Source organism: Ranitomeya imitator, chromosome 2, assembly GCF_032444005.1.
Source record: "Ranitomeya imitator isolate aRanImi1 chromosome 2, aRanImi1.pri, whole genome shotgun sequence".
Classification (NCBI taxonomy): domain Eukaryota; kingdom Metazoa; phylum Chordata; class Amphibia; order Anura; family Dendrobatidae; genus Ranitomeya; species Ranitomeya imitator.
The window spans coordinates 347722844-347785872 of record NC_091283.1 but is presented as its reverse complement, the minus strand read 5'-3'; the positions used below and the strand labels follow the sequence as shown (position 1 = coordinate 347785872).

General features: G+C 43.8%; 1 protein-coding gene across 2 annotated transcripts; it reads left to right on the top strand.

Moving 5' to 3' along the window:
- Positions 1-4457: 4457 nt before the first annotated feature.
- LOC138663723 (oocyte zinc finger protein XlCOF7.1-like) lies at positions 4458-54666 on the top strand. Of its 2 annotated transcripts, none has more exons than XM_069750040.1 (7): positions 4458-4506; positions 33196-33345; positions 33475-33654; positions 33737-33860; positions 33944-34041; positions 39925-40012; positions 52622-54666. In XM_069750040.1, the coding sequence occupies exons 1-7, from the start codon at positions 4480-4482 to the stop codon at positions 54028-54030; spliced, it is 2076 nt and encodes a 691-aa protein (XP_069606141.1). In that variant the 5' UTR covers positions 4458-4479; the 3' UTR covers positions 54031-54666. The 2 variants fall into 2 exon arrangements, with proteins under 2 accessions (XP_069606141.1, XP_069606142.1); XM_069750041.1 differs by lacking the exon at positions 4458-4506 and adding an exon at positions 21449-21572 and having other exon boundaries at positions 52622-54172.
- The last annotated feature ends 8363 nt before the right edge of the window (positions 54667-63029 follow it).

Genomic DNA, 63029 nt, shown 5'->3' with positions numbered 1-63029 from the left:
CAGTCATCTCTGGTGACACTGAGACCGCTGGCTCAATGATAGCGCTGCTCACTCTGCTGCTGCCCTTCTGGATGTGATGACGCTTGAGCAACTTATGGAGAAAATGGCCCCAGAAATACGATAGTGGGTAGCCAACTGGAAGCCCAACATCCCAGAGCAAGCAGCCCGATTGGCTATCAAGTTTAAAGCCAACCGACCCCGTTGGAGACCCGATATGACCACCAATCCCAGAAGACCCATCAACCAAAGATTCGACTGACCACCAGTCACTCAAGCAGGATTATCTCATTACTCAGCAGAAAACCAACCAGGGCAAAGGGTTACCAACAGTACCCATGACTTGCCCAACCCACGGGACTGTTATACATGTGGGCGCCTTGGACACATTGCCAAAGACTGTCCCCAGGGCCGGGACCCATGCCTTGAGCCCGTCTGCCAGTCCAGCATGTCAACATCTGCCAAAACGAGCCAGAAGGTTCTGAGGGATGCTATCTCCGCTATACACTTGCAGTAGAGGAAGTGATATTTCCCATCCATACTCTACGGCGGGTTGGCCACCGTACATCAGCCAGCCTCCATCAACACATCCAGCTAGTCAAGGTCAGTGATATCCAGGCCCAGAGACTTCGGGACACTGGGTCCTCCATCACCCTGGTCAACCCAGATATTGTCCCAAAAAAAAGACCAATCTTCCTGGTTATCTGACACAAAATATCTGAGGTATATAAATGTGGCATACACCAACACAAATTGAAAATAAACATGGCCCTTCCGGCAAAACAAGCCAAAATGGTATACAGTCTCTACCTCTGCAGGGATCTGCCTGCTCAGGTAAATAACCACTCACTGGTTCTGTTTTTCTTTATCAAGACACAGAGGGCTAGAGTTCCTCTCCCCAGGCCCACTGAACACTGAATGCCTCTGGGGACTATTTAAGCCCCAGACCACACCCTGGAGATAAGGTGGACAAACTTTCACGAGCTCTATGGTTGTCCACAAAAACCCAGCCCTTAAAATTGCCGAATAACCCCTTGCAACACATAATGTGCTGGAGGAAACTTCAGGGTTTCAAATCACTGAAACTAATAGCCTCAGTGCAATGTATCTCCCCTCTAGCACTTGGCCGTACCGTAACAAGAACCGCATTACAGCATATGGATGAATCATTGCATCCATAAAAAGTTTTGGAAGGGTTTTTTCAAGTTTTATATACCATCATAATGTAACAAGAACCGTGTTAAAGTGTGTGGATGAATTATTGAATCCATAAAATGTTTTGGAAGTTTTTTTTTTCAGTTTTATATAACACGTAATGTAAAAAGAACCGCGTTAAAGTGTATATATGAATCATTGAATCCACAAATTTTTTTTTTTTTTTTAAGTTTTATAAACTACCAAAATATAACAGAAAGCATGTAATACTGTATGGCTGAGTATTTGAACCCAGACAAATTTTTATATGCTTTTTTCAGTGTTAAATGAAGCAGAACTGTATGACAAATCACGCAATACTGTATGGGTGACAATATAGTACACCCCCCACCCAAAAAATAATCTGATCACGTGCAGCTTCTATATATTTTGCAATGGATGGTGAAGCACTCAGCCCTGCCTAGAGCCTCTATCACTCTGCCTGAAACTGTCCCTAGGCTAAATGCAGAATGTATCTGATACAAACTTAGAAGGACTAATATGCTATGTGCGAACTTTGTGTATTTGCTTGTAGAAATTTCTGCATCTCGACAGCAAAAACGCTGCTGAAAAATACGCTGCAGTTTTCGTGCGTATTTGCATGCATTCGCTTCCTGTGCATTTAATGGGTCAAAAATGCAGGCAAAAGCCCGAAAAGAATTGACATGCTTCAGAAAATAAACACACTGCAAATACGCAAGAAAATTTGCTGATCATGTGCACAACACTTCAGGATTGTCATTGAATAAGCTTGCATAAGTATTCCATTGCCTTTTGGGACCATTTACATGCAGAAAAAAAAATCTTATTGGCTCCCCGAGGAAGCTGAAAGAGAAACGCGTGTCAGGGCGCGTGTGTGCACCTATGGAGAAGTTTGTGCTCTCCTGTGCCTTGAGGTCTATTTGCTTGATCTTTTGCCTGACTTTGTTCGGACCATCCACCTGTTTAACCCCTTCAGCTCTAATCTGTTGTCCTCCTGGCACTCTGACCTCGGAATGTTATCTTACTACACTTTTGTTTCTTCCTTCTGTTTATGATGTACCTTCCCGGCTTCTGACCTTTGGACTTCTCAACCACTCTGACTCACGGCTTGGCCGTGAGAAGTGACTAATGACACAGATATAAGTTAGTTTGCTACATGCTGACCGTCAGTTTCAGAGGGCACAATTAAAAGAAACAGAATGCATGCAAGGAATATTAATGAGATTTGCAGGGTTTTTAGTGTAGCAGGGAGGAGTTAAAGTTACTATTACAAGATGAGCCGGGGTTAGGAGAGATATCTCCTGCAACTAGGAGGAGAATAAAGAGAGTGAGCAGATGGTTAAGTGATTCATGATAGCGTCTCTTATTTTGTATTGTGGGAGTGACTGGATCTGTGTGATTTGAGATTGTGAAAACAGCATGAGAGCTGGGCACTGGGGAGGAGGAGAGAGGGGCTGATATGGATGGAGTGCACTTAGTGTGTGAAAGGGCGGTAGATGTGAGTGACTGCAGCATATGGAAAGTAAATTACACAAATACATATGGGAAGTACATTTTGCAATGCAAATGACCTGAAAACAAGTTTCCTTGAATGTCTTGCATCTTGTCTACCCTGTCCAACTGCCATATTTAACTGCCCTGGCACTTTGAAAAATATGGCACGTGGATAAAATCTGCACAAAACACCTTCCCCTTGGCTAGGTCTAAATATATAGGAAAGTTTGTGCTTAGACTTATCAGGGTATGTGCATACGTTGTGGATTTTGCTGCGGATCCGCAGTGGAGTGGCCGCTGCAGATTCGCAGCAGCTTTCCATGCATTTACAGTACAAGGTAAACCTATGGAAAACAAAATCCGCAGTGCCCCTGCTGCGGAAAAAAACGCACGGAAACGTAGTGTTGTTTATTCCGCAGCATGTCAATTCTTTGTGTGGATTCCTATTATGGAACAGGTGTAAAACCACAGGTGGAATCCGCAAAAAATAGCAGTAAATCCGGGGTAATTCCGCAGGTAATCTGCGTTGAGATGACCTTACAGCCTCAGGGAACAAACTCAGTAAGCTGAATAAACTACTGTATATACCATTACTACAGGTTTGCAAAGATGGGAGTGAGGGTGCAGGGTTTATAATAGTGATGAATGCAGCAGATACCAAACAGGTAGAGCTAATGAGTACTACAGTATTCTCTGATACCCCTAGAGACTCCACTCCATACACCTCGTACACACATGGCTCCGCTCCGTACACCTCATACACACACTGCTCCGCTCCGTACACCTCAAACACACACGGCTCCACTCCGTACACCTCGAACACACGGCTATGCTCCGTACACACGTGGCTCCGCTCCGTACACCTTGTACATACACGGCTCTGCTCCGTACACCTCATACACACGCGGCTCTGCTCCGTACACCTCGTACACATGTGGCTCTGCTCCTTACATCTCGTACATATGTGGCTCTGCTCCGTACATCTCGTACACATGTGGCTCTGCTCCTTACATCTCGTACATATGTGGCTCTGCTCCGTACATCTCGTACACATGTGGCTCTGCTCCGTACACCTCGTACACACGCGGCTCCACTCCGTACACCTTGTACATACGCGGCTCCGTTCCAGACACCTCGTACATACACGTGGCTCCGCACACCTCGAACACACGGCTCCGCTCCGTACACCTCGTACACATGTGGCTCTGCTCAGTACATCTCGTACATATGTGGCTCTGCTCCGTACATCTTGTACACACGTGGCTCCACTCCATACACCTTGTATATACGCAGCTCCGATCTGTACGCCTCGTTCATACGTGGCTCTGCTCCGTACATATCATACACGTGCAGCTCCACTCCGTACACCTCGTACACACATTGCTCTGCTCCGTACACCTCGTACACACGTGGCTCGGCTCCGTACACCTCGTACACAGGTTGCTCCGCTCCGTACACCTCGTACACACGTGGCTCCGCTCTGTACACATCGTACACACGCAGCTCCGCTCCGTACACCTCGTACACAGGTTGCTCCGCTCCGTACACCTCGTACACACGTGGCTCCGCTCCGTACACCTCGTACACACGCGGCTCCGCTCCGTACACCTCGTACACATGTGGCTCTGCTCCGTACACCTCGTACACACACTGTAAACCCCTCCTGACCCCACACATAATCTTTCCCTCACCCAGCACCATGACAACCAGCACAGCAGAGTCCTGCATACACTGAGGCCCTGATCATGTGACCACTGACTCCTCCCCTCCTGTGACCTCATCACAGGTCCTGTGTGCACAGAGCAGCCATATATGTGGTGTGAGGCTCTGCAGGTGGAGGTAGGTGGAGAGGGACCATCACTGGTAATGTTAACCCCTTCCAGTCCTGTCCTTTGGACCTTTTGAATGTTCTGTCCTCCGTAGTACACGCCTGCGCAAGGCAAGCTTGCCTTGCGCAGGCGTGTACTACGGAGTACATAGAATGAACTTCAATCCAATATTGCGGCCAGCATGCAGCCAGCGGGTAAGGAAAGGGTGAATCGAACACCTGAAAACTCCGCCCATATGACCGAAAACCGGTCCCGCCAAATTCAGGTGACTGACAGGTTCCCTTTAACCCCATAGTGACAGAGCCAATTTGCTGCTCAATGACCAAGCCAATTATTACAATTCTGACCACTGTCCCTTTATGAGGTTATAACTCCGGAACTCTTCAACGGATCCCGGTGATTCTGAGACTGTTTTTTCATGACATATTGTACTTCATGGTAGGCTCCTTTCACACATCAGGTTTTTGCCGTCAGGCATAACCCGTCGAATGTTGAAAAAATCCGATCCATCGCAGATTGTGAAAAACTGACGCGACAGATCCTTTTTTTCAACAAGTCCGACTAGCTAATCCAGCTAATTGGATAAAAAAAAAAAATTGGAGCATGCTCAGTTAAAAAAAAATTTGAATCCATCTCCGGATTCCGTCATTTGATGGATCCGGCGCCATAGGGTTCCATTATAGCAAACGATGGACGGCGATGGATCCATCGCTGTCCGTTTTTTCGACGGACAGAAAAAATTTTACTATGTCCGTTTTTTCCGGCCGCCGGAAAACCAATTTTCGAAGGATCTGTCAAAAAACGGATGAAACATGAGACCATCCGTCGCTAATACAAGTCTATGAGAAAAAAAATCAATCTGGTGGCAACTGTTGCCGGATCCGTTTTTTTCAGAATTCGCCGGATTGAGCCTGACGGCATAAAAATGATGTGTGAAGGTAGCCTTAGTGATAAAATTTCTGCGATATTACTTGCATTTATTTATGAAAAAAATGGAGATATGGCGAAAATTTTGCAATTTTAAAACTTTGAATTTTTATGCCCTTAAATTACAGTGATATATCACGCACGATAGTTAATAAACAATATATCCCACATGTCTACTTTACATCAGCACAATTTTGGAAACAACATTTTTTTTCGTTATGAAGTTATAAGGGTTAAAAGTTGACCAGCGATTTCTCATTTTTCCAACAAAACTTACAAAACCATTTTTTTTAGGGACCACCTCACATTTGAAGTGACTTTGCGGGGCCTTCATGACAGAAAATACCCAAAAGTGACACCATTCTAAAAACTGCACCCCTCAAGGAGCTCAAAACCACTTTTAAGACGTTTATTAACCCTTTACGTGCTTCACAGGAACTGAAGCAATGTGGAAGGAAAAATGAACATAACTTTTCTCACAAACATTTAGCCCAAGCCCCAACCCCAACTAACTTTATCCCAACTCACTTTGCCCAACTCTAGCCCTAATGGAAAAATGAAAATAAATATATTTTTGTTATCTTATTATTTTACCCTAACTAAGGGGGTGATAGAGGGGGTTTTATTTTAAATTTTTTAAATTTTGGTCACTGTGATAGAATCTATCACAGTGATCAAAATGAACCAATAGGAATAATTTTCTATTGTTGCCAAGTGCTGGCCGTCAGATTTCGGCGGGCGCACTTCACATGTGCCAGCCATTTTCTCCCAGAAGAAGATGCTGGTGGCCCGGGGGATTTCATGGAAGGATGCCTAGAAACCAGAGGTACCGGGGTGGTGATTGGGGGACCCTATTTCTCTCCTCTGATGTTCAATCACATGAGAGGAGAGAGAAATTAAATGGAAAATCTGACTTTTTTTGCGGTCACCGTTATACCGTTAATAACGGCGATCGCAACATTGGGGTCGGTAAAAACCGACCCGAATCATGTTCTCTGGGGTCTTAGCTACCCCTGGTAGCCAAGACCCTGGAGAAATTTCAATGCTGGGGAGCGCTATACACTTAAACCTCAGTGCCGTTAAAAAGCGGCGTTGTGGTTTAAGTACCCTGAACTGCCGCCGTTATAAAGTGTATCGGTGGTCATTAAGGGGTTAAGTTAGTGCAAATGGGTCTGCACCAGAAAAGTACCCAAAAAATGAACATACATTACCCTGTAAAAACCACTTGCTGTTCACATGTTCAATTCTTTTGAGCTTTTTTAACTGGTTCAGGTTTCCAAAAATCCCTAACGCTTAGGCTATGTATCCACGTTGCAGATTATAAGCAGATTTTTCCTCATCAAAACCGGACACCCTTGCCATGAAAAACGCAAGCTTTTTTTTGCATTTTTGCCACATTTTTATCCATGTGTTCCAATACAACTATATGGCTGATGAATCGCCGCGTTTCCGCTCTGGAAAAAAACGCAGCATGGGCACAGCAATTGCAATTAATGGGATGCGTTTTGTTAGTGTTTTTTAAGAGTTTACGCGGCGGAAAAACATGGCAAAAATGCTTAAAAAAATGCTACGTGGGCACATAGCCTTACAAGTAGTGAGCAGAATGTTCTATAGGCTTTCCTGCTTTGAATCTGTTTTATGTTGTGTAAGAGAAGTCAATGAGAAGGCTCAAAAAATGCCCGATGCCAGCATTTTTTCTTAATTGTTGAATGGAATTAAAAAGAAAAACTTTAAAAAATACTACAAAAATGCTGAAAAACCATAGGTAGTTAAAAATGTTGAAAAAAGTGCTCAGGGAATGTAAAGAAAGAAAATATTGGTGTATATTCAAGTGTTTTCCTCTATGGAATCTAGGCAGGTTTACCCTTCTGAAAAATACAAAATCCGTATTTTGTGGTGCTCAGCTTGAAACTTGTAAATGATCATGCAAATCCAGAAGAAACCAAGAGGAGTGGCACCCACTGCTAGCAATTTCAGTAAAACGCACTTTATTTTGGTCAAAGGTTTGTAGACCGAGAATCAGTGAGATTAGCTCATTTCACTGATGTCTCTTGACTACAACTCTGTGATCGAAATAAAGTGCGTTTTATTGAAATTGCTAGTAGTGGGTGCCGCTCCTCTTGCTTTCTTCTGAATTTTTATGTTCATTTACAAGTATCAAGCTGAGCATGGCAAGACATGGATATATTTTGTTTGATCCTATTTTTCCTTGTAGTTGGTTGTGGTGGTAGAAGCAGCAATTTTTATTTTTGTCCTTGTGCACATACCCTTACCCAACCAGTGATCATTGAGCCCTGATAAAGATTCTTCTAGACCACAGCTACAAGACCTGTCACTTTCCAGTACAGACGGCAAACTCCATGCATCCTGCTCAACCATGCTTTTCAAAGTAGTAAACATATCTGATCTGAATTACCAACTCTGGACAATGTGCAAATTGTCTTTTCAGAGAGGAAGAGGACTAGAACTCTAGTGCCACCTATTGGCAATGTCAACCCTTTAATGAGCCTTGTCACATGACTTAGGATAAAAGCCAAATTGAGATCTGGCTTGGCTGTTATCCTAAGTCATGTGATACGGCTCGTTAAAGGGTCGACATTGACTGTTAGGTTGCTACTTCCAATAGGTGGCACTAGAGTTCTAGTCCTCTTCCTCTCTGAAAAGACAATTTGCATATTTCCCAGAGGAGCATTGCGGCTTTAAGTCTCCTCATCTCGACATGCTTAACATGTCACTCTCCACAAGGAGAAACGATACTTCTTTGATCCAACTCTGGATAAGAATTCTAAAATGTTTTGGCTGTGAGTGACAGCTCAGCCTCTCTATAGGATCTGGAGTGTGCTGAACTATCAGTAATGTGAGTGACTGCCCAGCCATCCATTCTGAGGCTGGGGAATGCTAGGCTGTCAGCATTTTCATTGATAGCCCTGTTGCTGCTCAATCTGGCCTAGCCTGCGGCCTTCTTCCAGGAGGTTCCCATTCTAGTTAATTTGCTAGCTATTTAGATGGCTAGTTATGAGCAGACTATTGTCAGCTGTAGCTTTGCTAATGATGTGAGAGCTCTGTGTTCTATTTCCTTTTCTTGCTGTTGGTGCTTGGATTTATCGTGACTAGGGACGATCCAATAGCTTTGGATAAGTGCTTATCCAAATAGCTATAGCTGCATCGATAACCTAGATACCTGGAGCGGTCCCGATAATCAGCAGTTCGGCACCACAGCTGGATGTGTCGCGGCTGTGTGACAGTCACAACACATGCCTGGAGAGCTTGTTTGTTGCACCTGCCAGTGCTTTCTTCAATGGCAGCCGAGCCAGCTGCACCCGCCAGTGCTTTGCTCAACAGCAGCTGAGCCAGTTGCACTCGACAGTGCTCACCTCAACGGCAGCCAAGCCAGATGCACCCGCTGGTGCTCACCTCAATGGCAGCCGAGCCAGCTGCACTTGCCGGTGCTCATCTTTCTCTCAGACTGTCCTGTCTGCACCTGCGGTTCCTGTCATCTTCTCTGCCTGTCTGCATCTGCTGGACGTTCACCTGGGCCATCCCAGCTACCCGTTCCTTGGTGTCAGCTGCCAAGGTCAGTCCTGGAGTAGCCTCTAAGCCACAAAGAAATGTGAATAGTGGCACCAGTGTTAAAACATATAATCCTTTGTACGGAGATGTCGAGACAGATTATAGAGCCTTTCTCAGCATAAATGTCTAATTTGGAGGTGCTCAGCATATATCAACATGTAAATATGAATGATTCAGAAAAAAGTATGCGGCACTCACCATGGCAGCTGCCATGGTGCGTTCCGCATACTTTTTTCTGAATCATTCATTCCTGGAGTAGCTGCTGCATGTCTGTGGTCAGATTGGGTGAGGCTCCTTGTCATGCCCCTCCAGGTCTTCCTTGGGCTGTGGCACAGTGGTTCCACCACCCAGCCTGTTAGAGTTTGCACAGGCTATGGAATTCACTGGCTTCTATCTCGGACCTACACCAGGAGGTCTCCCGCCAGAAGGATCAGCAGGACAAGATTCTTTCCTATCTACGGTCTGTAAATACCTGTCTTGACACGCTGGCAGTACCGGCCGCTTCCACACCCTCATTACCACCACAGTGACGCACCAGGCAGCCAGTTATGCACCAGGTTCCAGACCTCACCTGGCAGCTCCTCCACGCTTTGGCGGAGATCCCGCTCTGTGTCGGGGATTCATTAACCAGTGCACGCTGCACTTCGAACTCCTGGCTCATCACCTCAGACCGAGCCAAAGTGGCCTTCATCATGTCACATCTATCTGGTGAGGCTCTAGCATGGCTCAATCCTCTGTGGTAAAGAGGGGATCTGTTAGTGTTCAACCTACAGTCCTTCTTTCATGTGGTCTTCGACGAGCCCGGTCGCATTTCTTCTGCAGCCTCTGCTCTGCTCCGGTTACGCCAAAGTAACCTCTCCGTGGGCCAGTGTACCTTGTCTTTGGAACTCGTTTGGAACAATGAGGCTCTGGTAGCTCTGGGAAGGCCTCTTCGGGCGAATCAAGGATGAACTGGCTGGCCGGGCGATACCCACCTCTCTGGATGACCTGATGTCTCTCGCAAACTGAATTGACATTAGGTTCCAGGAATGGACCAAAGAGGTGAACCGCGAGAGAAGATCGGTACGCCTGGCTCCCACCTTTCAACGACCGATCATTACGCTAGTTCCTGCTGTGACTTCTTTGCTTGTACTTATGCAGATTGACCAGGTGAAGCTATCCAAGCACTGCCAAGAGGTTTGTTGGGCCGAAAGGACATGCTTCTACTGCAGCTACGCCGAACATCTTATTCATTCCTGCCCCGAGAGACTGGGAAATGCCAGTGCTTAGGGTCGGTAGGAGAGGCTACCCTAGGCAAGACTTCTACCTCTCCATTGTTGAAATTATCGAAGGAAGAAGCAAGAACACGAAACGTGTGTTAGGGGTTTCCCACATGTGGTCTTTCAAGTCTGAATCCGTGGTATGTCACCCTAAGGGTTATATGCATCTTTTTGCTATGGGGATTGCCTTGCACCAATATAATACTACTATATTGCACTTTAAAAAACTTTCATCTTTGTCTATGCACTTTTGCTATGATTATGATATAAATTTAAAGGAGATATATATGGGTATTGGATGGTGCTTGGCTTAATTTGCAAAAAGGCATATAAGAAATGATTGCAGCAGTGTGGTTTAAATCACCAATAGGATGTAATTTTTTCCATCCCACTAGAGGGCAGTGTAATAATAAAAGAATATGAAAAATCATCCTATATAGAAAATGTCTGTATTGATTTTGTATGAATCAATTGTGGAGATTTGTGACTGCAATTTTTGAGAATGTTATGGTGAATATAGTCCAATATAATGAGAATGGTGTTTTTTTGTGAGAATAATTATGTATTTTTAACCCCTTCATGACCCAGCCTATTTTGACCTTAATGACCTGGCCGTTTTTTGCAATTCTGACCAGTGTCCCTTTATGAGGTAATAGCTCAGGAACGCTTCAACGGATCCTAGCAGTTCTGAGACTGTTTTTTTCATGACATATTGGGCTTCATGTTAGTGCTAAATTTAGGTCAATAAATTCTGCGTTTATTTGTGATAAAAACGGAAATTTGGCAAAAAATTTTAAAATTTCGCAATTTTCACATTTTTAATTTTTATTCTGTTAAACCAGAGAGTTATGTGACACAAAATAGTTAATAAATAACATTTCCCACATGTATACTTTACATCAGCACAATTTTGGAAACACAATTTTTTTTTGCTAGGAAGTTATAAGGGTTAAAAGTTGACCAGCGATTTCTCATTTTTACAACGAAATTTACAAAACCATTTTTATTAGGGACCACCTCACATTTGAAGTCAGTTTCAGGGGTCTATATGGCTGAAAATACCCAAAAGTGACACCATTCTAAAAACTGCACCCCTCAAGGTGCACAAAACCACATTCAAGAAGTTTATTAACCCTTCAGGTGCTTCACAGCAGCAGAAGCAACATGGAAGGAAAAAATGAACATTTAACTTTTTAGTCACAAAAATTATCTTTTAGCAACAATTTTTTTATTTTCCCAATGGTAAAAGGAGAAACTGAACCACGAAAGTTGTTGTCCAATTTGTCCTGGGTACGCTGATACCTCATATGTGGGGGTAAACCACTGTTTGGGCGCACGGCAGGGCTTGGAAGGGAAGGAGCGCCATTTGACTTTTTGAATGAAAAATTGGCTCCACTCTTTAGCGGACACCATGTCACGTTTGGAGAGCCCCCGTCTGCCTAAAAATTGGAGCTCCCCCACAAGTGACACCATTTTGGAAACTAGACGCCCCAAGGAACTTATCTAGATGCATAGGGAGCACTTTAAACCCCCAGATGCTTCACAAATTGATCCGTAAAAATGAAAAAGTACTTTTTTTTCACAAAAAAAATTTTTAGCCTCAATTTTTTCATTTTTACATGGGCAACAGGATAAAATGGATCCTAAAATTTGTTGGGCAATTTCTCCTGAGTATACCGATACCTCACATGTGGGAGTAAACCACTGTTTGGGCACATGGTAAGGCTCGGAAGAAAAGGAGCGCATTTGACTTTTTGAATGAAAAATTATCTCCATCGTTAGCGGACACCATGTCGCGTTTGGAGAGTCCCTGTGTGCCTAAACATTGGAGCTCCCCCACAAGTGACCCCATTTTGGAAACTGGACCCCCCAAGGAACTTATCTAGATGCCTAGTGAGCACTTTAAACCCCCAGGTGCTTCACAGAAGTTTATAACGCAGAGCCATGAAAATAAAAAATAATTTTTCTTTCCTCAAAAATGATTTTTTAGCCTGGAATTTACTATTTTGCCAAGGGTAATAGGAGAAATTGGACCCCAAATGTTGTTGTCCAGTTTGTCCTGAGTACGCTGATACCCCATATGTGGGGGTAAACCACTGTTTGGGCGCACGGCAGGGCTCGGAAGGGAAGGCACGCCATTTGGCTTTTTAAATGGAAAATTAGCTCCAATCATTAGCGGACACCATGTCACATTTGGAGAGCCCCTGTGAGCCTAAACATTGGAGATCCCCCACAAATGACCCCATTTTAGAAACTAGACCCCCAAAGGAACTAATCTAGATGTGTGGTGAGCACTTTGAACCCCCAAGTGCTTCACAGAAGCTTATAACGCAGAGCCATGAAAATTTAAAAAAAAAAAATATTTTCTCAAAAATGATTTTTTAGCCCGCAATTTTTTATTTTCCCAAGGGTTACAGGAGAAATTTGACCACAAAAGTTGTTGTCCAGTTTCTCCTGAGTACGCTGATACCCCATGTGTGGGGGTAAACCACTGTTTGGGCACACGTCGGGGCTCAGAAGGGAAGTAGTGACTTTTGAAATGCAGACTTTGATGGAATGGTCTGCGAGCGTCACGTTGCGTTTGCAGAGCCCCTGGTGTGCCTAAACTGTAGAAACCCCCCACAAGTGACCCCATTTTGGAAACTAGACCCCCCAAGGAACTTATGTAGATATGTGGTGAGCACTTTGAACCCCCAAGTGCTTCACAGACGTTTACAACGCAGAGCCGTGAAAATAAAAAATCATTTTTCTTTCCTCAAAAATGATGTTTTAGCAAGCAATTTTTTATTTTCACAAGGGTAACAGGAGAAATTGGACCCCAGTAATTGTTGCGCAGCTTGTCCTGAGTATGCTGGTACCTCATATGTGTGGGTAAACCACTGTTTGGGCACACGTCGGGGCTCGGAAGTGAGGGAGCACCATTTGACTTTTTGAATACAAGATTGGCTGGAATCAGTGGTGGCGCCATGTTGCGTTCGGAGACCCCTGATGTGCCTAAACAGTGGAAACCCCTCAATTCTACCTCCAACACTAACCCCAACACACCCCTAACCCTAATCCCAACTGTAGCCATAACCCTAATCACAACCCTAATTCCAACCTTAACCCTAAGGCTATGTGCCCACGTTGCTGATTCGTGTGAGATTTTTCAGCACCATTTTTGAAAAATCCGCAGGTAAAAGGCACTGCGTTTTACCTGCGGATTTACCGCAGATTTCCAGTGTTTTTTGTGCGGATTTCACCTGCGTATTCCTATTGAGGAACAGGTGTAAAACGCTGCGGAATCTGCACAAGGAATTGACATGCTGCAGAAAATACAACGCAGCGTTTCCGCGCTGTATTTTCCGCACCATGGGCACAGCGGATTTGGTTTTCCATAGATTTACATGGAACTGTAAACCTGATGGAACACTGCTGCGAATCCGCAGCGGCCAATCCGCTGCGGATCCGCAGCCAAATCCGCACCGTGTGCACATAGCCTAATTCTAAAGGTATGTGCACACGCTGCGGAAAATGATGCGGATCCACGATGCGCAGCACTTTCCCATGAGTTTACAGTTCGATGTAAACCTATGGGAAACAAAAATCGTTGTACACATGCTGCAGAAAAACTCCACGGAAACGCAGCAGTTTACATTCCACAGCATGTCACTTCTTTCTGCGGATTCCGCAGCGGTTTTACAACTGCTCCAATAGAAAATCGCAGTTATAAAACCGCAGTGAAATGCGCAGAAAAACCGCGGTAAATCCGCCATAAATCCGCAGCGGTTTAGTACTGCGGATTTATCAAATCCGCTGCGGAAAAATCCGCAGAGGACCAGAATACGTGTGCACATACGGAAACCCTAACCCTAGTTCTAACCCCAACCTTAGTGGAAAAAAAAATTTCTTTATTTTATTATTGTCCCTACCTATGGGGGTGACAAAGGGGGGGGGTCATTTACTATTTTTTTTATTTTGATCACTGTGATAGGTTTTATCACAGTGATCAAAATGCACATTGGAACGAATCTGCCTGCTGGCAGATTCGGCGGGCGCACTGCGCATGCGCCCGCCATTTTGGAAGATGGCGGCGCCCATGGAGAAGACGGACGGACCTCGGGAGGCTCGGTAAGTATGATGGGGTGGGGGGAGCACGGGGGGGTGGATCGGAGCATGGGCGGGTGGATCGGAGTGCGGGGGGTGGATTGGAGCACGGGGGTGGATCGGAGCATGGGGGGTGGATTGGAGCACGGGGGGTGAATTGGAGCACGGGGTGGATCAGAGTGCAGGGGGGTTGGATTGGAGCATGGGGGGTGGGATTGGAGCATGGGGGGAGCGGACAGGAGGACGGAGGGGAGCGGACCAGTGTACAGGACTGATCGGAGGACTGGGGGGGTGGATCGGTGGCGGTGGGGGGGGGGTGTTTCCAGCCATGGCCGGTGATATTGCAGCATCGGCCATGGCTGGATTGTAATATTTCACCAGTTTTAATAGGCGTCAACGTGGCGTCATGGGTCGGGAAGGGATTAAGGCACTATCTAATATTTGTACCACTTCTTACTTGAAGGTATCATGTATTGTCTAATCATGTACTACTTACAATCTATGTGTTTTATTAATTATTGTGTTTAATAAAGAATTGTTGATTTTAATAAGAAATTCTTCAAGCTTTTTTGATAGGATAATTTAATCGTTGATTTAGGAAAATTACGGTAGTATTTGTGCCCAAAACTATCGGATATATACTCTCCATTGTTGGCCCTGACTGTATCTGTCTCCTGCGGCCAAGTAACTTTGTTCAACAGGCTGTGGTCAACCGGTATAAGACTATGGTCCTACGTCTTCCAGATCCGTAGGTAATTTCTTCAGTGGATGGAAAGCCTCTACTCCAGACCATCCAGTTCATCACGGAACTCATGGAGCCTCAGGTGGGAATGCTGCATTCGGAGAAGATTTCTCTCCATGTGCTGTCTGGTCTCTCTTATCCTCTACAGGGACCTAGTGGCTGCAAAAACATGAACCTGTTCTGGACTGGAGGTCTGGAGAAGTTCTCCGTTGGGGCTCAGGATGTCACAAAATGTGCCTTGCTCCCGTTCGTCCTGTCCTGTCTCCTTCTTCTGTTAATTTGCCTGGCCTGCCCACGGCATATTGGACGTATGAGGATGTCTTTGACAAGAAAGAGGCTGAGACCTTGCCACCTCATAGGTCGTATGAATACCCGCTTGACCTCCTGCCGGGCACCTCACCTCCATGAGGCCGAATCTACCCCCTGTGCCAGGCCGAGACTCGTGCTATGTCCGAGTATATAGAAGAGAACCTCGCTAGGGGATTTATCCAGCCGGAGCTGGGTTTTTCTTTGTGAAGAAGAAGGACGGCTCTCTGCAACTCTGCATTGACTACAGGGCCTTAGCCAAATCACCGTAAAAAATAAGTACCCCTACCCCTGATCTCCGAGATGTTTGATCACCTGAAGGTTCCAGTGTCTTCACAAAGCTTGACCTACGAGGGGCATACAACCTGGTTCGAATTCACCAGGGAGACAAGTGGAAGACGGCTTTCAACACCCACGATGGCCATTACGAATATCGCTTTATTGCAGTTTGGACTCTGTAATGACCCAGCTGTCTTCCAAGAACTGGTGAATGACCTCTTCTGTGACCTGCTCTATACATGTGTGGTAGTATACCTGGATGATATCTTGGTATTGTCTCCTGATCTGTCAACACACAGGAGGAACGTTCGCTGGGTTCTACTAAGGTTAAGAACTAACCGTCTCTATGCCAAATATGAATAGTGCGTCTTCAAACAGTCCTCCATTCCATTTCTGGGATACATTGTTTCTTAGACCAGTCTGGATCCTGAGAAGGTGTTCGCTGTCATGAAGTGGCCTTAAAGCTATCCAGCGGTTTCTCAGGGTTTGCAAATTATCTCCAAATTATTTTGCATTTTTCATCCCGGACTGCTTCTATGTCTGCCCCCATTCGCAAAGGAGCCAATCCTAAGGAATGGACTCCTGAAGCAGAAGACACCTTTGTAGTCCTCAAGCAGGAGTTCTCCTCGGCATCGGTGCTGCATCGCCCAAACCATAAGAAGCAGTTATTCCTGGAGGTGGATGCATCTTCCACAGGGGCAGGAGCCGTCCTCACTCAGAAGTCTTCATCTGGTCACATGATGTCCTGCAGCTTTTTCTCTAAACTCTTCTCGGCACCAGAACGTACAGTGGGGGAAATAAGTATTTCATCTTTTGCTGATTTTGTAAGTTTGCCCATTGACAAAAACATGAACAGTCTATAATTTTAAGGGTAGGTTAATTTTAACATTGAGAGATGGGATATCAAAAATAAAATTCAGAAAATCACACTGTATAAATTATATAAATTTATTTGCATTTTGCAGTGAGAAATAAGTATTTGATCACTCTGGTGGCAAAACCCTTGTTAGCAAGCACGGAAGTCGATGTTTTTTATAGTTGATGATGAGGTTTACGCACATGTCAGGAGGAATTTTGGTCCACTCCTTTTTGCAGATTGTCTCTAAATCATTAAGATTTTGAGGCTGTCACTTAGCAACTTTTTGAGCCACTCCTTTGTTGCCTTGGCTGTGTGTTTTGGGTCATTGTCTTACTGGAAGTCCCAGCCACGACCCATTTTTAATGTCCTGGCGGAGGGAAGGAAGTTGTCACTCAGGATTTTACGTTACGTGGCTCCGTCCATTCTCCCATTAATGCGGTGAAGTGTGCCCTTAGCAGAGAAACACCCCCAAACATAATGTTTCCACCTCTATGCTTGACAGTGAGAATGGTGTTCTTTGGGTCACAGGCAGCATTTCTCTTCTTCCAAACACGGCGAGTTGAGTTAATGCCAAAGACCTCAATTTTTGTCTCATCTGACCACAGCACCTTATCTTAATCACGCACAGGATCATCCAGATGTTCATTGGCAAACTTCAGATGGGTCTGCACATGTGCCTTCTTGAGCAGGGGACCATGTGGGCACTCACTACAGGATTTTAAACCTTTACGGCGTAATGTGTTACCAATTTTTTTTCTTGGTCACTGTGGTCCCAGCTGCCTTAAGATCATTAACAAGTTCCACCTTTGTAGTTTTAGGCTGATCTCTCACTTTCCTCATGATCAAGGATACCCCATGAGGTGAGATTTTGCATGGTGCCCTCAATCGATTTCGATTGACAGTCATTTTGTAATTCTTCCATTTTCATACTATTGCATTGACCGTTGTCTCCTTCTCACCCAGCATCTTACTTATGGTTTTGTAGCCCATTCCAGCTTTGTGCAGGTCTATGATCTTGTCCCTGAAGCTGTTTGGCCTTGGCCATGTTGTAGAGGTTAGAGTCTGACTGATTAATTGAGTCTGTGGACAGGAATCTTTTACTGTATGTAAGACAGTGTCTTTAATGCAGGCACAGGAAAGAAATATATCTTGGTACCTTGTAAGCCAGTAGATAGAAAAATATTTAGAAGTGTACCTAATTATTTGTACTAAATGTCCAACTGGGGGTCTGTATGTGGGGGAGACAGGGCAAAAGCTTAGAACAAGAATGAATTCTCACCGCCATACAATAAGAGAAAAAAGAATGGATCTACCTGCGGCAATACATTTTTGTCTCCCAAATCATAACATTATGGACATGAAATTACTTGTGTTAAAAGGTAGCTTCAAATCGCAGAAAGACAGAAGAGTCTGGGAATATAAACTGATGATGGCCTTTGACACTCACACTGCAGGAATGAATGTGTCGCACGGATTTACCGTATGTCTCTTTACATCAACTAAGGGACTTGCCCCTAAGACCATGTGGGGTCATCACAACAGAGACCTTAATCACAGGACAATAAAACAATCCTTATCTAAGAATTGGCCCAATATATATGGACGTAACTGTTTATCACCCATGGTAATTCTGCTTCATGTCACCTGTCTTACCCATGGTTTTTCCCTTTTTTTTCCATGCCATGTTGTGCATAAATATGTGATTCTTCAGAATTTGTTTTAGTCTTTGCCTGATGAAGAGGCCTGTGTAGTCTCGAAAGCTTGCAATTTGTTACCATCTTTTCAGTTAGCCATTAAAAGGTATCAACCACTGAGGACTCTCAATTCTAAATATTTTTAATGCAGGTAATTATTTTATTATTATTATTATTATTATTATTATACATTTTTATAGCGCCATTTATTCCATGGCGCTTTACATGTGAATACGGGGCAAATATAGACAAATACATTAAACATGAGCAGATAACAAGGCACACGAGTACATAAGGAGGGAGGACCCTGCCCGCGAGGGCTCACAGTCTGCAGGGGGTGGGTGAGGATACACTAGGAGAGGGAAGAGCTGGCTGTGCGGCTGTTCAGTAGGTTGAGGATCACTGCAGGCTGTAGGCTTGTCGGAAGAGATGAGTCTTCAGGTTCTTTTTGAAGGTTTCTATGGTAGGCGCAAGTCTGATGTGTTGGGGTAGAGAGTTCCAGAGTATGGGGGAAGCACGGGAGAAGTCTTGGATGCGGTTATGGGAAGAAGAGATGAGAGGGGAGTAGAGAAGGAGGTCTTGGGAGGATCGTAGGTCGCGTGTAGGTAGGTACCGGGAGACCATGTCACAGATGTATGGAGGAGACAGGTTGTGGATGGCTTTGTAATGAGTTGGTAATGAGTTGGTAATGAGTTGATTAGGAGCCAATAACTGGTCTGTAGAAGTCAAAACTCTTAATGGTTGGTAGGGGATTAAATACTTAGTTCTCACTGCAAAATGCAAGCAAATTAATATAATTTATGCAATGTGGTTTTCTGGATTTTATTTTTTATATTCTTTCTCTCAATGTTAAAATCATAGAGTATTCATGTCTTTGTCAGTGGGCAAACTTACAAAATCAGCAAGGGATCAAATACTTATTTCCGCCACTGTAATTACTCTATTGGCAATAGATAACTGCTCGCAATCAAGCTGGCTCTGGAGGAGTGGTGGTACTTGCTGGAAGCAGCGTTGCACCCTGTGATAATTTACACTGACCACAAGAATCTGGCTTATCTGCAGTCGGCTCAGCAGCTTAACCCACGTCAAGACAGGTGGTCATTGTTGTTCCCCACTTCAACTTCACACTCCACTTTCGGCCAGCTGACAAAAACGTTATGGCAGAAATGCTCTCCCGGTCTTTTCTGGCCTCTGACCAGGATGAGGAGCTTAAACATATCATCGAGCCCTCCAAAATAATCACAGTTGCTCCGCTAAACCTATCTCATCTACCCTCCGGTAAGACTTACGTGGCTGAACCTGACAGGAAGCGGGTTCTTCTCTGGGGACATTCTTGTAAGGTGGCGGGTCCTGCTGAACAGAAGAAGACAACTCTCCTTATCTCTCGACACTATTGTTGGCCGACCCTGTGCAAAGATTTTGCGAATTTCGTCTCCTCTTGTCCCTCGCGTGCCCGAAATAAGACTCCCAAACCAGCTTCTGACCGGTCGGTCGCTTCCCTTGCCTGTGCCGCCTGCTCCCTGGCAGCATATCTCCATGGATTTCATCATGGAACTGCCAGTGTCGGCTGATATACCGTCAGAATGTAAGTCCGCTCTCCCCTCTGTACCAGTCTGTCACTGTAAACCTGTTTACTGTAAACAATATCTATAACCCTGTATGTCACCCCTTTCTCATGTACAGCAGAATGGAATTAATGGTGCTATATAAATAATAATAAATAATAAAATAGATAATCTGGGTGGCGGTGGATCGTTTCTCCAAGATGGCTCATTTCATCTCGCTATCTGGTCTTCCATCTGCGCCAGTACTAGCAAAATAATTCATTCTTCAGATTTTTTTGTCTCCATGGTCTATCGCTTCACATAGTCTCCGATAGAGGTGTCCAGTTTACCTCTCGATTCTGGAGGGCCACCTGTAAGCTACTGGATTTTGCTTCTATTTCTCATCTTCTTACCATCCTCAGTCCAGTGGCTAAGTGGAACGAGTCAATCAGAACCTGATTAATTTTCTCTGTATTTTGTCAGTGCTCACCACAGAGACTGGGCTGAGCTGCTGTCTTGGGCCAAATTCTCTTACAATAACCAAGTGAGCGAGTATTCAGCCAAATCAAAGTTTTTTGTGGTCTACGGTCAACACCCCAAAGTGCCGTTCCCTGTCACCTCCGATACTCCTGCTACCGATTCCCTTGTCAGGAACTTTTCTGAGATCTAGGAGGACACCAAAGCGTCCTTGGTGAAATCCTCCAAATGGATGAAAAGACACGCGGATAAGAGTCATCTGGACTCAACTCTGTTTCATCCTAGAGATAAGGTCTGGCTATCATCTAAGTGTATCCGCCTCAAGGTGCCATTCTATAAATTGGGTCCTCGCTTCATTGGTGTTGAAACAGATTAATCCAGTAGCTTTCAAACTCCATCTCCTGGCCTCCTTGCGAATCCCCAACTCCTTCCATGTGTCTCTTCTCAAACCTGTTGTCCTCAGTTCTTTCTTCAAGGATCCTGGTGCCACTCTGACTCCTGTCAGCGCTGAGGACGTTTTCGAGGTAGAGAACATTTTGGCCACCAGAAGGTAAGAGGAAAAACCTTTCTTGTGGATTGGAAGGGGTTTGATCCTGAGGAGAGGTCATAGGAGCCCAGGGAGAACATCCATGCCCCTCTCCTCCTGGAAATTTCTGACAGGCTTAAAAAAGAGGGGGCGTAAGGGGGGTTATTGTAGCACCCACATTTCTGCCACCAGAGACACCAGCGTACTCACCCCCAAGGCTCCAGTCCTGCTGCTGCCGGTGGTGCGTGCACTCCTAGCAGGTATCCTGGCACTGTGCTTAGGGCACACTTTCTCTTTCTTAAAGGGGCTGCGCGTGTTCCTCTAATTTGTCCCCAGCCAATAGCAGGAGGTCCCTTACTATTTGAAGCGCCTCCTCCAACATGGAGCCTGTACAATGTTGTGAGTTTGTTCCTAAAACGCTTGTCAATTCTCAGGTCCCAGTCCTTGTACCTTAGCCTGCTGCACCCGCTAGTGCTTAATTCAACAGCAGCCGAGCCAACTTTACCCACCAGTGCTTTCTTCAACAGCAGCCAAGCCAGCTGCACCCTCCTGTGCTTTCCTCTACTGCAGCCGAGCCAGCTGCACCCACCAGTGCTTTCTTCAATGGCAGCTGAGCCAGCTGCATGCACCAGTGCTCACCTCAATGGCAGCCGAGCCAGCTGCACCCACCAATGCTCATCTCTCCGTCAGACTGTCCTGTCTACATCTGCCGTTCCTGTCATCTTCTCTGCCTGCCTGTATCTGTAAGACACTCCCCCGGGCCATCCCAGCTACCTGTTTCTTGGGGTCAGCTGCCATCTACCCAAGGTCAGTCCCGCAGTAGCACCCTGGATGATCTCCCTTGTCTCTCCACGGACCTCGTTGGCGTTAGCTCATGCAAGTACATGATCAGATTGGGTGAGGCTCCTAGTCACGCCCCTCAAGGTCTTCCTTGGGCTTTGTCACAGTGTTTCCACCACCCAGCCGGTTACAGCGAGTTCTCCTTCAATGGAAGTCTTTAAACAGAGGCTGGACAGACATCTTTTCTGTCTGAGATGGTTTAGTAAATCCTGCATTGAGCAGGGGGTTGGACAAGATTACCCTGGAGGTCCCTTCCAACTTTTCCTTTCTGATTCTATGATTCCATAATGAATGGATTACAATCAAAGACCAAAGTAAAAAAAGCTTGACAATGTCATCTTTATATATTTTAAAATAAATAATTATTATCCAGAAAATATAATACAAGGGAAATTTGAATCCAAACTAAAGGTGTTATTCATCATTTACATTTTTAAGGTTACTTTTCTTAATTGGTCTTGAGCTATTTTTTTACCTTTTTTGCTCTTGATTATTCAAAATAGAGGAGGTGGAGAAAAAAAATGTAACGCATTTGAGTCCTAAAATATATAATAAATAAATATATAATAAATTGGGTACAGTAGTACAATGCAGGATGTGCTGTGTTTTTTTTCCCAAGAATTTGGGAAAGCTATGAAATGTCCTATAATTGTCTTTTCTGCTACCGATCTAAGGATCTCGGCTATTAATAGAGATGAATCTGTGCTGCACTTTATGTAAATGCTCAGTAGTGACCATAGGTTTTGTGGAAAGTAGTGATCAGTGCTGTGGAGTTGTAGTCATTGAGCCAGAGTGGGGAGTCAGAGAAATTGTGGCGTCGGAGATTTGGCTTACCGATTCCACAGCCCTGATGGTGCATGTGTTTCATGAATTTTGTGCAAAATAAAAAAATGCTCTTCAATTAAACCCTTAGTTTGTCTTAAACTCTTTTTTTCTGGGACTTACATTTTACAAAATGTAAGGAAAAATGTCATGTTCATGCAATCACTCTGGGTATGGTTTGGGGAACTGGAGTACATTAGAAGCTGAAGAAAAAAAGTCATAAGTGCAATAATGAATTGGGCTGTTTGTGTGAGGGATGATTGGCTGTAATTATTCCTAAAATCATATTTATAGGCGGGTTTTTGACACGCACCGTCACATTGCACTTTATGAGTAAGCATCTACTCGGGATCGTGTCATAATTCCTTTCATAATACTTTTTTTTTGTCATGTCATCAGATTGGCATGACATTCTTGTGGCGCATGCATGTGAACATTTACATGGGATTACCTTTAGAGTTAAGAAATATGTGCGTGCAGAATACATGAATGCCTTCTGTCTCACATACGACATTACAATAGTTGATTGTATGACCCATGTCTTGATTTGTATAGGAATATGCCTTCACATATAGGTAGCTGTCCCTCTACTTATTGTTACTAACTGCTTGTTGTGGTGTCACAACGTTTGTATCTTCACCGACTTGATCTGTCTGCTAAGATTATTATTCATGTATCTAATTAAATCTTTTTAATAAGTTTAATAAAAATTACAGCTTTTCATTCTATGTAGGATTTAAGATTATTTATTTCAGGGGGTATATACTCCATTTTCTTGTATTGTTTCAATTGTTTCGGGAGTTCCTCACATGTTGAACTATGGTCCTTTTTTTGTCATTGGTTCTAGCATTGTTTGCATATTTACAGTCCAATACAATATACTGTATTTATGAGCTAGAAATATATAATATATGTATATATATATATATATATATATACAGTGGGGCAAAAAAGTATTTAGTCAGTCAGCAATAGTGCAAGTTCCACCACTTAAAACGATGAGAGGCGTCTGTAATTTACATCATAGGTAGACCTCAACTATGGAGGACAAACTGAGGGAAAAAAATCCAGAAAGTCACATTGTCTGTTTTTTTAACATTTTATTTGCATATTATGGTGGAAAATAAGTATTTGGTCAGAAACAAAATTTCATCTCAATACTTTGTAATATATCCTTTGTTGGCAATGACAGAGGTCAAACGTTTTCTGTAAGTCTTCACAAGGTTGCCACACACTGTTGTTGGTATGTTGGCCCATTCCTCCATGCAGATCTCCTCTAGAGCAGTGATGTTTTTGGCTTTTCGCTTGGCAACACGGACTTTCAACTCCCTCCAAAGGTTTTCTATAGGATTGAGATCTGGAGACTGGCTAGGCCACTCCAAGACCTTGAAATGCTTCTTACGAAGCCACTCCTTCGTTGCCCTGGCGGTGTGCTTTGGATCATTGTCATGTTGAAAGACCCAGACACGTTTCATCTTCAATGCCCTTGCTGATGGAAGGAGGTTTGCACTCAAAATCTCACGATACATGGCCCCATTCATTCTTTCATGTACCCGGATCAGTCGTCCTGGCCCCTTTGCAGAGAAACAGCCCCAAAGCATGATGTTTCCACCACCATGCTTTACAGTAGGTTTTGTGTTTGATGGATGCAACTCAGTATTCTTTTTCCTCCAAACACGACAAGTTGTGTTTCTACCAAACAGTTCCAGTTTGGTTTCATCAGACCATAGGACATTCTCCCAAAACTCCTCTGGATCATCCAAATGCTCTCTAGCAAACTTCAGACGGGCCCGGACATGTACTGGCTTGAGCAGTGGGACACGTCTGGCACTGCAGGATCTGAGTCCATGGTGGCGTAGTGTGTTACTTATGGTAGGCCTTGTTACATTGGTCCCAGCTCCCTGCAGTTCATTCACTAGGTCCCCCCGCGTGGTTCTGGGATTTTTGCTCACCATTCTTGTGATCATTCTGACCCCACGGGGTGGGATTTCGCGTGGAGCCCCAGATCGAGGGAGATTATCAGTGGTCTTGTATGTCTTCCATTTTCTAATTATTGCTCCCACTGTTGATTTCTTCACTCCAAGCTGGTTGGATATTGCAGATTCAATCTTCCCAGCCTGGTGCAGGGCTACAATTTTGTTTCTGGTGTCCTTTGACAGCTCTTTGGTCTTCACCATAGTGGAGTTTGGAGTCAGACTGTTTGAGGGTGTGCACAGGTGTCTTTTTATACTGATAACAAGTTTAAACAGGTGCCATTACTACAGGTAATGAGTGGAGGAAAGAGGAGACTCTTAAAGAAGAAGTTACAGGTCTGTGAGAGCCAGAAATCTTGATTGTTTGTTTCTGACCAAATACTTATTTTCCACCATAATATGCAAAAAAAATGATAAAAAAACAGACAATGTGATTTTCTGGATTTTTTTTCTCAGTTTGTCTCCCATAGTTGAGGTCTACCTATGATGTAAATTACAGACGCCTCTCATCTTTTTAAGTGGTGGAACTTGCACTATTGCTGACTGACTAAATACTTTTTTGCCCCACTGTATATATATATATATATATATATATATATATATATATATACACACTAGATGGTGGCCCGATTCTAACGCGTCGGGTATTCTAGAATATGCATGTACTCGTAGTATATTGCCCAGCCACGTACTATATTGTCCAGCCACGTAGTATATTGCCCAGCCACGTACTATATTGTCCAGCCACGTAGTATATTGCCCAGTCACGTAGTATATTGACCAGCCACGTAGTATATTGCCCAGCCACGTACTATTGCCCAGTCACGTAGTATATTGGCCAGCCACGTAGTATATTGCCCAGCCATGTAGTATATTGCCCAGCCATGTACTATATTGCCCAGCCACGTAGTATATTGCCCAGCCATGTACTATATTGCCCAGTCACGTAGTATATTGTTCAGCCACATACTATATTGTCCAGCCACATAGTATATTGTCCAGTCACGTAGTATATTGCCCAGCCACGTAGTATATTGCCCAGCCATGTACTATGTTGTCCAGCCACATAGTATATTGCCCAGCCACGTAGTATATTGCCCAGCCACGTAGTATATTGCCCAGCCACGTAGTATATTGCCCAGCCACGTAGTATATTGCCCAGCCACGTAGTATATTGCCCAGCCACGTAGTATATTGCCCAGCCACGTAGTATATTGCCCAGCCACGTAGTATTTTGCCCAGCCACGTAGAATATTGCCCAGCCACGTACTAGATTGCCCAGCCACGTAGTATTTTGCCCAGCCACGTAGAATATTGCCCAGCCACGTAGTGTATTAGCCAGCCACGTAGAATATTGCCCAGCTACGTAGTATATTGCCCAGTCACGTAGTATATTGCCCAGTCACGTATTATATTGCACAGCCATGTAATATACAGCACAGAGCCACGTACTATATTGCCCAGCCACATAGTATATTGCCCAGCCACGTAGTATATTGCCCAGCCACGTAGAATATTGCCCAGCCACGTAGTGTATTAGCCAGCCACGTAGAATATTGCCCAGCTACGTAGTATATTGCCCAGTCACGTAGTATATTGCCCAGTCACGTATTATATTGCACAGCCATGTAATATACAGCACAGAGCCACGTAGTATATTGCCCAGTCACGTACTATATTGCCCAGTCACGTAGTATGTTGCCCAGCGACGTAGTATATTGCCCAGCCACGTAGTATATTGCCCAGTCACGTAATATGCAGCACAGAGCCACGTAGTATATTGCCCAGCCACGTAGTGTATTGCCCAGTCACGTAGTATACAGCACAGACACGTAGTATATTGCCCAGCCAGGTAGTATATTGCCCAGTCACGTATGTAACAGGTCAAAAAATAAAAAATAAACATACTCACCATCCGAAGAGCCCGTTGTAGTTCCGGCGCTTGTGTGTGGTGTCCGGTCCCAGGATTGGTATGAGCGCAGGACCTTCCATGACGTCGCGGTCAAATGACCATGACATCGCGGTCACATGACCGTGACGTCATGGAAGGTCCTTCGCCCATAGCATCTTTGGAAGCGGAACCTGCCACTTGCAGTGCCGAGGAGAGGACGCGACGCCGGAAGGTGAGAATAAGGTTTTTTTTTTTTATTATTATTATTTTTAACATTAGATCGTTTTACTATTGATGCTGCATACGCAGCATCAATAGTAAAAAGTTGGGGACACACAGGGTTAATAGCGGCGGTAACGGAGTGCGTTACCCGTGGCATAACGCCGTCCGTTACCGCCGGCATTAACCCTGTGTTAGCGGTGACCGGAGGGGAGTATGCGGGTGACAGGCACTGACTGCGGGGAGTAAGGAGCGGCCATTTTCTTCCGGACTGTGCCTGTCGCTGATTGGTCGCGGCAGCCATGACAGCGAATGAATAACCGTGACAGACAGAAGGACAGACAGACAGACGGAAGTGACCCTTAGACAATTATATAGTAGAGATATATATATATATAACTTTAATGGGGTTGTCCTCTTTCAGATGGTGTTCAGCACTGTTCTCCCCCTGGGTCAATAGGCGAGTCTCTGTTGTTGCACCCGCTCAGTGACATTGGTTATCTGTCTTCTGCACCAACACAGCAGTGCCTTGCTCTTATTACACATTACCAGTAACATCAACCTATTTTTCCAAGATATCAAATCTTGTGTACTCCACAGAAGCAAAATGGTGAGGTTCTAGGGTCACAACAAGTGTGTCAGATTAAGACTGTCCCGTATCGGGTGCCTCTCAACATTTGGTGACGTTAGTACCTCCAAGGTTAACACTGTGAAAAAAGTTCCTCTACTCTAAAAGGAGGAGATTGGTCATGGACCGGTATTTAAAATATAAAGAAGCATCTGTAATTCTTAAGTTACATGCCAGAATGCCAAATGGTACGGACATCAGAACAGATCTCATGTATATTTATGGAATTAATTAATTTAACCCCTTAGTGACAGAGCCAATTTGGTACTTAAAGCGAACCTGTCAGCAGTTTTAGCCGATATAAGATTCGACCACTGCCCCCTGGGTGAGTATAATGAAACTTATTTTTCTTATCTTTCAGGTCGGACTGGGGGCTTATCTACAGCATTATAGAATACTGTAGATAAGTCCTGAAAGGCGGTGGCCGTATCTTATATCGGCCAAAACTGCTGACAGGCTCCCTTTAATGACCAAGCCAATTTTTTACAATTCTGACCACTATCACTTTATGAGGTTATAGCTCTGGGATGCTTCAACGTATCCCACTGATTCTGAGTTTATTTTTTGTGACATGTTGTGGTAAAATTTCTTCAAAATGGAAATTTGGCAAATTTAGCAATTTTCAATCTTTAATTTTTGTACCCTTAAATCAGAGAGTGGTGTCACATAAAATAGTTGCTAAATAACATTTCCCACATGTCTACTGTTACGCCGTAAGCGGCGATAAAGGGGCAGGACGGCGTACTGGGACCCGCACCTGTCCCTACCACTTTAATGGGGCCCTGGCTTTCCCTTATCTCAGGGGTACCTATGATGGTTAGGAGGCCCGAGCCGCCAGCGTATCCCTGTCTCCTGTGCAGGCCCTATCAGTGGCCCCCTCTCCCCCCAAAGGAGATGGACTGCACCAGTGTAATAATACAACAAATAACAGGGTATACAGACAAGGTAACTAAAAGACTCAAACTCACCAAATGCTCACACAACCACAGAGGAACACAGAGATGGGAAGATAAGGAATAAACTTAGGAAGGAAAACAGGTTTAAAAAGCAACCAAAACAGCCGACACCAATCTCTGTAAATAAACCTCCAACACCAACACTACGCTCCATCAACCTCCAAGCCAGGCAGTAGAACTGATCACTGACACTAGCTGTAGTCAGGACTGGGTCTATATAGAGGATCAGATTAAGAAATCCACCAGCTGAGAGAGACCCAGCTCTCAGCAATAAGGTTAACTCCTGCACTGTTGGCACAAAGCAGCCAGGTAAGAATACAGGTGAAGAGCTTCTGTTCACTGTGTGTGAACGAGGCCCAGAGCACTGCGGTTCTCTGGAACCTCTCTGTCACGGTAGTCCCGAGACATCTACTTTACATCAGCACAATTTTGGAAACATTATTTTTTTTTATTATAAGGGTTAAAAGTTGACCAGCGACTTCTCGTTTTTCAAACAAAATGTACAAAACCATTTTTTTAGGGACCACCTCACATTTGAAGTGAGTTTGGAGGGTCAATATAACAGAAAATACCCAAAAGTGACACCATTCTAAAAACTGCACCCCTCAAGGTATGCAAAACCACATTCAAGAAGTTTATTAACCCTTCTTATTAACGAGAACTAAAGCAATATGGATGGAAAAAAATGAACATTTTACTTATTTCACAAAAAATTAATTTGGAACCAATTTTTTAATTTTCATAAGGGTATCAGGAGAAAATCGACCATAAAATTTGTTGTGCAATTTCTCCTGAGTACGCCAATATCCCGTATGTGGGGGAAAGCCACTGTTTGGGCGCATGACAGGGCTCAGAAGGGAGGGAGCACCGTTTGACTTTTTGAATGCAAATTTGGCTGGAATCAATGGTGGTGCCATGTCGCGTTTGGAGACCCCCTGATGTACCTAAACAGTGGAACACCCCCAATTCTAACTCCAACCCCAACACACCCCTGACCCTAATCCCAACCCCAACACACCCCTATCCCTAATCCCAACCCTAACCATAGCCCTATCCACAAACCTAATCACAACCACAACCCTAGCTTTAGCCCAACCCTAACCCTAGCTTTAGCTCAACCCTAATCCTTTCTTTAGCCCAACTCTATTTTTAGCCTAATTCTAACCCTAATGGAAAAATGGAAATAAAAAAAAATATTTAGTTTATTATTTTTCCTTAAGGTGGTGATATAGGGGGTTTTATTTCCTTTTTTTATTTTGATCACTGTGATAGACCCTATCACAGTGATCAAATTTAACCAATAGGAAACATTTCAAATTGCTGACGGCCAGCAGATCTCGGCAGGCGCAATGTGGGGTTGCAGGGACATTGGATGTACCGGGAAATCGGGGGACCTCATTCCTCTCTTTTCTGATGTGCGATGACATCAGAGGAGAGAGAAATTAAATGGGAAATCAGATTTTTTTTTTTTTTGCAGTCGGCGTTATTCCGTTAATAACAGCGATCGCAACACTGGGGCTGGTAAAAACACAACCTGAATCATGTTCTCTGGGGTCTCAGGTAACCCCCATAGCAGAGACCCCGGAGAAATTCCGACTCTGAGGGGCGCTATACACTTATTTCTCAGCGCCGTTAAAAAGCGGCGCTGAGACATAAGTACCCTTAATTGCCGCCGTTAAAAGGCGTATCGGCGGTCATTAAGTGGTTAAGAGAAATATAATCAAATACAGTAATTGCATTTTTTTCGATAATACAGGTCCTTCTCAAAAAATTAGCATATAGTGTTAAATTTCATTATTTACCATAATGTAATGATTACAATTAAACTTTCATATATTATAGATTCATTATCCACCAACTGAAATTTGTCAGGTCTTTTATTGTTTTAATACTGATACTAAGACGCATGAACTATAAGAAGCACAACCATTTTATTAAAAAAAAGTTATTTTCTATTTTTCGCCTCAAAATTTTGGGTGCGTCTTATAATCCGGAGTGGCTTATAAAGCGAAAAATACATTATTTTCACCTAGTCCCATTTTTCTCATTTTATATGCCAACCTTTTGTGTGGCACCTTACCAAACATCTTTTGAAATGCCAAATAGACAACATCTCGCTTTATTCTAGCCTGCTATATACAGTGGGGCAAAAAAGTATTTAGTCAGTCAGCAATAGTGCAAGTTCCACCACTTAAAAAGATGAGAGGCGTCTGTAATTTACATCATAGGTAGACCTCAACTATGGGAGACAAACTGAGAAAAAAAAATCCAGAAAATCACATTGTCTGTTTTTTTTAACATTTTATTTGCATATTATGGTGGAAAATAAGTATTTGGTCAGAAACAAAATTTCATCTCAATACTTTGTAATATATCCTTTGTTGGCAATGACAGAGGTCAAACGTTTTCTGTAAGTCTTCACAAGGTTGCCACACACTGTTGTTGGTATGTTGGACCATTCCTCCATGCAGATCTCCTCTAGAGCAGTGATGTTTTTGGCTTTTCGCTTGGCAACACGGACTTTCAACTCCCTCCAAAGGTTTTCTATAGGGTTGAGATCTGGAGACTGGCTAGGCCACTCCAGGACCTTGAAATGCTTCTTACGAAGCCACTCCTTCGTTGCCCTGGCGGTGTGCTTTGTATCATTGTCATGTTGAAAGACCCAGCCACGTTTCATCTTCAATGCCCTTGCTGATGGAAGGAGGTTTGCACTCAAAATCTCACGATACATGGCCCCATTCATTCTTTCATGTACCCGGATCAGTCGTCCTGGCCCCTTTGCAGAGAAACAGCCCCAAAGCATGATGTTTCTACCACCATGCTTTACAGTAGGTATGGTGTTTGATGGATGTAACTCAGTATTCTTTTTCCTCCAAACATGACAAGTTGTGTTTCTACCAAACAGTTCCAGTTTGGTTTCATCAGACCATAGGACATTCTCCCAAAACTCCTCTGGATCATCCAAATGCTCTCTAGCAAACTTCAGACGGGCCCGGACATGTACTGGCTTAAGCAGTGGGACACGTCTGGCACTGCAGGATCTGAGTCCATGGTGGCGTAGTGTGTTACTTATGGTAGGCCTTGTTACATTGGTCCCAGCTCTCTGCAGTTCATTCACTAGGTCCCCCCGGGTGGTTCTGGGATTTTTGCTCACCGTTCTTGTGATCATTCTGACCCCACGGGGTGGGATTTTGCGTGGAGCCCCAGATCGAGGGAGATTATCAGTGGTCTTGTATGTCTTCCATTTTCTAATTATTGCTCCCACTGTTGATTTCTTCACTCCAAGCTGGTTGGCTATTGCAGATTCAGTTTTCCCAGGCTGGTGCAGGGCTACAATTTTGTTTCTGGTGTCCTTTGACAGCTCTTTGGTCTTCACCATAGTGGAGTTTGGAGTCAGACTGTTTGAGGGTGTGCACAGGTGTCTTTTTATACTGATAACAAGTTTAAACAGGTGCCATTACTACAGGTAATGAGTGGAGGAAAGAGGAGACTCTTAAAGAAGAAGTTACAGGTCTGTGAGAGCCAGAAATCTTAATTGTTTGTTTCTGACCAAATACTTATTTTCCACCATAATATGCAAATAAAATGTTAAAAAAACAGACAATGTGATTTTCTGGATTTTTTTTTCTCAGTTTGTCTCCCATAGTTGAGGTCTACCTATGATGTAAATTACAGACGCCTCTCATCTTTTTAAGTGGTGGAACTTGCACTATTGTTGAATGACTAAATACTTTTTTGCCCCACTGTATCTATGTTGATTAAAAGCATCTTGAACTTAACTTCATGAGTTCTCTAGACTTTAAATAAAGCAGCACTGTGCACGCTCATCACCTCTTCACTAAAAACAATCTGCCCCAATACCTTCTGTAGTATAGTGACCTATGTTGTAGGTAGGGGGCGCTGTATGAGCTTCCCAGAGTGCGTATGGAGGCCATAGGAACGCATGGTAATTGAAGAGATAGCTGTTGTGATGAGACAAAGTCCGGCAGAATTGTAGATGGCCGGTATGTTTGTCGCAGAGGAGGATACTCTGCGCTGTCAGTCTGAAGTTGTGTTGTGGTCTGGAACCAGTAGTCCCACATGTAAATGTGTAGTTCTAATGGGAGATTGGCAGGGCTAGTCATGAGAGATGGGAGGGTCAGACTAGCCACACACACTCCCATCTAGGGGATTGATTAGTACCATATAATGTGACTGAGGTCTGGTCACATGGGCTCTGGTTGTGGATCTGAATGGTTTGTGCTGGAAGGTCCTGGAGAGAGCCCCATGTGTTGGGAGTGTCAGCTCCCTGAAGAGCACATGGTGGGGGCTCTGGACCTCGCACAGACCAGACTGTGAAACGGATGGAGATCCGTGTTGTACTGACCGGTGTCAGAGTGAGAACCCCTGAAGGATGCCTCTGAGGAAGAGAGGTATCCGAGAACCTGTGCAGCAATGGCAGGTAACGAATGGAGATTTGTGTTGTACTGATCGGGGTCAGAGTGAAAGAGGAGAGAGAGAGATTGTGTCTGGGGCACCCCTGAGGCCAAGAGGTGTCCAGGAACCCGTGAAGGTTGCCAATGGGTAACGGTCTGAAAACCGTGTGTTATGCTGATCGGGATCAGTGAGGTACTGTGATAAAGCTGAATATGTGCAGACGGTGTTCATGCTGTTATCAAGTTCCTGAAGATGTTATTCATGTGGATGTGAAATAAAGCTAAGAGACTGTATTTTGATTGAAAACCGTGCCTGTATGCGTTATTCCCGTGCCAAGCGAGTGTCCCCCAAGACCCAAGGGAAACGCTACACTTCCTAGACTGTATAGACACTGACCATGTGGATGCTGCCACCTTATCTCCTTTACTATTACTAGTAATTGTATTATTACACGGGATTCTTTATTATGTTATATCAGCTCATTTTCTCCAACTCAGGTCCCTACAATATTGGATTATCTCTGTGGAAATCTATATAAGAGAATTTTCCTGATTGACTCATAGGATGGATAGGGATAGGGACAAGATGGCAGAGAGGATATTACACCTTATGCGGTTATTTCTGCTCTGCTCACTTCCTTGTTGGAAGGTCCAGGTGATATGATATTTTTCTTTTTCCCATTCAGGTCCATAAAATATTGGATCATCTTAGTGGAGATCTTCTATATAAGAGAATCTTCCCGATTGACCCTTCAGAAATGAATAGGAACAGAGACAAGATGTCAGAGAGGATATTACACCTGACCCTAGAGATCCTCTTCCGGCTTACTGGAGAGGTGAGAGATTCAGATGACGTCACATTACATCATTCTTATCTATGGGAATAATGGATGGACAGAACTGGAGAGGTGAGGATTGTAGAAATGTCTATAATGAGATTTATTAATGTGTCTCTCCATAAACAGGATTACACAGTAGTGAAGAAGACCTCTACTGAGCGCTGGCAGGACTCTGTGTCTGAGGGATGGGGAAGACCCCTGAGCCCAATCACAGGGCCTCCGCCTCATCGCCTGATATATGAGGACATCAATGATCAGGAGATCCTAGAACTCGCCTGCAAAATGATTGAGCTGCTGACTGGAGAGGTGACACTGCTGGGAATGCTGGGATATTATACAATAATGTTATGAAAGGATCAGGGGATGACGGTATCATTGTATGTGGCAGGTTCCTATGAGATGTCAAGATGTCTCCGTGTATTTTTCCATGGAGGAGTGGGAGTATTTAGAAGGACACAAAAATCAGTACAAGGACATCATGATGGAGGTTCCCCAGCCACTCACATCACCAGGTAATAGACAGGACTATATACACACGGACTATAATTATCTAAATGTAAAAAATGAATTCAGTCCCTGTATGTGTTTCCTCCAGATCTATCCAGTAAGAGGACAACACCAAAGAGATGTCCCTGTCCTCTTCTTCCACAGGACTGTGAGCAAGAAGATCTCAATGTTCCTCAGGATCATCAGGTAGATAGAAAGTACCATGAGATCTCAGCTATAATGTATAGTCAGTCTTATTTTATTGAAGTTACTAGAAACTGAGCTGCAGTACCTAAGAGTGGGCATGGCACAGTTAACAGAGAATACACTGCGTGCTTCTAATGGCCTCAATCAGGACTGCCACTAGGAATTTTGGGACCCCGCACTGGCAAAATTTTCGGGGCCCCCTTGAGACTCTGCCCAGGCTCCATCCCAGCCCCTCCTCAACCCCTCGAACCCTCCACAGTTCCACCACCCTCTCTTGGAAAAACTCCATTTCTGCACCACGTCCTCACCAATCACACATTAACAGTGCCCATCACCAGATCACATACATAACCAGAAGCTTTTGTTTTGGCCAAGAGATTTTTTTCAATCTGCCACCACGACAAGGTCGACCTTTTTGGCTGAGCCCTACTCTACTCTATCCTATTAATCATTTGTTAAAATATCCAATACATTTTAGCAATATTTTTATTTACTTTTCAATGTTTAAAATGACCAATAATACCACAATAATACCACATGCAAGGGATAAATACCACCGCATTATGACCAGACAACATATTACCACCACAGTGACCAAACAATAGCATATACAAGGAAAAAACACCACCACACCATGACCAGATCACATATTACCACTACAATAAACGAATAATACCACATACAAGGAATAAATGCCACTGTACCATGACCAGACAGCATATTACCACCAAATAGCACATACAAGGAACAAATACAGTCACACCATGGCCGGACCACATATTACCATCACATAGTGTCCGAATACTACAATACTGATCATTAATAAAAAAAACAAAACAATACTAATATCACCATGAGTGCAATGAGTGCCATTATACACAGAAGATCTGTACTTAGTATGCAGTTTCCATGTACAGGTAATACAGTGATCAGTGACATTATACACAGGTGCTCTGTATATGTCATTCTACAGGTAATACAGTGATCACTGGTGACATTGTACACAGGACCTCTGTATAAAGTATACAGTGTATAGTGTCAGTGTACAGGTAACATACTGACTCACCAGTGATGTCTCTAGGTGAAGTTCTTCATCTTCACTTTTCATCTTCATCCAGCACAGACTGCCATCACTTCTTCCAGCCAGGGCTCGTCTCTGCAGGAAATAACACAGTTACCTAGAGCACCGCTTGCAGAGCATATAACTTTTTTTTTACCACCTTCTACACTACACCTGATGAAGAAAAAAAAGTGACATAGTGTCGCTCTGCACAGTAACAGGACCTCCCATTGAAAACAGTATCCTCAAAAAAGAAAATACATCACTGCAGTAATAATATCCCTTAATTAGCCCCTTGGGTAATAATAGCCCGCATACTGGCCCCCTTGTGTCTCATTCCTGGCTCCATCCATATGTTCTCCCATCCTGCCCTCATGAGTATCCATTCTCCCCATGTGATGTCCCATCCTGCCCCCTCTTTCTCCATCCTGCCCCATCCGTCTCCATCATCCTGCCACATCCGTCTCCATCATCCTACCCCAACCGTCTCCATGATCCTGCCCCATGATCCTGCACCATGTGTCTCCATCCTGCCCCATGATCCTGCCTTATCTGTCTTCATCCTGCCCCATCTGTCTATCCTGCCCCATAATCCTGCCCCCTCTGTTTTCATCCTGCCCCATGATCATGCCCCATCTATCTCCATCCTGGCCCATGATTCTGTCCCATCTGTCTCCATCCTGCCCCATGATCCTGCACCGTGTCTCCATCCTGGCTCATGATCCTGCGCCATGTGTCTTCATCCTGCCCCATCTATCTCCATCCTGTCCCATCTGTCTCCATACCTCCCTGTCTCCATCCTGCCCATGATCCTGCACCATGTGTCTGCATCCTGCACCATATCTCCATCCTGCCCCATAATACTGCACCATGTGTCTCGATCCTGCCCCATGTTCCTGCCCCACCTGTCACATCCCTCCCCATGATCCTGCACTATGTGTTTCCATCCCATCCTGCCCCATAATCCTGCATCATGTGTCTCCATCCTGCCCCATGATCCTGCCCCATCTGTCTCCATCCTTCTGCATGATCCAGCACCATCTGTCTCCATCCTGCCCATGATCCTGCACGATCTGTCTCTATCCTGCCCCATGTCTCCATCCTGCACCATGTGTATCCATCGTGCCCCATCTGTCTCCATCCTTCCCCATGATCCGGCACCATCTGTCTCCATTCTGCCCATGATCCTGCACCATGTGTCTCCATCCTGCACCATGTCACGTGGTGCAGGATCATGAGGCAGGAAGGCGACAGATGGGGCAGGATGGAGATACATGTTCCATGTGGCTCCATCCTGCCGCCCAAACATATTGTGGCTTGCCGCTTTCAATAAATTAAAAAAAGGAAAACTTTCTCCTTATTTGGCCACATTCCAGCGGTGATGTCCCCTCCAGGCATTTCAAGCACGTACTCGCTGGCGAATAACAATGACATCATACGCCGGCAATGTGCACACTGACGTCAGCTGCAGGTCTCCTATTGGCTGGGGGCTTTTAACTATTGCTGTACGGGCCCGCATGACAATAAAGTCGCAGGGTCAGATACTGCATCAGCAGAATCCTGCCGCTAGGGCCCGGTGAGCAGAAGAGATGGGGCCCAATGCCGGCCCCCTCTGCTCAGCTTGCCCCATACGCCAGTCAGAGCAGTAATGCCCTGATGGTGGCCCTGGCCTCAATACCTGGTAGCAACTGATTAGTGTGGTTGCCAGTTGTAAGACTCCTACCAATCTGTTGCTGATAAACTATTCTAGGGATAGGTCATTAATATCTTAGTTCTGGAGACACCTTTACCACTTTGGATGCTGCAGTAAATTCCAACTGTGGCATCTAATCGGTTAGACAGAATAATACATTGTTATACAGAGGTTTTCCAGTTTATTGTAACAGTGAACAAAATCACATACTCAAGTGAACTAGATAGACTAAAAAAGTTAGAAAAATATTCAAACTGTAAATCTAATATATAAAGCTGAATGTGTGTATGTGTGTATGTATGTCCGGGATTGGCATCTGCACCGTCGCAGCTACAGCCACAAAATTTTGCACAGTCACACGTCTGGACCCCGAGAGCGTCATAGGCTATGTTGTGAGGTGAAATTTTAACCCCGCGCGTTCCAATTCACCAAACAATTTTGCCCCTATCTACATAATGGGGACAAAAGTGAAAGGAAAAGTGTTGGAGGCGTCGCAGTTACAGAAACAAAATTTTGCACAGTCACAAGTCTGGACCCTGAGAGCGTCATAGGCTACGTTGTGAGGTGAAATTTTAACCCTGCGCTTTCCAATTCACCAAACAATTTTGCCCCTATCTACATAATGGGGAAAAAAGTGAAAGGAAAAGTGTTGGAAGCGTCGCAGCTACAGAAACAAAATTTTGCACAGTCACACGTCTGGACCCTGAGAGCGTCATAGGCTACGTTGTGAGGTGAAATTTTAACCCCGCGCTTTCCAATTCACCAAACAATTTTGCCCCTATCTACATAATGGGGAAAAAAGTGAAAGGAAAAGTGTTGGAGGCGTCGCAGCTACAGAAACAAAATTTTGCACAGTCACACGTCTGGACCCTGAGAGCGTCATAGGCTACGTTGTGAGGTGAAATTTTAACTCCGCGCTTTCCAATTCACCAAACAATTTTTCCCCTATCTACATAATGGGGAAAAGTGAAAGGAAAAGTGTTGGAGGCAAATTGACAGCTGCCAGATGTGAACAAGGGGGACTTAAAGAATGAGAGCGATGGCGCAAAAGAGTATATACCGATCAGTTGCTAAGGTGGGGCCCCGACATGAGATACTCACCACACATGGGGATATGAACAGACACACAAAATGCGCCACACACTACCACGTGCTTGAACACATATACCACCCTCAGCACACATTTCACCACACATACACCAACCTCGCCACATAAAAGTCGAAACACAAAAGTCGCCGCTCAAAACTCGCCACGCGCAAAACTCGCCACATGGAAAAACTAGGCTCCCACAAAACTCGCCACAAGTGCAAAACTCACCTCATGGAAAACTCGCCACACGCAAAACTTGCACACGTGGAAAAATTGCCACATGCACAAAATTTGCAACACATGCAAAAGTTGCCTCACACAAAACTTGCACATACTCAAAAGGCACCAGACATAAAACTCACCACGCGCAAAACTCGCCATGCGCAAAACTTGCTGCACACAACTTGCTACACTAACCTGTTACATGCAACTCGACACACAAAAAGTTGCTACACGCATGTTGCCACACAAAACTCATCTCACAAAAGTCGCTACATGCATGTCGCCACACACAACTCAACACACACAACTTGACAAACGAAACTCGCCCTAAAACACACACAAGTCTAGTATTAGCCTTCAAAAATAAAAATCTGATTAATAAGCAGACAAACTACAAGAGCAACAAATGTACCATATAGGAAATACAGCAGCTGTCAGTCACATGACCTGTCTATTATGTGTATGTGTGAGCTAATATATACTGCCAGGGGGAGGGCTTCCTGTTGGCTGGGGATTTATCAGGCTGCCAATTTATCTTACAAATACTGAGGTAAAAATACTGAGCAAATAACGTGTTAACGAGGTCTAATACAGGAGATCACACAGGTGTATACTATATACAGGGGAGATGACACACAGATATATACTATATACAGAAGAGATAACACACAGGTATATACTATATAGAGGAGGAGATGACATACAGGTACATACTATATACAGGAGGAGATGACATACAGGTATATACTATATACAGGAGGAGATGACACACAGGTATATACTATATACAGGAGCAGATTACCTACAGGTATATACTATATACAGGAGGAGATGACATACAGGTATATGCTATATATAGAAGATGACATACAGGTATATACTATATACAGGAGGAGATGACACACAGATATATACTATATACAGGGGAGATGACACACAGGTATATACTATATACAGGAGGAGATTACATACAGGTGTATACTATATATAGAAGGAGATGACATACAGGTATATACTATATATAGGAGGAGATGACATACAGGTATATACTATATATAGGAGGAGATGACATACAGGTATATACTATATATAGGAGGAGATGACATACAGGTATATACTATATACAGGGGAGATGACACACAGCAGATATATACTATATACTATATACAGGAGATGACATACAGGTGTATACTATATATAAGGGAGATGACAAACATGTATATACTGAGGTGAAAATGAGAGGTGTGAGGTGAAAATGAAAAGGTGTGAGTGCAAAATGAGAGGAGTGAGGGAAAATAGTGTAGTGATCGGAAAATGACAGATGTGAGGTCGAAATGACAAGTGTTAGGGGGGAATGAGAGGAGTGAGGGAGAAAATGAGAGGTGTGAGGGAGAAAATGAGAGATGTGAGGGGGAAAATGAGAGGCGTGATGGGAAAATAAGAGAAGTGACGTGCTATAACTAACCACAGATATTTACTATGCCCAGGCAACGCCGGGCCCTTCAGCTAGTAAATAATATATATAAACATTTATATATTATAGCTGTATCTGTAAAAATCCACATAGCACTCTCATATAAAAATACAAATTCCAGATGTTCATGTATTTTTTTCACCTTGTCTCTCTTTAAAAATGGAATAAAAAAAAAAATAGTGCAAAATCACTTAACCTGCAGAAAAACAAGCCCTTCACACAATTCCGTCAAAAGAAAAAGTTATGCATCGCAGATAGTGGCAACACAATCCAAAGTTTTCTTTTGCTGAAACATTTTATGCGACTTCTCCATCTGTCTGTGACTTTCACAGTATTTGTTTCAGGGTGAAGGTCTGAACAATATTATTATAGAGACATATGTGAGGGGTGATGAGTGGTGTAAAGAGGAGATTCCTACAGACAACTGCCCAGGTGAGAGGTTTATTTATTCCCCATCTGATGAGGGATTTTGTTTACTTTTGGACTTTGTGAGCCATTACCTTCTAATATATAAAGTCACTCCCGTACTAAAAGAATGCAGAAAATTGAGTCCCCAATCACAAAGGTAGGAGGTCCGTGCTCTAAACATCAGGAATACAGATACCTGAAGGAAAAGTACTAGATGCTAAATCATCACTAGTACATAATAAACCTTATGGCAAGAGTGAAAGACAAGTATCATCTTCTGACGAGCAGGTATCAGCATTGTATATAATTCCGGAATTTGTGCTAAATGTAGAGGTAGCGGTGAACAATAGTTGCAGGATGTAACGGTCAACAAAAAAGCACAATAAGCTTAATAGTATTAGATACTATTACTCCGCAGAACTAAAGCTACTTTCACACTGGCGTTTTTTTTAATACGTCGCAATGCGTAGTTTAGGGGAAAAAACGCATCCTGCAAAGTTGTTTGCAGGATGCGTTTTTGCCCCATAGAGTTACATTACCGACGCATTGCCACGTATTGACACACGTCGCAACCGTCTTGCGACGGTTGCGCCGTGTTGTGGCGGACCGCCGGGAGCAAAAAACGTTAAATGTAATGTTTTTTGCAGCTGACGGACCGCTTTTTCCGACCGCGCATGCGCGGCCGGAACTCCGCCCCCACCTCCCCGCACCTCACAATAGGGCAGCAGATGCGCCGGAGAAATGCATCCGCTGCACCCGTTGTGCGGCACAACAAACGCTAGCGTCGGAATCTCGGCCCGACGCAATGCAACGGGCCGAATCCGACGCTAGTGTGAAAGTAGCCTTAGTGTACTAGCGCTTTCCGGTATCTTTTCAAAATAAGTGTACAGATGAGTAACAGCGCTATTTCTCAACATTGTATAACTTGTATCCTGCATTTTTTGTCAATTTTCCACTTTTTCACGAGGCACTAATTTTCAGCTGTCCCTGAAGTAGAAGATACAGACTAGTTGTTATGACGTCTCCCATACTTTAAACATGCAGACATGAAGGATTCCAGCTCTCGTGTCTCTATGTGACACTTGTTCAGAGCAGTAGCATTGAGAACATTATACAGCAGGACTGAGCAGTGTAGCTGTGAATGCAGCACTGGGTTGAGGCAAAACACTAAGTTGAAGCCGCAGCATAAATGACATTATACAGCAGTACTGAGCAATGTGAGTGGGTTTCCAGATCTGGGATAAGCTAAAATACTTGCTACATGTTGGGTGATGTGCCACTCCTTCCATTCTCCTGTCCCCATAGACTTCAATATGCTCTGTAACCTGTTATTTAGTTCTCTGATTGGCTCTTCTAGCTTTCTCCTGGCTAGGTCTTCTGCTCACTAGGCAGCATACCGTCACGTGAGGTGCAATCCATGTAACCGCACCCAATGTGACAACAAGGTGTTCAATTAATTTAAAACCTGCCCAGAAGATAGAAGAGATAGTGAGAGGATCAAAAGTGAAGGTATGGAGAGAGCTGAGGTGAGCCAAGTATGAGATTTCTACTACAACCTCTTCCCAGAGAATTTAATTGACATCAAATTTCCCTGTTGAAATGAGCAAATCTGAAATATTTATAAAATAACACCTAAAGAAAACCTTAGTGCACCAATGAAGTGATAGACTAACCGATAATTAAACAATATACTTCATAGAGGACTGTTTTGATACACCATCTCTTTGAAACAGTCAAATATATTTTAAAAGAGAGCCACTATAGTGTCTCCTCTTACTCACACCAGACCATAAACGGAAGGATTAAAGGGTAGCAGGAGGGACAAATGGACTGGATAAGAGAAATTGAATTTTTGGACCTCACCATACGCAAGGAAGTTGACAGCCATCTAAGCATACGCACCTACGGGAAGCCAACTGCTACCAACAGTCTCTTGAAATGGACCAGTCACCACCCTTCAGCCCTCAGGAACAGCATACCCAAAGGGCAATTCCTCCACATTAGGAGAAACTGTACCCACACGAGTGAGTTCAGGACAAAGGCACAGGACCTCCGTAGGAGATTCCTAGATAGAGGTTATCCCAACCTGTCATTGAACAATCCTACTCCCACGCTATTGGTAGGAATAGGCGATCCCTCCTCATGGAACAGGGGCCCAGACAGAGGAACCCGGAAACAACAGCAACCAATGACATGAGGGTCATAGGTACATATGACATCCAAATGGACAGGGTATATAACATACTTAAGAAACATTAGAATGTCTTGCTGGCAAGCCCAAGTCTTAGCAGACTTGTTCCACCAACACCTAGAGTGACCTACTGGAGGGGTAGTGTTGTGAATTCTGCTTTTGGGTTCCCCCCAGTGGTTGTAGGTGGGAATGCAGTTGTCTCTGAGTCGCATTTCTGGCCAGGTGTTTCTGCTGATTGCAGTTCTGACTGGGATATTTAGGTGTGCAGGATTCATTAGTCCTTGCCTCTTGTCAATGTTTCTTGGGAAGTGTTGGATCACTTTCTGGCTTCTCCTGCTTAGCTGCCAATTCAGCAAAGATAAGTGTCTGTTTCTTTTTCTGTGGCACACATGGAGTGTGCTTATATTCTGTGCTATTCATTTGTTTTTCTCTTGTCCAGCTTAGGCTGTGTCGAGGTGTCTAGGTTTTGTTAGGCACACCCCACGGCTACTTCTAGTTGCGGTGTTAAGATCAAGGTTTGCGGTCAGTATAGTTACCACCTACTCCAGTGAAAGTTTTCATGCTGCTCCAAGGTCACCTGATCATAACAGGGTAGAGCTATAGGGGACAGACTGACGCATAGCCTGTATTCCACCGACAACAGGCACATGGCTAGACAGGAAAATATGTGGATCATACAGATGTAGAAATTGCTGCAACTGTAAATGGATGACTCCCTGTAAGACCTTCACCAGTTCAGCGTCTGGGAAGGTTTTCTCGATAAGGGACTTTAGTAGCTGTAAATCATCGGGCCTAGCATATAAGGCAACCTACACCTTCCCCCTCAACTACATCAGGAAGACCACAAGAGAACTGAGGAGACAGGTGGGTAAACATCTGGGGGACATCCGGAACAAAAGGGATACTGGGATAGCAAGATACATAACATGGCCGTCTCAATGATATTTCCGTCTGTATAGTGGAGCTTATCAAATCATCAATTAGAAGGGGGATCTGGATAGAAGAATTCTTTAGAAGGAAGCCAAGTGGACCTTCAGGATCCAATCCTTGAGCCCCGTGGGGCTCAACAAACAGATCCTTTATACGTGTTTCCTGTAAACAGTGTACCTCTTTGATGCCCTCCCCCCAATAAGTCACGGGTTTGACTGGTTTGTTTGAGGCTGGCATGCATCACTTTATGTGATATCTCTATCATGAGTTTTTATCCATATCCCATTTTGTCTTTGTCATTGATATCGGGTTGTAGGAAACCCCCGGCCCCATCCACATATTCCACCTTCATATATTAATCTATTGTACATCAGTTACTCTACTGCTCTCTCCTATACCAGAGTGTGCTGCAAAATGTATTTTCTAGACTACAGTGTGACCTTTTTATTCCACTGTTCATGGTCTGATATCCCAGCCAGGGACATAGTGCAGCACGGTGGCTCAGTGGTTAACAGCCTTGCAGGGCTAGAGTCCTGGGTTCAAATCCCATCAAGGACAACATCTGTAAGGAGTTTGTATGTTCTCCCCGTGTTTGCCTGGGTTTCCTCCGGGTACTGCGGTTTCCTCCCACATTCCAAAGACATACTGATGGGGAATTTAGATTGTGAGCCCCATCGGGAATAGCGATAATAATGTGTGCAAACTGTAAAGTGCTGCGGTATATGTTAGCGCTATATAAAAATAAAGATTATTATTATAGCGCCACATCCTATTCACATTTGCAGTCTATGTTGCGCTTGCACACCTTTATGGATCAAGGTGATCTTCCGCTCTGCTCTGACATTCCAAAGCACTCGTACTTCCAGTAATTGGTGGAAGAAAAAATCCTTGGCCATGTGCACTGAGCATCTATGCTCCAACCTGGAACGCAAACGCTTCTGGTATCCAGCAGATGCATTACACCGGGACCTGATTAAAATACCGCCACATCAAGCTTTTACCCGGTGCTTTGGATAGACAAACCGGAGGGAGAGGTATGAGCTGCCACACATTGGGAATACCGGGGGATCACCAGCATGGGGGCTCTATAAAGATATTATTAGGGTATGGGAGGGGTTTTATTGAATAAACCAACCTTCTTCACATTTAACCAACCAATAGTCTTTGATTTGGGTGGTGTGCATGGGACCTATCATCCCACATGGTGGGTGGTTACCCAATCTATGTGGCCATATTTAAGAGCACATTCTGTTTGGCCCAGGTACACTGCCATGGGCTTCTGATCATCCTTCAGCATCTATACCTCTTATGAGCATACTGTAACCTCCTGATGAACCACCTAAGCAGAAACGCGTCGAGTCAGAGGCATAGAAGCATTTTATACCAACATGCATCAGAATAAGTAATATCTATCTTTACCTACCATGTGATCCCCAGCATCCCTTCTCCATTTTTAGCCTAGTTGTTTATTGTCTGGTCTAGGCTCCCTGTATATACAGCTCTTGCAAAAATTAAGAGACCACTGCAAAATTGTCAGTTTGTCTGATTTTTCTCTTTATAGGTATACTTTTTGAGTAAAATACAAATTTTTCTCTATAAACTACTGCCAATATGTCTCTGAAGTTCCAAGCAATAAATTTTGTATATATTTTCTGAAAATGAGAAATGGTCAAAATAGCAAAAAAATGCATTGCTTGCAGACCTCAAGTAATGCAAAAAAAAAAAAACAAGTTCATAATTATTTAGAAACAACAATACTAATGTTTTACCTTAGGAAGAGTTCAGTATCAATATTTTGTGGAATAACCATGATTTTTAATCACAGCTTTCATGCGTCTTGGCATGCTTTCCACCAGTCTTTCACACTGCTTTTGGGTGACCTTATGACACTCCTGGTACAAAAATGTAAGCAGTTCTTTGATGGCTTGTGATTATCCATCTTCCTCTTGATTACATTCCAGAGGTTTTCAGTGGGGTTCAGGTATGGAGGTTGGGCTGGCCATGATAGGGATTTGATGTGGTGGTCCTCCATCCACACCTTGATTGACATAGCTGTGTGGCATGGCACATTGTCCTACAGGAAAAAACAGTCCTCAGAGTTGGGGAACATTGCCTGAACAGAAGGAATTGAGCCCTTCTTTTCCTCACTCAAGACTTTTCTTTTCAACTTCTTTGGCATGGTTAAAAGTTATTTTTTAATTCCTATTACTTTTGGAATATTACTCTCACTTGTTTTGCCATCCAGCTTGTCCTATTACAATAGGATTGTGAACACCACAGCAGTGTTTTTTTTATACTTTCCTTTGTTAAATAAGATTTGGTTCAGGTGATCACTAGTGATGAGCGAAGATACTCGTTACTCAAGATTTCTCGAGCATGCTCGGGGGTCCTCCGAGTATTTTTTAGTGCTCGGAGATTTAGTTTTTTCTTGTCGCAGCTGATTTACATCTGTTAGCCAGCATAAGTACATGTGGGGATTCCCTAGCAACCAGTCAACCCCCACATGTACTTATGCTGGCTAACAGATGTAAATCATTCAGCTGTGGCAAGAAAAACTAAATCTCCGAGCACTAAAAAATACTCGGAGGACCCCTGAGCATGCTCGAAAAATCTCGAGTAACGAGTATATTTGCTCATCACTAGTGATCACCTAATCAGATGCACATTAAGTAGAATGAGGTGTTCTCTGGTTGGAATTGAACTGACACTGGAATGGAATGGTTGTCAGACATGTAGAGAAGCTGATTTTTATAAAACTGTGCAGTGGTCTCTTAATTTTTGCCAGAGCTGTATATCAGGACAGAGCTTGAAGGGTAAGTGACGGACAGCCACTGTGATGCGGGGGCGCCAAACATCGTATTTTAGGGTGCCAACCTCTGCTGGCAGGTAGAGATGATAGTGGACATGTATGGCTTCCTAGGGCATGTGTTGTTTTACATGAGATTTTTTCCATTTGAGCTTATCCAGCCCGTTTGTCCCTCCTGCTACCCTTTAATCTTTCCACTTATGGTCTGGTGTGAGTAGGAGGAGACATTATAGTGGCTGTCATTTAGAATATATTTGACTGTTTCAAAGAGATGGTGTTTCAAAACAGTCATCTATGAAGTACATTGTTTAATTATTGGTTAGTCTATCACGTTATTTGTGCACTAAGGTTTTCTTTAGGTGGTGTTTTATAAATATTTCTAATGAACATACTTTTTAAGGGTTATATGTTCACACTTAGCAATCCCTTATTATTTATACCTACCTGTTATGAAGGCAATCCAGTGACACAGTGTGCCAGCGATCAGAGCACATACAGTGATCTGACAATAACCCAAAAACAATAGAACGAGCTCTGAGACGTGGAATCTCTGTAGACCGCAATACCTGAACCTATCCTAAACACAACTAAAGGTGGCTGTGGATTGCGCCTGACGCTACCTATGCAACTCGGCAGAGCCTGAGAAACTGACTAGCCTGAAGATAGAAAAACAAGCCTGGCTTGCCTCAGAGAAATACCCCAAAGGAAAAGGCAGCCCCCCACATATAATGACTGTGAGTAAGATGAAAAGACAAAACGTAGGGATGAAATAGATTCAGCAAAGTGAGGCCCGATATTCTAGATAGAGCGAGGATAGCAAAGAGAACTTTGCAGTCTACAAAAAACCCTAAAGCAAAAAACCACGCAAAGGGGGCAAAAAGACCCACCGTGCCGAACTAACGGCACGGCGGTACACCCTTTGCATCTCAGAGCTTCCAGCAAAACAAAAAGACAAGCTGGACAGAAAATATAGCAACAAAAAGCAAGAAGCACTTATCTAAGCAGAGCAGCAGGCCACAGGAAAGATCCAGAAGCTCAGATCCAACACTGGAACATTGACAAGGAGCAAGGAAAACAGAATCAGGTGGAGTTAAATAACGAAGCAGCTAACAAGCTCACCAGAACACCTGAGGGAGGAAGCTCAGAAGCTGCAGTACCACTTGTGACCACAGGAGTGAATTCAGCCACAGAATTCACAACAGTACCCCCCCCTTGAGGAGGGGTCACCGAACCCTCACCAGAGCCCCCAGGCCGACCAGGATGAGCCACATGAAAGGCACGAACAAGATCGGGAGCATGGACATCAGAGGCAAAAACCCAGGAATTATCTTCCTGAGCATAACCCTTCCATTTAACCAGATACTGGAGTTTCCGTCTAGAAACACGAGAATCCAAAATTTTCTCCACAATATACTCCAATTCCCCCTCCACCAAAACCGGGGCAGGAGGCTCAACAGATGGAACCATAGGTGCCACGTATCTCCGCAACAACGACCTATGGAATACATTATGTATGGAAAAGGAGTCTGGGAGGGTCAGACGAAAAGACACAGGATTGAGAACCTCAGAAATCTTATACGGACCAATAAAACGAGGTTTAAATTTAGGAGAGGAAACCTTCATAGGAATATGACGAGAAGATAACCAAACCAGATCCCCAACACGAAGTCGGGGACCCACACGGCGTCTGCGATTAGCGAAAAGCTGAGCCTTCTCCTGGGACAAGGTCAAATTGTCCACTACCTGAGTCCAGATCTGCTGCAACCTGTCCACCACAGAATCCACACCAGGACAGTCCGAAGACTCAACCTGTCCTGAAGAGAAACGAGGATGGAACCCAGAATTGCAGAAAAATGGAGAAACCAAGGTAGCCGAGCTGGCCCGATTATTAAGGGCGAACTCAGCCAACGGTAAAAAGGACACCCAATCATCCTGGTCTGCAGAAACAAAACATCTCAGATATGTTTCCAAGGTCTGATTGGTTCGTTCGGTCTGGCCATTAGTCTGAGGATGGAAAGCCGAGGAAAAAGACAGGTCAATGCCCATCCTACCACAAAAGGCTCGCCAAAACCTTTAAACAAACTGGGAACCTCTGTCAGAAACAATATTCTCAGGAATGCCATGCAAACAAACCACATGCTGGAAGAACAAAGGCACCAAATCAGAGGAGGAAGGCAATTTAACCAAGGGCACCAGATGGACCATTTTAGAAAAGCGATCACAGACCACCCAAATGACTGACATCTTTTGAGAAACGGGAAGGTCAGAAATGAAATCCATCGAAATATGTGTCCAAGGCCTCTTTGGGACCGGCAAGGGCAAAAGCAACCCACTAGCACGAGAACAGCAGGGCTTAGCCCTAGCACAAATCCCACAGGACTGCACAAAAGTACGTACATCCCGTGACAGAGATGGCCACCAGAAGGATCTAGCCACTAACTCTCTGGTACCAAAGATTCCAGGATGACCAGCCAACACCGAACAATGAAGTTCAGAGATAAGTTTATTAGTCCACCTATCAGGGACGAACAGTTTCTCCGCTGGACAACGATCAGGTTTATTCGCCTGAAATTTTTGCAGCACCCTCCGCAAATCAGGGGAGATAGCAGACACAATAACACCTTCCTTGAGCATACCCGTCGGCTCAGATAACCCCGGGGAGTCGGGCACAAAACTCCTAGACAGAGCATCCGCCTTCACATTTTTAGAGCCCGGAAGGTACGAAATCACAAAGTCGAAGCGGGCAAAAAATAACGACCAACGGGCCTGTCTAGGATTCAAGCGCTTGGCAGACTCGAGATAAGTCAAGTTCTTATGATCAGTCAATACCACCACGCGATGCTTAGCTCCTTCAAGCCAATGACGCCACTCCTCGAATGCCCACTTCATGGCCAACAACTCTCGGTTGCCCACATCATAATTACGCTCAGCGGCCGAAAACTTCCTGGAAAAGAAAGCACATGGTTTCATCACTGAGCAACCAGAACCTCTCTGTGACAAAACCGCCCCTGCACCAATCTCAGAAGCATCAACCTCGACCTGGAACGGAAGAGAAACATCTGGCTGACACAACACAGGGGCAGAACAAAAACGACGCTTCAACTCCCGAAAAGCCTCCACAGCAGCAGAAGACCAATTAACCAAATCAGCACCCTTCTTGGTCAAATCGGTCAATGGTTTGGCAATACTAGAAAAATTACAGATGAAGCGACGATAAAAATTAGCAAAGCCCAGGAACTTTTGCAGACTTTTCAGAGATGTCGGCTGAGTCCAATCCTGGATGGCTTGGACCTTAACCGGATCCATCTCGATAGTAGAAGGGGAAAAGATGAACCCCAAAAATGAAACTTTCTGCACACCAAAGAGACACTTTGATCCCTTCACAAACAAAGAATTAGCACGCAGGACCTGAAAAACCATTCTGACCTGCTTCACATGAGACTCCCAATCATCCGAGAAGATCAAAATGTCATCCAAGTAAACAATGAGGAATTTATCCAGATACTCACGGAAGATGTCATGCATAAAAGACTGAAACACAGATGGAGCATTGGCAAGTCCGAACGGCATCACTAGATACTCAAAATGACCCTCGGGCGTATTAAATGCAGTTTTCCATTCATCTCCTTGCCTGATTCTCACCAGATTATACGCACCACGAAGATCTATCTTAGTGAACCAACTGGCCCCCTTAATCCGAGCAAACAAGTCAGATAACAATGGCAAGGGATACTGAAATTTAACAGTGATCTTATTCAGAAGGCGGTAATCAATACACGGTCTCAGCGAACCATCCTTCTTGGCTACAAAAAAGAACCCTGCTCCCAGTGGTGATGACGATGGGCAAATATGTCCCTTCTCCAGGGATTCCTTCACATAACTGCGCATAGCGGCGTGTTCAGGCACGGATAAATTAAATAATCGACCTTTAGGGAATTTACTACCAGGAATCAAATTGATAGCACTATCACAATCCCTATGCGGAGGTAGGGCATCGGACTTGGGCTCCTCAAATACATCCTGATAATCAGACAAGAACTCTGGGACCTCAGAAGGAGTGGATGACGAAATTGACAAAAATGGAACATCACCATGTACCCCCTGACAACCCCAGCTGGACACCGACATAGAGTTCCAATCCAATACTGGATTATGGGTTTGCAGCCATGGCAACCCCAACACGACCACATCATGCAGATTATGTAGCACCAGAAAGCGAATAACTTCCTGATGTGCAGGAGCCATGCACATGGTCAGCTGGGCCCAGTACTGAGGTTTATTCTTGGCCAAAGGTGTAGCATCAATTCCTCTCAACGGAATAGGACACCGCAAAGGCTCCAAGAAAAACCCACAACGTTTAGCATAATCCAAATCCATCAGATTCAGGGCAGCGCCTGAATCCACAAACGCCATGACAGAATACGATGACAAAGAGCATATCAAGGTAACGGACAGAAGGAATTTGGACTGTACAGTACCAATGGTGGCAGACCTAGCGAACCGCTTAGTGCGCTTAGGACAATCAGAAATAGCATGAGTGGAATCACCACAGTAGAAACACAGCCCATTCAGACGTCTGTGTTCTTGCCGTTCAACTCTGGTCATAGTCCTATCGCACTGCATAGGCTCAGGTTTAATCTCAGGCAATACCGCCAAATGGCGCACAGATTTACGCTCGCGCAAGCGTCGACCGATCTGAATGGCCAAAGACATAGACTCATTCAAACCAGCAGGCATAGGAAAACCCACCATGACATCCTTAAGAGCCTCAGAGAGACCCTTTCTGAACAAAGCTGCCAGCGCAGATTCATTCCACTGAGTGAGTACTGACCACTTCCTAAATTTCTGACAATATACTTCTATATCATCCTGACCCTGGCACAAAGCCAGCAAATTTTTCTCAGCCTGATCCACTGAATTAGGCTCATCGTACAGTAATCCGAGCGCCAGGAAAAACGCATCGACACTACTCAATGCAGGGTCTCCTGGCGCAAGAGAAAATGCCCAGTCCTGAGGGTCGGCGCGCAAAAAAGAAATAATAATCAAAACCTGTTGAACTGGATTACCAGAAGAATGAGGTTTCAAGGCCAGAAATAGCTTACAATTATTTTTGAAGCTCAGAAACTTAGTTCTATCACCAAAAAACAAATCAGGAATAGGAATTCTTGGTTCTAGCATAGATTTCTGATCAATAGTATCTTGAATCTTTTGTACATTTATAACGAGATTATCCATTGAAGAGCACAGACCCTGAAAATCCATGTCCACAGCTGTGTCCTGAAGCACCCAAATGTCTAGGGGAAAAAAAAGACTGAACACAGAGCAGAGAAAAAAAAATGATGTCAGAACTTCTTTTTTCCCTCTATTGAGAATCATTAGTAAGGGCTCCTTGTACTGTTATGAAGGCAATCCAGTGACACAGTGTGCCAGCGATCAGAGCACATACAGTGATCTGACAATAACCCAAAAACAATAGAACGAGCTCTGAGACGTGGAATCTCTGTAGACCGCAATACCTGAACCTATCCTAAACACAACTAAAGGTGGCTGTGGATTGCGCCTGACGCTACCTATGCAACTCGGCACAGCCTGAGAAACTGACTAGCCTGAAGATAGAAAAACAAGCCTGGCTTGCCTCAGAGAAATACCCCAAAGGAAAAGGCAGCCCCCCACATATAATGACTGTGAGTAAGATGAAAAGACAAAACGTAGGGATGAAATAGATTCAGCAAAGTGAGGCCTGATATTCTAGATAGAGCGAGGATAGCAAAGAGAACTTTGCAGTCTACAAAAAACCCTAAAGCAAAAAACTACGCAAAGGGGGCAAAAAGACCCACCGTGCCGAACTAACGGCACGGCGGTACATCCTTTGCGTCTCAGAGCTTCCAGCAAAACAAAAAGACAAGCTGGACAGAAAATATAGCAACAAAAAGCAAGAAGCACTTATCTAAGCAGAGCAGCAGGCCACAGGAAAGATCCAGAAGCTCAGATCCAACACTGGAACATTGACAAGGAGCAAGGAAAACAGAATCAGGTGGAGTTAAATAACGAAGCAGCTAACGAGCTCACCAGAACACCTGAGGGAGGAAGCTCAGAAGCTGCAGTACCACTTGTGACCACAGGAGTGAATTCAGCCACAGAATTCACAACACCTACCTAGCATTGAAAAGAGCAAATCCCCTAAAATCTAATTTACGTACTGGTTAAATAATTTTATATTTTGATCAGATTATTATGGACATGGCAAAACAGATTATGTTTATCTTTTTAATGTCTATTTTTAAAAGGGGAAAGGAGAGTTTATTCGAATGTTTATTTCCTACATAGATCTGGGCTACACAGGAGTACCAACATGGCAGCCAAGGAGGCCTTCAGCAAGACCCTGACTGCCATGGCCCTGCCTTTGAGTTTCTACAGGCACAATACTTGATTTCCTAAATCTGTGGTCACGGCCTATTGCTACATTCATTATCATTGCACCTGAGAGAATGACCAGCAAAAGCTCTCATACACAATGAACCATTTTTTTTTACTTAACCAACTCCGTGAGTCTTCCTAAATAAATATTATATTACCTAAATTATTACAGCTAACTACATTTTGCTATATGATTTTTTTATGAATAATTTTTTATACAAAGTTTTATATAGAAATGGTGTAAAAATGTAACTAATTAAAAATGATTAATTGGGTTTATTCTTTGCAGATATCTATACCAGAAGTTCTGATGTTACAGCAGATGATTGTGGTATCACACAAGATACAACTGAAGAGACCGTTAATATCCCACATATACCGCCAGCCCTTCTAAATACATATATTGCAGCTTATCCTTTTATAAAGGTCCCTTATTCTGACTCATTACAGATTGTTAAGCAACAAAAAAGTCATGGCACGGAGTTTTTAAACCAAAGAACTTGCAGAAGGAAGAAGCCATTTTATTGTTCAATATGTGGTCAATGCTTTACCAAGAAATCAAATCTAGCTGACCATCAAAAAGTTCACATAGGGAAGAAACCATATTCATGTTTAGATTGTGGGAAATATTTTACGAAGAAATCAGATCTTGCTGTACATCAGAAAAGTCACGCAAGGAAAAAAACATTTTCTTGTTCAGAATGTGGGAAATGTGTTTGCCGAAAATCAGGTTTACATTTGAGAACTCACATAGGGAAGAAACCAAATTCATGTTCTGAATGTGTGAAATGTTTTACCAGAAAATCAGGTCTTGTTAGATGGCAAACAAGTCACACAGGGGCAAAGCTATTTTCATGTTCAAAATGTGGGAGATGTTTTGGTCAGAAATCAAAACTCCTTACACATAAAAGAGTTCACATAAAAGAGAAGCCATTTTCATGTTCTGTATGTCGGAAATCTTTTAACAAAAAATTGGATCTTGCTAAACATCAGAGAATTCACACAGGGAATAAAACATTTTCATGTTCAGAATGTGGGAAATGTTTTAGCCAAAATTCAAATCTTCTAACACATCAGAGAATTCACACAGGGGAAAAGCCATTTTCATGTTCTGAATGTGGAAGGTCTTTTACCCAGAATTCAAATCTTCTTACACATCAGAAAATTCACATAAAGGAAAAGCCATTTTCATGTTCAGAATGTGGAAAATGTTTTGCCAAGAAATCAAATCTTGTTACTCATCAGAGAAGTCACACAGGCGAGAAGCCATTTTTATGTTCAGAGTGTGGAAAATGTTTTAGCCAGAAATCAAATCTTGTTACACATCAGAGAATTCATGCAGGGTGGAAGCCATTCACATGTTCTGAATGTGGGAAATGTTTCAGCCAAAAATCAAATCTTGTGGCACATCAGAGAACTCACACAGCGGAGGAGCCATTCTCATGTTCTGAATGTGGGAAATGTTATTCTCAAAAATCAGATCTTGCGAAACATCGGAAGAGTCACAGAGAGAAAAAGTCATTTTTATGTACCACGTGTGGAAGTTGTTTTACACAAAAGTCGGCTCTAATTGCACATCAAAAAGCTCACATTGGAAAACATTGTTACGACCTGAACATGAGAAATGTTTTACCCACAAATAACTTCTTCTTAAACATCAAAGAACTTCCGAGGGAAAGTAGTCATTTTTTTTACTGATATATAGTACAAGAAAACATACAATTGCTGTAATCAAGTTATCTTTCAAATAATTCAGAGGAGCGGTAGCTACACCAAAAGTCAATGTCGATCCTTTAAGGAGCTCTTCCAACATGACTGGCTATAGATGCAGTGCTAGTAAGATTCCATACTCAACTGGGTTCTTTAAAAACATCTAGCTGTTCTCTCTAGCCCATTTCCACCGTGCATGAAACAAGAACCATGCTTAGAATGGAAGACCCAGCTTGGCTGCTGGGTTTCCTGACCGGAGCGAACAACATGATATGCATAGATCTGTGTATTTGTGGCCAACTTCATAGTTAACACATCTGGCATGTTATAAGTAAGAAGAAAAGTCACATGCAAGCATACAAAGGTTTCTATATTTTTGTTTTCTCAAAATAAACTTGGTGACAATACTGTCCCTATTGCTAGAGCTTTTTTTTGGAAAGAAATCTCAGCCCAAAGCTAAAAATAATACAAACAAATTTTCAGTTTATTTTGAAAGACGCCTCCTTAATGTGTTTTTTGTCTGCATGATCTCTCTCTACCATAGGTAGCTGCACTCAAGATATGTGTGTTTTTTATTTTTGTCTTTTTGTAACGTGTATCATTTAATAAAGATGTCTGATTAAACTTGTGTTTAGTGTGTGTCCAGGATAACTCCCGATCTCTCACTCTGCTTCACAGTTTGTTGGAGTCCACTTTAACCCCTTCCCGACCTTTGACGCATACGCTGCGTCATGAAAGTCGGTGCCATTCCGACCCATGACGCAGCATATGCGTCATGGAAAGATCGCGTCCCTGCAGGCCGGGTGAAAGGGTTAACTCCCATTTCACCCGATCTGCAGGGACAGGGGGAGTGGTAGTTTAGCCCAGGGGGGGTGGCTTCACCCCCTCGTGGCTACGATCGCTCTGATTGGCTGTTGAAAGTGAAACTGCCAATCAGAGCGATTTGTAATATTTCACCTAAAAACTGGTGAAATATTACAATCCAGCCATGGCCGATGCTGCAATATCATCGGCCATGGCTGGAAATACTAATGTGCACCCACCCCACCCCTCCGATCGCCCCCCCAGCCCCCCGATCTGTGGTCCGCTCCCCTCCGTCCTGTGCTCCGCTCCCCCGTCCTGTCCGCTTCCCCCGTGCACCAATCACACCCCCTGCGCTCCAATCAAACCCCCCCGCACTCCGATCCCCCCCCCGCACACAGCGACCCCCCCACCCGTGCTCCGATCCACCCCCCCCGCACAGCGATCCCTCACCCCGTGCTCCAATCCTCCCCCGTGCTCCAATCCTCCCTCCCGTGTTCCGATCCTCATCCGTGCTCCGATCCACCCCCCCGTGCTCCGACGCCCCCCCCGTGCCCTGATCTCCCCCCCCTTATACTTACCTGGCCGCCCGAGGTCCGTCCGTCTTCTTTCCTGGGCGCCGCCATCTTCCAAAATGGCGGGCGCATGCGCAGTGCGCCCGCCGAATCTGCCGGCCGGCAGATTCGTTCCAGAGTGAATTTTGATCACTGAGATAGGTTATATCTCAGTGATCAAAATAAAAAAAATAGTAAATGACCCCCCCCTTTGTCACCCCCATAGATAGGGACAATAAAAAAAATAAAGAATTTTTTTTTTTTCACTAAGGTTGGGGTAAGAACTAGGGTTAGGGTTAGGGGTAGGGTTAGGTTTAGGGTTAGGGGTAGGGTTAGGGCTAGGGTTAGGGCTAGGGGTAGGGTTAGGGTTAGGGGTAGGGGTAGGGTTAGGGCTAGGGTTAGGGTTTCGGTATGTGCACACGTATTCTGGTCCTATGCGGATTTTTCCGCAACGGATTTGAAAAATCCACAGTGCTAAACCGCTGCCGATTTATCGTGGATTTACCGCGGTTTTTCTGCGCATTTCACTGCGGTTTTACAACTGCGATTTTCTATTGGAGCAGTTGTAAAATCGCTGCGGAATCCGCACAAAGAAGTGACATGCTGCGGAATGTAAACCGCTGCGTTTCCGTGCAGTTTTTCCGCAGCATGTGTACAGCGATTTTTGGTTCCCATAGGTTCACATTGAACTGTAAACTCATGGGAAACTGCTGCGGATCCGCAGCATTTTCTGCAGCGTGTGCACATACCTTTAGAATTAGGCTATGTGCACACGGTGCGGATTTGGCTGAGGATCCGCAGCAGTGTTCCATCAGGTTTACAGTACCATGTAAACATATGGAAAACCAAATCCGCTGTGCCCATGGTGCAGAAAATACCGCGCGGGAACGCTGCGTTGTATTTTCCGCAGCATGCCAATTCTTTGTGCGGATTCCGCAGCGTTTTACACCTGTTCCTCAATAGGAATCCACAGGTGAAATCCGCACAAAAAACACTGGAAATCCACGGTAAATCCACAGGTAAAACGCAGTGCCTTTTACCCGCGGATTTTTCAAAAATGGTGCTGAAAAATCTCATACGAATCCGCAACGTTGGCACATAGCCTTAGGGTTGGGTTGGAATTAGGGTTGTGGTTAGGGTTAGGGGTGTGTTGGGGTTAGGGTTGTGGTTAGGGGTGTGTTGGGGTTAGGGTTGTGATTAGGGTTACGGCTACAGTTGGGATAAGGGTTAGGGGTGTGTTGGAGGTAGAATTGAGGGGTTTCCACTGTTTAGGCACTGCAGGGGGTCTCCAAACGCAACATGGCGCCACCATTGATTCCAGCCAATCTTGTATTCAAAAATTCAAATGGTGCTCCCTCACTTCCGAACCCCGACGTGTGCCCAAACAGTGGTTTACCCCCACATATGGGGTATCAGCGTACTCAAGACAAACTGCGCAACAATTACTGGGGTCCAATTTCTCCTGTTACCCTTGAGAAAATAAAAAATTGCTTGCTAAAACATCATTTTTGAGGAAAGAAAAATGATTTTTTATTTTCACGGCTCTGCGTTGTAAACGTCTGTGAAGCACTTGAGGGTTCAAAGTGCTCACCACATATCTAGATAAGTTCCATTGGGGGTCTAGTTTCCAAAATGGGGTCACTTGTGGGGGGTTTCTACTGTTTAGGCACACCAGGGGCTCTGCAAACGCAATGTGACGCCCGCAGACCATTCCATCAAAGTCTGCATTTCAAAAGTCACTACTTCCCTTCTGAGCCCCCACGTGTGCCCAAACAGTGGTTTACCCCCACACATGGGGTATCAGCGTACTCAGGAGAAACTGGACAACAACTTTTGTGGTCCAATTTCTCCTGTAACCCTTGGGAAAATAAAAAATTCTGGGCTAAAAAATTATTTTTGAGGAAAGAAAACGTATTTATTATTTTCACTGCTCTGTGTTATGAACTTCTGTGAAGCACTTGGGGGTTCAAAGTGCTCACCTCACATCTAGATAAGTTCCTTTCGGGGTCTAGTTTCCAAAATGGGGACACTTGTGGGGGGTTTCTACTGTTTAGCCACATCAGGGGCTCTGCAAACGCAACGTGACGCCCACAGAGCATTCCATCAAAGTCTGCATTTCAAAACGTCACTACTTCACTTCCGAGCCCCAGCATGTGCCTAAACAGTGGTTTACCCCCACATATGGGGTATCAGCGTACTCAGGAGAAACTGGACAACAACTTTTGGGGTCAAATTTCTCCTGTTACCCTTGGGAAAATAAAAAATTGCGGGCTAAAATTCATTTTTGAGAAAATAATTTTTTTTTTATTTTCATGGCTCTGCGTTATAAACTTCTGTGAAGCACTTGAGGGTTCAAAGTGCTCACTACACATCTAGATTAGTTCCTTTGGGGGTCTAGTTTCCAAAATGGGGTAATTTGTGGGGGATCTCCAATGTTTAGGCACACAGGGGCTCTCCAAACGCGACATGGTGTCCGCTAATGATTGGAGATAATTTTCCATTTAAAAAGCCAAATGGACTGCCTTCCCTTCTGAGCCCTGCCGTGCGCCCAAACAGTGGTTTACCCCCACATATCGGGTATCTGCATACTCAGGACAAACTGGACAACAACATTTGTGGTCCAATTTCTCCTATTACCATTGGCAAAATAGGAAATTCCAGGCTAAAAAATCATTTTTGAGAAAAGAAAAATTATTTTTTATTTTCATGGCTCTGCATTATAAACTTCTGTGAAGCACCTGGGGGTTTAAAGTGCTCAGTATGCATCTAGATAAGTTCCTTGGGGGGTCTAGTTTCCAAAATGGGGTCACTTGTGGGGGAGCTCCATTGCATAGGCACACAGGGGCTCTCCAAATGCGACATGGTGTCCGCTAACAATTGGAGCTAATTTTCCATTCAAAAAGTTAAAAGGCGCGCCTTCCCTTCCGAGCCCTGCCGTGTGCCCAAACAGTGGTTTACCCCCACATATGAGGTATCGGCGTACTTGGGAGAAATTGCTCAACAAATTTTAGGATCCATTTTATCCTATTGCCCATGTGAAAATGAAAAAATTGAGGCGAAAATAAATTTTTTGTGAAAAAAAAGTACTTTTTCATTTTTACGGATCAATTTGTGAAGCACCTGAGGGTTTAAAGTGCTCACAAGGCATCTAGATAAGTTCCTTGGGGGGTCCAGTTTCCAAAATGGGGTCACTTGTGGGGGAGCTCCAATGTTTAAGCACACAGGGTCTCTCCAAACGCGACATGGTGTCCGCTAACGATGGAGATAATTTTTCATTCAAAAAGTCAAATGGCGCTCCTTCCCTTCCGAGCCTTACCATGTGCCCAAACAGTGGTTTACCCCCACATGTGAAGTATCGGTGTACTCAGGAGAAATTGCCAAACAAATTTTAGGATCCATTTTATCCTGTTGTCCATGTGAAAATGAAAAAATTGAGGCTAAAAGAATTTTTTTGTGAAAAAAAAGTACATTTTCATTTTTACGGATCAATTTGTGAAGCACCTGGGGGTTTAAAGGGCTCACTCTGCATCTAGATAAGTTCCTTGGGGCGTCTAGTTTCCAAAATGGGGTCACTTGTGGGGGAGCTCCAATTTTTAGGCACACGGGGGCTCTCCAAATGTGACATGGTGTCCGCTAAAGAGTGCAGCCAATTTTTCATTCAAAAAGTCAAATGGCGCTCCTTCCCTTCCAAGCCCTGCCGTGCGCCCAAACAGTGGTTTACCCCCACATATGAGGTATCAGCGTACTCAGGACAAATTGGACAACAACTTACGTGGTTCAGTTTCTCCTTTTACCATTGGGAAAATAAAAAAATTGTTGCTGAAAAATCATTTTTGTGACTAAAAAGTTAAATGTTCATTTTTTCCTTCCATGTTGCTTCTGCTGCTGTGAAGCACCTGAAGGGTTAATAAACTTCTTGAATGTGGTTTTGTGCACCTTGAGGGGTGCAGTTTTTAGAATGGTGTCACTTTTGGGTATTTTCAGCCATATAGACCCCTCAAACTGACTTCAAATGTGAGGTGGTCCCTAAAAAAAATGGTTTTGTAAATTTCGTTGTAAAAATGAGAAGCAAAAAAAAATTTTGTTTCCAAAATTGTGCTGATGTAAAGTAGACGTGTGGGAAATTTTATTTATTAACTATTTTGTGTCACATAACTCTCTGGTTTAACAGAATAAAAATTCAAAATGTGAAAATTGCGAAATTTTCAAAATTTTCGCCAAATTTCCGTTTTTATCACAAATAAACACAGAATTTATTGACCTAAATTTACCACTAACATGAAGCCCAATATGTCACGAAAAAACAATCTCAGAACCGCTAGGATCCATTGAAGCGTTCCTGAGTTATTACCTCATGAAGGGACACTGGTCAAGGTCTTTAAGGTCAAAATAGGCTGGGTCATGAAGGGGTTAAAGATCATATTATCTGAACAGTTTTTAAGGCGTGGAATTAGCTGAACATATCCTATATTAGCAATTTTTCTAAATAATTTATCAAAAAGTTGAACATTTTTCTACATGCCATTTTTGTTGGGCATGATTAACTATGCAAGGAGGCTTATCCCCCGTAAGCCCCAGTCTTTTCTCACCTTCCCGACCAGGTCAAAATTTACAATTCTGACCAGTGTCACTTTATGTAGTAATAAATAGAGTTGAGCAAACTTGTTTGGGTTCCCTCTTATTCAGCAATCTATAGCACCTGCCAAATAAGTTGCAGAGAGAACTCGGCTTCCTGGTTCGCGCCGGCCGATCAGCTGATCGGCGCTGCAGTTGCATGTGTTGCAGCTGTATCAGTCACAGCACATGCATGGAGAGCCCAACAAATGGGCTATCCATGCATATGCTATAACTGTGACACAGCCGCGACACATGTGCCTGATCAGCCGGAGCGATCCAGGAAGCCGGGTTCCCTCTGCAGCTTATTCGGTAAGCGCTATAGCTTTCTGAATCAGAGGGAACCTGAACAAATTAGCTCAACTCTTGTAATAACTCGAGAACACTTCAACATATCCCAGTGACTCTGAGACTCTTTTTTAGGGACAAATTGTAATTACTGAATGCGGTATTTTTTGTGTTTATTTGTGAAAATATCAGGCATTTGGTAAAAATTTCACAATTTTCAAACTTTTAATTCTTTTAAACCAGGTCGTTATATCACACTCACACAAAATAGTTAATAAGTACTATTTACCACCACATGTCTATTTTACATCATCCATTTTTGAAAGATGATCTTGGTTTGTGTTAGTTAGAAGGGTTAAAGTTTATCTGCAATTTCTAATTTTTCCAACAAAATTTACAAAACCAACATTTTTAGAGGCCATATCAGATTTGAAGTGACTTTGAGGGGCCTATATAATAGAAAATACTAAAAAGTGACAACATTTTAAAATCTGCACTTCTCAAAGTGCTGAAAACCACATTAAAGTAGTTTATTAACCCTAAGGGCACTTCACAGTAATTAAATGTGGAAGAAAAAAATTAAAATGTTACCTTTTGCCACAAAAATATTGTTTTAGCCCCAACTTTTGCACTTTCACAAAGGGTGACAGGACAAGATGGACCATACGATTTGTTCAGCAATTTCTCCTGAGCACACTGATACCCCATATGTGGTAGAAACCTACTGTGTGCATGGTAGGGCTTGGAAGAGAAGGAACACCATTTGACTTTTGGAGCACAAAATTGACTGGAATAAATAGCGGACATCATGTTGTATTTACAGACCCCCTGATGTGCCTAAACAATGGACACCCCCCACAAGTGAGCCCATTTTGGAAAGTACACCCATCATTGAATTTATTTAGCGGTATGGTGAGCACCTTGAACCCACAGGCGTTCCATAGAATTTTATAGCGTTGAGCCATGGAACTGAGAAAGTACATTTTTCACTCAAAATGTTGCTTCAACCCCAAATTTTTTGTTTTCGCAAGGGTAATAGAAGAAGATTGACCATAGAATTTGTTGTGCAATTTCTCCTGAGTACACAAATATCCCAGATATGGGGGAAACCTACTGTTTGAGTGCACAACAAGGCTTTTGAAGGGAAGGAGCGACAATTGAATTCTGGAACCCAATTTTTGCTAGAATAGATTGTGGATTACATGTCACATTTGAAGAGCCCCTGACATGCCAAAACAGCAAAAAAAAAAAACACAAGTGACCCCATTTTGGGAACTACACCTCTTGAGGAATTCATCTAGGGGTGTAGTGAACATTTTTAACACTCAATCGATTCACAGACTTGTATAACATTGGGTTTAGTAAATGGAAAATTACAATTTTTTTACACTAAAATGTTGCTTAGGCCCCATGTTTTTAATTTTCAAAAATAAAATTATCTGCAGGTGTAGTAATGATTTTAATCCAGGTAAGAAAAAATAGTGACAATACCAAATAAAGTGCCGACCTTTTATTGCAGCACAAAATTGCTAGGCTGGGTACATGAACATCCAGTCAACCAATGCTGTTTAGCGTGAATGTACACTTTTTTTTAACATAATGATGATTTTTACTCCATTGGGTGTTTTCTAGAAATGAGTGGTAATTGATGTTACTTAGTGAAAATTGCAAATCTACCATGGAAGTGCTTGTTCCTGGCAGTGCCCAGTACGTTGTAGCGCCCTGTATATGCTTTCATCAAAACAGAAATGCCAAACACGTGGAGGATAAAGGTGGATTAGGCACACTGCGGCTCAGAAGGGAGGGGACATCTGAATTTGGGAGTGCAGAATTTGTTGGATTTTTTTTTAAGGGGCGAGGAGCGATTGCGCTTTTCCAGATCCTTTGTACTACCAGTAATGTAGAAGCCCCCAATTTCCATTGACAGATGAAGGACCTGAGTGGGGATTTGCTTTTTGTAGATTGAGTTGAAGCTTTTGTTGGGAACACTTAGGATCACATTTATCCTGTGTTCTACACTTAGCACTTACTTCAGGCTTTCCATCTAAATCTCCAAATTACATGATTCTGATGAAACCCCTGAGGAATCCTTTCACTATAATGAGACAGCAGAGTTACTCAGGACTTCACCTGGCCTCTGTTCAGCGTTGTCCTGTTTTTCAGAACTGCACAAAACTGAGGCCGACCACGCTTTTATGCAATCCTGAAAGGATGGACACCACCAAATCATACGTAACACGGCATCCACAGTGCCTTTATCTGCGTCATTACGGGGAATCTTGCTCCGAGGGTTCCATCTAAGTCACGTATTTCAGAGATACAGTACAGACCAAAAGTTTGGACACACCTCATTTAAAGATTTTTCTGTATTTTTATGACTATGAAAATTGTACATTCACACTGAAGGCATCATCAAAACTATGAATTAACACGTTGAATTATATACGTAACAAAAAGTGAAACAACTGAAATTATGTCTTATATTCTAGGTTCTTCAAAGTAGCCACCTTTTGCTTTGATGACTGCTTTGCACACTCTTGGCATTCTCTTGATGAGCTTCAGGAGGTAGTCACCGGAAATGGTCTTCCAACAATCATGAAGGAGTTCCCAGAGATGCTTAGCACTTGTTGGCCCTTTTGCTTTCACTCTGCGGTCCAGCTCACCCCAAACCATCTTGATTGGGTTCAGGTCTGGTGACGGTGGAGACTAGGTCATCTGGCATAGCACCCC

Excerpts from the sequence above, each read along its gene's own strand:
- LOC138663723 (XM_069750040.1), top strand. The coding sequence starts at position 4,480 with ATGTGGTGTGAGGCTCTGCAGGTGGAG. Across the intron at positions 4,507-33,195 it reads GTGAGGCTCTGCAGGTGGAG|GTCCATAAAATATTGGATCA; the intron begins GTAGGTGGAGAG and ends TTTCCCATTCAG. Across the intron at positions 40,013-52,621 it reads TCCTACAGACAACTGCCCAG|ATATCTATACCAGAAGTTCT; the intron begins GTGAGAGGTTTA and ends TATTCTTTGCAG.